Raw genomic sequence first — 72,089 nt, forward strand, 5'->3', positions numbered from 1 at the left:
ACCAAATTTCCCTAAAAAATTAGACACCTGAATAAAAAAAGAAGTATTTGAAGGCTTTGGAGAGATATATGAAAATAGGACTGGTGAAAATTCTGGATACAAGGGAAATCACTGAGGCAAGCCTGCTATTCTAAACTGATTTTACCTTCAAGGCATTTCTTGTTGATTCTCAAGCAGCCAGGACACAGAGCTTGAGAAACCAAGCATCAAGTGACTTGTAAGAGGCAGAGAATTTGAGCAGAGCTTTCCTTAGTTTCTCATGGTGGTGGTGGGGTGGACATAGGAATTTAGAGCTACAGAGACTGCAATAACTCAAGAGGCCAAAATTCTGCAGAGAAGTGAGGCCATCTGAACAACTTCTCCCCTTTGAGGCATTCATTGATTAGAAAGTGGTAGAGTTGCTCAATAGAGGTTTCTCATAGCACTGGGGAGCTACAATCAGATTTCAGGGTCTTACAAGGAGAAGAGACCCTGATAGATAGTCCAAGATGCTAGCTGGGATCTTCAAGTATTATATCCATGGAGTAAGAAAAAAAAAAACAGAAATAGATCAGGCCTTGCAAAACTGCAATGCAGACCTAAGTTAAAGTGACCTCTTCCCCTAGTCTGCTAGAAGTTTAAAGCCTATCTGGAGGCTCTACAGTTTTTTTTACAGACAATATTTGGAATTAAATTTAAAAGTATGAGACATACCCAGGACTAACTGAGGGGCTTGCTGCTTAGTCACTTTATGCTCAGAACTGTGAACCAAGAGGCTGAGAGTTCCTAACCTGCTTCCTGCTGATACCCTGGTTACCTCTTGGGTCCCTAACAAGCTTGCCTCTAGAGTGACTGGCCTTGTCACCAAAGGATAATGTAACAAATTCCATAATTCTGGACTGTTTGAAATTTAATTCCACCAAAATAGCATCACAAAACTGGGGCATTATGAAGGATTCCTGACAAAAGAAAAATAGTTTTGATGGAAGCCTCCCTGGTCTTCAACTCAAGCTTGAATCACATTCAAGCTTACATCCTCTCACTGCAGCATTATTTATGGATTTCAGAACTTTGGGGAAGTGCCAAAAAAATGTGGACATCGTGGTCCTAAGCTCCTTTCCCTAAACTCTGGGGCCACAGCATCCTCTACTTCTTGCTCTTTCTTTGCCTTCTATCTTGTCAAATGCACAAGTTACGTTAGGATGACGTGGGTAGGGACAAAGATATTATTAAACATGCCAATTCTTCTGTGAGAAAGCCAAGTAGGTGGCTTAAATCAATCTGTATAGCATCTTCTTCACAAAGATTTTATTTCTACTAGGATGTTTGAGGAATACAGAAACCTTTCTTTTGCTGACTTGCAAATAGCATACTCCCTGGCAAAACAGACTGTACACAGGTCCTTGACAAGGAGCCTTCATAGCCAGGAGGTTTGAACTATTCCACTGCAGTTGGCAGGGGGCCCAGATGATGAAATCTCTAACTAAATGCCAAGACTTTCACACTCTAGGAAGCTTCAGGGAAAATGTATATAAAATAGTATTTCTTTTGCAGCCCCTAAAGGGAGAAGGAAAACCACTAATATTAATGGGCTTGGGTAAATTCCTGGCACTAGGAGGACTTAGCCCATCATTTGACATCACAGACTTTTCTATACACAGGACATCACTCCAATAATCCAGGTAGACCACTCTGCCTGAACTTTGTATGCCTCATCTAATGGAAAGACAGTATTTTATGGGTATGTGTGTGGGTATTTAAAAGACGAATTGTAGCATTTGAAGAACCTGAATGAAACACAGATCCTCATCCTCCACACACACACAAGCACACACAAAACTCTGGGAGTTTTGTTTCTCTGTTCTTTAGAAGAATAACTAGCTGTGTATGAATCTGTAGCCAGACAAACCAGTACTGTGACTCAGTTACTCCTTGAACTTGGCAAGTGACTTAACATCTCCAAGCCTCCATTTCCTCATTGGTAAAATGGGGATAATTAGACCTACCTCACAGGATTGTTCCAAAGTTAAGTGTACAAAAGTAGATGGAACAGCTCCTGGTATACAGTGGGAGTTGAGTCAATGTAGCTGTTATGACTGTTTTTAGGGGGACTGGCATACTCTTTGTTTCCTCACACTTTTGCTGACAAAAATCCTGGAGAGGAGGCCCCAGCCTGTCTCTTCCCCCTCACTTTCCTCTTCTGGCAAGAATGACTTACCTGATTGAGGTGACTCACTCAGGAGAAGTTTCGGCTGATCTTGACCCCATCTCTGAGGCCTGCCTCAGAATGTGCACTCAAAACTGTGCACATTCTCTTTTTCTGCTTCAATTTTCCTTTTTGTAAACACACCTGGGTTAAGGCCTAGCCCCAGGGCAGTTTCTCAGCCCTACCTGCACATTGGAATTACCTGGGAGCTTTCAAGTACATACTAGTACCTGGTTCAACCTCAAGATTCTGAGATGACCGATGTTGCTTGGGCATCAGGGGTTTTAAGACTTCTTAGTAATTTTAACCTGCAACCTGGTTGGATATCACTGTTTTAGAGGCAGCCTAGAGCCTTTTTTTCTCTTGATTCTTTCCTGCAATCAATGGGTATTGGATGCTCTGTGACACACCACACTATAGATTGGGGACCCAGTCTATTGGTCTCTTCTGCAGACCCAGCTGTCTTGCATCAGACCCCCACAATAAGACCTGGAGGTATGTAGTAGGGTGCCTTCTTAGACCAGAAAGGTCAGCTTCAGTCTTAAATCCAGCTTGGCAAGTATTAAAGCTGACACTATTCTTGCCTTGCCTCCAATCTGAATACCAGCCTGAAGGAGGGTATGATAAAATCAGTCCCCCCATTTTTCACACCATTTAAAATAGTGGTGATACTAACCTATACCCCTGGCACATGAATGTCTGCTTCAGTCCATGGATTTGCTTTCTGCTACATACTCTCAACAGTTTCTACTGTAGCTTCTAGCATCCTCAGCTGGTTCTTCACAATTCAAGATATCACTTGAAGGAAGGATTCCTTGGCTTATGGATAGACTGGTAATGGATACCCAGATAACAGAATTTTACTCACCTTTGTCTGCAAGCCACTTGCCAGCAGTGCAAACTCAGAATTTCTGATGATATGATGAAAATACCTTTGACAAAACAAGCAGTTTATGATATGTCATTGTGCATGTAGATTCGATGTCCAAGTGAAATAAAAGCCTGGGACTTTTATCCAGTCCAGGAAACTTTAATCCCTGATTGGTCAGGAATCCCCTTAGTTGTTTCTATTTATCAGGGAGAGTGATAGCAGAGGAAGAGGACTAGTCCTAGGATTTCCAAAGGATTCAACACTTGGGCATTTAAATGCCATTATGTTAATACCAACCTTGACTCTTGAGTCTGACCCATATATTGATACTTGGTTGGCTGGTCTCTCTGAATGATTTTCTTTCCAGCAAGGGTTACTGGCCCTTTGCCTACAGACTATCCTCAGTAGTCATAACTTTGCCACTTGATCCACATCTCCCTTTATGGGCTGCTGGGTATTCACATCATCATCAGTGAGCTAGAACAGCGCCCTGCTCCTAAGGAGAAGGTTGTTTAGGGGAAGATGTTCTGGGGAAGAGTGCTGGCAGAGAGTTGGGGGGTGGGCAATCATGATGGATGGGTCTAAAAGTGGGAAATGCTGTGACATGGCTGGACAAGAATGTCTTCATTTTTCTGGATCCCCAAAGGAAAGAATAACCCCACTCTAAGGAGGAGGCCATTCCTGCAGAATGGATCCCATGCCCTATGTTCTCCTCATCCTGTTCTGTTGAATTCCTAAGTTCTGTCAGGCTATGGAGATGTAACTTGGACTCATAAAGTAACTTTGTCTGGTTATGAGCCTGAGCATGGAGAAAGGGCAGAGAAACTTTGCTTTAAGTAGCATGAAGTCGTCTTCCCTATCCATAAGTTAATAAGGTAATTATAAAATTATGGTCCTTGGATCAGCATCATCAGCATCACCTAGGAACTTGTTAGAAATGCAAATTATCAGGCCCTACCCCAGAGCTACCAAATCAGAAATTATGGGGGCGGGGCTCAGTAATTTGTGTTTTAAAAAGCCCTCCAGGTGATTCTGATGTATTTTATAATGTGAGAGCCATTGGTCTAATAAAAAAAAGGGGGTAGAATATGACTTACCTGTTAGGTGATTCACTGTCCAGGTGAATGATGATAGATTAATAAAATTGAGAAACTCATATCCTTTAGGACCCAGAAAAGGAAGCCGGAGAACAGGAGGTTCTTGCATCTTCCCTTAAGAATGTTACTGCCTAGATACCTGGGTGGTGCAGTAGGTTAAGCGGCCGACTTTTGGTTTCGGTTCAGGTTGTGATCTCAGGGTTGTGAGACTGAGCCCCAAGTCAGGCTCCACACTCAGCAGAGAGTTGGCCTAAGATTCTCTTTCCCTTCCCCTCTACACTTCCAGCTTGTGTACCCTTCTCTCTCTCTTTCTCTCTAAAAAAGAGAGAATGTTATTGCCAGTCCTGTTGCCCCAGATCCCTCAAAATCAATTCTAAGAAGACTCTTCTGATCCCCTTTCCCAAATGGAGATATTAGGTGATATTAGGACCCTACTGAGGCTTATGCAACTCGGAGATGTGTGATTTTTCAGATCCTGGGTTGCCTAGGGGAACGGGCTCTCTGATGCTTGGAGGAATCATGTATCAGGGTAAGTCTCAACTCTGACTATCATGATATCATGATCCCAGGAAGAGGACATTCATCCATTTTTTTTTTCCTGGCAGTTTCATGTCATAGAAAAAGCATGAGATTTGGAATTAAGACCTCTGAATTCAAACCTAGGCTGCTACTCACTAGCTGTGGGAACTTGTATTTAATCTCTGAGTCTCAGTTTTCTTATCTGTGAAATGAGGATAATTACAATCTTTCTTAAGGTTTTTATGAAAATTAAATAAGATAATGGAGGCACCTAGCTGGCTCAAGCAGTAGAGCACACGACTCGATCTTGGGATTGTAAATTTGAGCCCCACGTTGGGTGTAGAGATTACTTAAAAATAAAATCTTTTTAAAAATGATGAAAGCAAAATGCCTATATATAATATGTCTGCCTGTGGGGTACCCAGTAAGTGCTGGGTCATTTTGTTGGTAACTATCCCTCCAAACTTCTAGGACTTTACTATGGAGTAAACCTGGGCAGCCCTGTGATAAGGAACCGACCACCAGCAAGACCCCACAACCCCTCCATGTCTCCATACTCTTTCTTGTGTCATTCTTGACATGTGGTTTCTCAACAAAGTAGAGTCTAAAGATAGGAAGGCTTCACAAATTTTCCTGTCTTGTTCCTAGAGTCCAGTCTACTTTGTCCAAGACTATGATTGCAGACATAATTGACAGCAAATTAACTCCTTGCATAGGAATTTATCTCCCAATAAACTTTTTAGAATTAGAGTTGATAGGGACACCTGGGTGGCTCAGTGGTTGAGTGTCTGCCTTCGGCTCAGGGCATGATCCTGGGGTCTTGGGGTCGAGTCCCGCTTTGGGCTCCCTGCGAAGAGCCTGCTTCTTCCTCTGGCTGTGTCTTTGCCTCGCTTTTTTGTGTTCTCATGGATAAATAAATAAAATATGTAAAAAAAAATAATTAGAGTTGGTGACCATGTGAAGATACCTTCATTCAGTGTTAACTCTTTTTATCTGTTTCAGATGGTTCCTAAGTTTTGATGGTTCAGATAGCTCAACTCGGTCATTATACAAAGCAGTGGTTCTCAACTGGGGAGAGGGAGGGCAATGCCTAGAGACATTTCATGTTGTCACAACTGAGTAGGCTGCCTCTACTAATATCAGATGAGTTGAGGCCAGAGATGCTGCTCCAACAGTGCACAGGTACATACCTGTCTAAATGCCTGGGTACACTATCTCCCCAATGGGATGGGAATGGAATCCCTAAGGATATAATACTTTGACCTAAGGAATAATCCACAGACTTCCAAAAATGACCCTACTGCTGCATCTAAGTCTATTTTATTGTTATGGGTTGAATTGTGTCCCTCAAAAAGGTATGTTAAGTCCTAACCCCCAGTACCTCAGAATATGACCTTATTTGCAAGTAAGATCTTTATATAGATGTAATCAAGTTAAAATAAGGTCATTAGGGTGGACCTTAACCCAATATGACTGATGTCTTTATAAAAAGGGGAAATTTGGACACAGAAATAGATACACACACAGGGGGAATGCCATGTGATGATGAAGGCAGAGATCATGCTAATGCAAGTACATTACCAAGAAACACCAAAGAAACACCAAAGACTGACAGCAAACCACCAGAAGCTAGGAGAGGAGTGTGAAGAGATTTTCCCTTCTGGTTCTCAAAAGGAAAAACCATGCTGATACCTTAATCTTAGACTTTTAGTTTATAGAGCCGTGAGAAAATAGATTTTTGTTGTTTAAGCCACCCTGTTTGTGGTACTTTGTTACAGCAGCCCTAAAAAATGAATACACTCATGAAACAAACTATGAGGCTGCTGACCATCACCACAACACCCGTGTCCCAAGCTGTCCTCCCTGTGGTCTACACAGACAGAACTCATATCGGTGGTACCCACCAGAGTTCCTGAAGTAGTTCAGGATCTCACCACTATAGCTGTTGCCATCTGCAAAAGGGTCCAGGCCAAGGCCATACTGAGCTGCTCCAGAAGCACAGCCTTAGTTGTCAAATAGGCCATTCCACAACTGCTTCAGAAATTGCTACTGGTGCCTTAGCAATGGCCAACCTACCCTCCCACACTTCATAGCAGCCAGTGCCACCCCCCAGCTGTTATTCTTCCTTGACACTGTTGCCAAAGGCTCAGCAACCCATCCTCACTGTGCCAGGCTCTCTCAGGAACTTCACTACCAACCAAAGACCTACATATCCAAAGCTTATGTGCCCTATTCTCCCACACTCTGCTGCCACCAGGAACCCCCTTCTTTATGGGGATGCTTAGCAAGCAGAGGCTGACCCTTCCAGGGTTGCAGCTCTGTATGTGAGATTACATATCACTAGTGGAGTTAGTACAGCTGAGTAGATGCAAGGAGAACCCCTTGTGTAACCAGTTACAGCTACACAGAAATATTAATAGGCTCAATTTTGGGGGCACTGGCTATGTGCTAAGCACTTAATGTATATGGTTTAATTTAATTTATATGCTATGATAATGTATATGCTTTCATTTAATTTAATTCACAAAAATCCCACAGGAAAATAATTATTATTCCTACTTGTTGTTGAGAAAACGGGATCAGAGAACTTAAGTAACTCATCCAGAGTTACAGAATGAATAGGTAAAAGAATTAAAATTGAAGCAGAAGTCTGGCTGACTCTAATGCCTACCTTCTTCCCAGTTTAGGTCATTGATACACAGGCCTCCTGCTGGAAGCACTAAGCTATGATACAATACCATAATTTTTCTCTTTCCAATGACTCTGGGGCAGTTAATGTACCTATATACCCTTGCTAGGTGGACAGGTGAACACCATGATCCATATAAGGCAGAGGGATCACACGACTGCTCGAACCCTATGGTGAGTGTTGAAAATTTTCAGAAGCCTGACCTCTTTTCCATTTTGCATTCTAACAATTCTAGAAATAAATGCTAAAAGACAAATAAGATTCAAAGTATAATATTAGATGTATTGTCCAAGATAAAGGACTTCTAATCTATCACACTGGAGAACACAGCTTGGACTTGGGGCAGGGTGAGATTTCCTACTACTTCCCTTCCACCTCAGCCTAGACCTGGGGACTCATTTGAAGGAAAGGATGAGTCTACGCAATGAACCCCAGGCCCCTCATGTGCCCTGCCAGCTGCCAAAGGGAGCCTACTTCATATCTTGTCAAATGCAAGAGAAAGAGAGAGCACCCCCGAAAAAGAAAAGAGCAGAGTGAGAAAGGCAAGCTGGAAAGCTGGGGCCAGAGAACAGAGACACACTTTGTTACTTCCTGAATGCAGATCAGAAGCACAGGTACCCACTATGTATGGGTGCAGAGCAAGTCTGAATCAGAGAATATAAGAATATAAAGGCCAGAACTGTTCTAACTCAGGACCCCACTCTCTGGGGAATGTGAACCAGTGGAAGTCAGAATCTCCCCATCTCATTAATCAGATAAGTGACTCTCCCATACGGAGGAACTAGACTAAGGTAGGAGAGAACTGGCAGTATTTGCTCCAAAATGGCTTCCTTTGGAGAAGATCCTTTACCTGAGAACAAGAAAACAAGAGAGTAGGATTCTCATCAGTACTAACAGTGGTTCATTGTTTTGAGAATATTTCAAATACTTGAGGGGAGACTCAACAGGGGAGTAGTGGTGAGAGTAGGGGATCTGAAGTCAACAACTATCTAGAATCCTCAGCAGGTTGTATTCTTCCATTCTGTGGGCTTGGAGCTCTCTGAAGTCCCACATGACCCGCCCTGTGGGTGGGGCCATCCTGTCATCTTCCTTCCTGTTATAGTGCTTGGACTCCAAACTAGTTTTATTTGCATTCTTTTCTCAGACAATTGTGATATACAAATGAGGTGTGAACATTGGATAAAAGAAGAAATTCCATAGTTGATATGGGCTCATTTGATATGTTTTAAAATGTCAGGAAAGTCTGGATCCATCTGAGGACACTTCCAATGTCAAAGGCAGGTATTGAATAGCACGGGATGTGAGATACCCATAAGAAGAATGATTGGATGTGTTTCCTTCACATTGGGAGCAAAGCTGGTGCTTGCAGCTTTAATTCTCCTTTCCATCTTGGTTCCTTGCTGCTTAAAAGATTGGGATTATTTATGATTATGCAAGGGGGTTGGACTGGGAGGTGAGAATGGTCGTTAAAGAATGTGTTTTGCTTTTTAAAATGGGAGGTTGAACTACAACATGATTGCATAATGTGGGGAGGCGTAATCTATATAAATCTTTGTAACTTTTGTTTATTTGAACCAAGTTTGAATTGCTTGCTCCCATGATGCTGGTAGGCTTTCATTTTATTACCTAAACCAGTTTGGTCTCTGCTATTCTGAGTCTCCCCTTAGTTCTCCTTATCGCCCTCCCAGGCAAGCTTAATATATGTTAATAGAAGCTATCATGACCCCACATGTCTTTTCAGAGTCTGAAATGAACTATTGTATTGAATCCTATGAGAAATGGGAAATGGGTTCAAATACAGAAGGAGAGAAGTCTCCTGATATTCCCTTGATACCTAGCAAGTAGATTATTTATGCCAAACAACACCATTAAAATATGTTTCTGGTTTCTTGTAGCTCTAACATCCTACAACTCTTCAGCAACTGCTGTGAGGAAAATAATCAGATTTTATCAGGTAAAAGTTAAGAGATAAAAAGCAAAACATGTATATCTATGCATTTGAGTTGAGATGAATATCACTTATGTTGTAAAATCTAATCAGAATAATAATGTAAGAATAAAATTTACAGTTCTGAAATTTAATATGTGCCATCTAGAAAATCAGTCCCTTTCCATATTTTCATACTTCCATCCCTTTACCACCTTTTATTCTAGGAATCCAACTGCTCTATTTAGACTAAAATGCTCAAATATTCTGCTAAGTGAAGCCACAGCTGCTCTGTCAGAAACATCACATTGAAATGTGTTCTGAAATCATGTGGCAATGTTATGAGGACAACTTTCATTTCATGAGCTGTGAAACCAGCCCTGGGTGTCATGAAGACTTTGAGCAGCTCTTGCAGTTCTTAAAGGACCCTTGGAAACAAGAGGAGGGCAGTGGCAAAGTCTAGCCATAGCTGAGCCAACTGGCATAGTAGAAAGGGAATAAAAGTAGATTTTCTTAGATCTATTTCTTTATTTTTCCATATGTTTCAAAGTCATTAATGATTCAAAATTCTAAAGCCACAAAAGAAAAGACAGTGAGGTCTCCCTTCTCTCTTGTGTCTCAACTACCAAGTTTCCCTACAAGCAAGAGTGTTAAGATTTTCTCAGACAAATCTGCAGATGTATTTCATGTATATAACAGAACTTAGCATATTACCCCCTCTAGCATTTTTCTCTACACAGAGTTTACTATACATACTATGAAAAATGATAGCTCATTATAGTTTATATTGAATCTCTCTTATTATGAATGAAGTTGATTGTATTTTCTGATGTTTTAAGAGATGTGTATTTCCTTCCCTATGGAGTGATCATATCCTTGTTTACTTTTTCTATGGCAGTTTTAGTCAGTCTTTTTTCTTATTGATCCTAGGAGCTTGTCTCTAATAGGGAATTGACCCTTCCTCTGTGACGTGAGTTGCAAACTTTTTTTCAAAGTTTGTTGGCTTTGTTGATGTTGGGTTTGGCCATGTAGAACCTTTGACTTTTTTTTTTTTTGTAGTCAAATTTTTCATTTATTTCTTTTATGGCTTTTGTGTTTTTATTACGGTTTGATCTTTCCCACTTTAAGATCATAAAAACAATTCCTCTATAATTTTTTCAGTACTTTGTGATTTCATTTATTACACTTAAATCTTTTGTTTATTAAGAACATTTGGAACTTATTCTGGCATAAGATGTTAAATATAGATCTGATTTTATTTTTGTCTTAATGGCTAGTCAGCATTCCAATTCTAAAAATTGCAGTGCTCACTTTTTTCCCACTGACTTCAGGTGCCTGTACATATTTGGGGCATTTCTGGGCTTTCTATTCTTTCACTGTTGTCTGTCGATGTAGTTATGTGCCAGTATTAACACAGTTTTAATTATTATATCTTTATAATATGTTTTGACATCTGATGGTGATAACCCCTATTCCTTCTTTATCTCACTGTTCTTGTTTGTTCTTTCATCTGGACATTAGAATCATCTTTACTAATTAAAAAACTTGGTATTTTTATTCATATTTCATTAAATAATTTAGGGAGAACCAAGATACTTTAATATGGTCTTAGAACTACATTATTAGGAAGGAAAGAGCTTGAAAAAGAAGGGGATGAGAATGATTTTTTCCTTGTGCTGAATATATCCATAGGAAAAATAAAAAGAAATTCAATTGGAACTTGAAACTTTGTTCTAGGGCAGCCTTTCCAAAAGCATGTATCAAAGACCCTTGTAAGGGGGATCCCTGGGTGGCTCAGCGGTTTAGCGCCTGCCTTTGGCCCAGGGCGTGATCCTGGAGTCCCGGGATCTAGTCCCATGTTGGGCCCCTGGCATAGAGCCTGCTTCTCCTTCTTCCAGTGTCTCTGCCTCTCTCTCTCTCTCTCTCTCTCTCTCTCTCTGTCTATCATGAATAAATAAATAAATAAATCTTAAAAAAAGAATGAAACAACAACAACAACAACAACAACAACAAAAAACAAAAACAAAGACCCTTGTAATAGTAATAGGAAAAACTAAAAAAAAAGGGGGGGGATTCGGTGTTTAAAAGTTTGATAAACATTGTCCGCTATATTGCCTCTTAAAGATTTATGATAAACAATAGCCAATAAAGACTATGAGAGAGACAAGATGTGCTGGAGGGGAGGGAAGATGCAGACTTCTACTGTATTAATGATAAACAAATACTGTTTATCACCTGTCCTCCCCAAAATGACTATGAAAACCCAGCAGTAAAGATGCCTATTTACTTCTGTTTACCATGTTGCTTCAAAACTTGTATTTCTTTCTCCAAATAACACCTCTTAATATTCCAAAATATGTTCAGAAAAACTCAGTTTGGAGAACCTCAGGGCCAATTGTAGATATATTTTTTAAAGATTTTATTTACTTATTCATGAGAGACACAGAGAGAGAGAGAGAAAGAGAGAGAGAGAGAGAGAAAGAGAGGCAGAGACACAGGCAGAGGGAGAAGCAGGCTCCATGCAGGGAGCCTGGCGTGGGACTCCATCCCGGGTCTCCAGGATCACACCCCAGGCTGAAGGTGGCACTAAACCATGGGGCCCCTTGGGCTGCCCCAATTGTAGATATTTAAAAGAGAATTTTTGCATATAAGGTCCTTTCCGATTTTTGATGTTCCTTGATGCTAAGCATCAGTAAGCTAAGAATCTAGGAAAATAATCTTTAGGAAATTATTTTTGTATCAAGTTTATTCCCACAGGGATGATAGGTGATCAGATATCGTTTCTACCTCTTCCACGATTGGACTCCTATGTGAATTCACTGAAATGGGTGAAATTGCATGTTCTATGCCACCCTTCTAGTCACTGATTCATTCATTCACTTGGCACTTATTAAGTACCTAGTTTGTGCTGGGCCCTGCCTAGTCCCTTTTCATGAGCCTCAAGAGGGGCCTCAATAGCAGGCCCCTGAGGCTGAGCCTCCAGACCCCTCTCTTGCCTCATCACTACCTCCTCATGTTCACTTTGAGGTATATATTTCTAAGGGCAATTGTTCTAAAAACGATATTGTTCTATATGGGAAAGTTATAATCCTGAGCCTCTGGCAGCACTGTTTGCCTTCCTGAAAACAACTATGACATAACTGAATCTCACTCCAGGCAGGATGAGACACCAGAGAAAAAGGAGAGAGGAATTTCTGCAAGTGATAGGGACTCAGCTTAAAACACAGATGTTTCCGCAATACCATTTGCAAATAGAAAAGGTACAAAGGTGACTTAAGAAAAGCACAGAAAGAGTAGGGTTTCCTATTTAAAAACCATTTAGAAATCTTCGATGTGGTAATCCTCCTGTGTTATGAAATATCTTTGAAATAAGTACCAGAAAATGAATAGAGACAGTATCGTGCAGAGGCAAAGTATCCAACTTGACTCAACACCAAGACTCTTTTGAGTCCTGAGATAGGCTGGAATAACATCCTTTGCCAAAAGACGTCAGATCCTGCAGTGGTCAATACTGATTAAATTGTGAGATTCATCTGTGGTTTTGATGTGGTTCCATGTTCTTGATGTAGACCTATAAATGGCCCCCTATAAAGTGCAAAAAATTCAGAGATATTCCCGGAGTCTTAATAGAAGATCTAAAAAGCACCAGGTTTTGCAACAAATTACTAGTCTCTTAGTTCATCTTCCCTCTGTTTTAGAGCTTCATTGTCAGTCAGATTCTCTCCCTTAAAGCAGCAAAGATGGCCAACAGCAGTATTAGGCTTTTATTCTACTGGTTGAGCAGCCCCAGAACAAAGAACATCTTCCTTCCTGATATTTTCAGTAACAAATCTTAGAATTCATCTCAGTGACCCTGAATGGGTCATGTGCTCATTTTCAAACCAATCTTGGTGACTCTGCTTGGCAGGTCTGGGTCACATTCCCATCTTTAGAGCTGGGGACTAGATTCAGTTCTGTGTGAACCAAGTGGACTGGGAGAGTGATGGTGGAGAGGAAGTTGAGGTTCTTCAGAAAAGAAGTAGATTCTGTTATCAGAAGAGATTCTAGAAGATTAAGAATAGAAGATGACCACTAGCCCTGTGGTACCATCTCAGGGTTAGCCATGGCAGCCAGGGGGAGGGGAGAGAAGTGGGCAGTTCTCCAGTCCTCTTACACGTGCTTTAAAAAGAGCATTTCTGGTCCTCCCTCAACCAGCTTTATTGAAATATAATTGGCATATAACATTGTGTAAATCAAAGGTGTACCATGTGTTGATTTCCTTACATGTTGCAAATGATTACCACCATAGTTTTAACCAAGACCTCCATCATATCACATCATTACCATTTTTTTATGGTGGTGAAAACATTTAAGATCTATTATCTTAGCAATTTCCAAGTATATAATATAGTATTATTAACTATAATCACCATGTTGTGTATTAGATCCATAGAATTTATCTTATAACTGGAAGTTTGTGCTCTTTGACCAATATCTACCCAGTTCCCCCACTATCCTTTCCCTCTTCCTTAGCCCCTGGTAACCACTGCTGCAGTCTCAGTTTCTATTAGGTAGGCTTTTATAGATTCCATATATAAATGATGCCATACAGTATTTATTTTTCTCTGACTTACTTTATGAGCATGATGCTTTTAAGTGTCATCCATATTGTCACAAAAGGCAGAATTTCCTTCTTTCTCTTGGTTCAATAATAATTCACTGCATACACATACAACATCTTCTTTATCCACTCGTCTGTTAACATGCCCTTAGGTTATTTCCATATCTTGGGTATTTTGATCAGAGCTACAGTGGACATGGGAATGCAGGTATCTCTTCAAGATCTTGCCATCACTTCCATTGGATATATATACCCAAAGTGGGATTGCTGGATCATATGGTAGTTCTACTTTTAATTTTTTGAAGAATCTACATATTGTTTCTTTTAGTGGTTGTATTGATTTGTATTACCACCCATAGGGCACCAGGTTGAAGAAAATGACTAGTAATTTGTTGCTAAACTAGAATTTTAGAAGCCACAACTTTAGTTAAGCTTTCTCAGTTTGTAAACCAAGTCTTAGAGATGCAGCATAAATTTCTCACAGTCACACAGTTGGTAGAAAAATGATGATTCCATTAGATTAGAGATATTTAGCCAATCAACATATTTTGAAGACCTAGTGTGTATAAGGTCTTGTTCAAGGCACTGGATAGAAATGCAAAGATGAATATCTCACAGAGCTCACAATAATTTAGCAAAGGTATGACAAGTATAAAGAGAATTCACAGGGAAAAATGTGTGACAATCTGTATTTTCCAAAAATGTCTACAGCAATATTTCTGATCCCGCAATCTTTTCCAGAATTTTGCTATTCTTTATCAGGGATGGACCTCTATCTCACTCCCTTGAATATGGGCAAGCTTGTGAGGCTCCAACAAATTCAATGCGGCAGGTTGAAGCTAAGTTAGAAAAGGCAGTATAGTTCCCACCTGGCTTTCTGTCACAGGATGTTCAACTTTAGAACTCAGCCACCTTGCTGTGAGAAAACCCAAACCATCTCACACAGAGGGACCACATGGAGAGGCCATGTGGAAAGGAACTGAGTCCCAAGCTGAATGCCAACTTCAACTGCCACTCATGTGAATGAGTATATGAACCTTTAGATGAATACAACCTCTGGCTTCAAGTCTTTCAACGCCTGAGACATGGTGGAATGGACAAGCCATCCGTGCTGTGTCTTATCCAAATTCCTGGCCCATAGAGTCTGTGAGCATGATAAAATGGTTGTTTTATGCCAGAGAAAGTGGAACAGAGTAATTCTGTCTAGATCTTCATAGATGGTATAATGAATTGTATGAGCAATTGCTATGAACTGGCCAGAGTGGTTTTTTCCCACCCCCTTCCTCATGTAACAGTCTGATTGGTGTCCATGGCCTCACTAATCACAATAATCCATTCCCTTGGACTCTGAGATTTCAAGGAGATTGCTCTAGGAACCAGGGCTTAATAGGAACTTAATGCAGCTAGAGTCTTCTTTCTACCTCTATTGTTCACTTATACCCCCCCACTCCCAGCCCAGTAACTTCAGCAATATGAGATACTTCTTTCTCTCTCATTATCCATTTATCAACCCAGGAGGGCCCTGGTTCCTATGGCAATCTCTTTGAACATGTAGACCACACCAGTATTTTTCCCAAATTCTCAAGCCAGTAATTTTTCTTTCTTATATATTGGATTTCTATCCCTTCCCTCCAAGAATTCTGCCTAACTTAAAAGGTTTTGTGAAGGATATAGCCTTGGAATTGGCACTTGGAAGATGGTAGGACATCAAAATCCTGAAGTCGGGAAAGGGCTTTATTATTATTTTTTTAATACTTTTTTATTGGAGTTCGATTTGCCAACATATAGTATAACACCCAGTGCTCATCCTGTCAAGTGCCCCCCTCAGTGCCTGTCACCCAGTTACCCCATCCCCCCCCACCAAGGGGAGACAATGTCCATGGAGAACGGAGCATGGCAGCTAAAAGCATTGGCTTTTCAGTTGCCAGGTCCTAAATCCAAATGCAGCCCCATCCCTTACCCATTTAGAGAACTTGGACTTTACCTCATCAAGCTGCCATTGTCTCACTTGTGAAATAAATTAACACTAAGGCGTGGAGTTATTGTTATGATGAAGTGACACCCATAACCCCTCTTGGCTCAGTGTCTGGTGCATGTGAAGGTTTAGTTGTGGCTACTGTGCAAGGACAGTGTTGAGTATGGATGAGGAGCAGCTCATGGCAGGAGTTTGGCTGAGATAAAACTGGAGCCTGAGGCTGGAGTTGGACTGTGTTAGGTGGGCAAACAGAAGCCATGGACATTTTACTAGCAGAAATGATTAGAGATGTGAATACACATACTTCCCATATATAGATCGCATTTTGATAATAGGAATTCCATCTCAATCTAGCATCAGCAGCATAGCTTCATGAGGATACATAATATATTTGGATGCAACTATGAGGCTGCTTCCAAAAGCCTACGGACCTAGATGTCAGATGTTCCTCATTCTCTGCACCTACAAGGAGAGTCTCTGCTTTTACTCCTTAAAGATTTTTTGACCTGAATGTGTTGTTGTTTTTTTTAATTATTGTGAAGAACAGACTCATACACAATCAGTGGTGAGCAAATGTAGACTTTACTATAGATTTATGTAGTGGACATTCTCAGTGCTCTATCAGATCTCATATCCCCTTTTACTATTTTGTGCTCTGCCTTCCCTACTCCTCTGCCTTCTTGCATGCAACACCTTGTACAACCCTTCCTCAGTGAACACTGTCCTCCATAACAGAGCCAGAAGTGTTTGCGAATTGATCCTCTTCCTCCACCTGGCCCTTGACCAAGACTGACAGGTGCAGTAATGTAAGAGCCCAGCTCCCTTACCACCAGTGGGGACAACGCTGAGCTTTACTTATACTTCAGAGTTCCCCTGTGGGATCAGGCTGACGAGTTTTGCCTGGATTGTATTTTAGCTTGGCTTTTCCCTCTTCTCTATCTTGTTTTTCCTGCTTCCTTCTTGGTCTCCATTAGGAGCACCTCCTTAATAAGCCCCTTGCACAGAAATCCTAGCCTGAGGGTCTGCTTCTGGGAAACTGTTTTCTAGGGCAAATGGAGGGAGGAGTTTATCATGTATATGCCACAGCAAATAACTTCAAAATCTCTTTGAGACGTTTACCTCTCCTGCTCTGCTAAGAGGTACATTTTTCCTTTTCTCCTTTCTTGTTTACAAAGACTGGCTTTCTTGGTTTTCTCCCTGAACCCTCCACCCCCAGTTTCAAATTCTCACCTCTTTATTTTACAGAACAGTTCTACCCCAGCAATCACCCAGACTTCTTTACCAAGCCACCTGAGATCAGCAAGACCCTCTCTCCTTAGAAAGCAATTTAGGGAACATCCTTTATTATAAGAACATGCTTCTTGGGGTCTCAATCTTTCCTCCAAGTGACTTACTAACATATCTAATCTTATGCTGCCCTTGAAAGGAACTGTTCTTACCAGCTGGGCTAATAACATTTTGCCTACTGATGTTATCTATCTGTGTGATTGTGTATTGGTAAGTATGAATGTATCTCAACTGAACAGTATATGCATTGCCTTACTAGCCTGGGATGAGTAATTTCTAAGCATTTGATTTCTATACACACACACACACACACACACACACACACGCACACACACACACAAATATTGGGAAGATCTGAAAAGCAAGCAAGCCTTTTTGCAGGGGTGGAAGAAGAAGGAAAGTGTGGATTGGGCAGAAGGGGCTGGAATGCAATTTCTAGAAATTCTTTTGTCCCCAGACACCAAACCTCAGATCCGCATGGCTTCCCTCACCAAGCAGGCCTGTTTGTTTTCACTGCCCCAGAAGTTCTGCTCAAGCAACTTGCTCTACACCTATTGCAATGTGTTTCTCAGACCTTTCACAGGAAGCTGCTGGCTGCTGGTGCAAACTAATGAGTATTTTTCAACACAAAGCCTCTGGTTGAGATTATGAAGTAATTTATTAGGCTCCTACTGCAGTGAGCACACACAGTTCCTGCTCAGAACAGACTAATTAAAAACTTCCCTACCATGTACGATTTCAATTGTGTTGGGGAAAAAAATGAACAATTCCTCTGGTAATTTTTCGTGGGTAGGAAATGATAACATTTCTTTAAAAGACTGTGGAAGCCTAGCATTGCTTAAGTCGACAAAATCAGCATCTGTAGGTTTTTTGGTGTGTTACTCAAAACATGATTGTCTTTGTACAGAACAGATCCAGTTTCCCACCTTTAACTCTGATGTGGGAGAGTTAACTGATACAAAGGTAAGAGCCAATATTGCTAACTGTTGAGAGGGACTGAATTTAAAGGTGATTTTATTTTGGGAGTGATAGAAACCCTGGTAGCCCTAGTTGCTCCAAGTTCAGAAGTTTTTCTCCTTTAATAGCCAAATATCCATCATCTGAGCCCCTCATGTCCTACCTAGTAAGCCTCTCCAGGGTGCCTTAGGAATTTCTCAGGAACACCAAAACATTTCAAAATTCACCCTGGTTGTTGCTTGTTACCTTGGACAGACATCTGACCTTGAACTATGGCCACTTTCTGTGTGAAAACAAGACTCTTATAAACTATCTATGTACTGTTTTACTCCAACAAAAACATTGAATAAAGGTTTTACCAAGTCTCAAGCACACCTATTCAAACTTGCCTACTAAGTGATGCTGAGACCCCTAAGAGCCTAATTGCAGCCCATTATTTTTTTTTAAGATTTTATTTATTTATTTATTCATAGAGACCCAGACAGAGAGAGAGAGAGAGAGAGAGAGAGAGGCAGAGACACAGGCAGAGGGAGAAGCAGGCACCATACAGAGAGCCTGACGTGGGTCTTGATCCGGGGTCTCCAGGATAACGCCCTGGGCTGCAGGCGGCGCTAAACCCCTGCACAACCAGGGCTTGCAGCCCATTCTCAACCTGTTTTTAGAACCATACCTGTGCCTCAATAACTAAACCAGAACAGTAACTAATCTCAAGAGAGACTTTCCAACCCACTTCTGAAATAATCAGAAATTTGAAAAACAAGAACAAAAAAACTTCCCTTTCTCAGTATTATGTCTGTCCCTTTCACTTTTAGCTTGCAGGAGACTCCCTGACTTTTCTTAAGGAATATGATTCTTAAAAAAAAAAAAAAAAAAAAGGAATATGATTCTTCTTTGCCGGATGGGTAATATACTCTGCCTCCATTTTAGATTATTTTGGGGGTCTTTGTGTTTATTCTGTGACAGTGGACATCGGCTGCTGTATTCCCCAGAGTTCAGCTAAGATGGGGCGGTGATATTTTATAAAACTTTACTGGAGAATAGGGTGATGGAGGGAATGATGGAGGGAGTTAGGGATGCCTTAAAACTGCACACCACAGTTGTCTTTCTCAAATCCTTTGGCCATGCTTTCCCACAGAGACCCCTTCTTGGTTATCCTTCCTCTTACCACCAGCCTGTGACCTTACTAAACCAGTTTGCATCCCCACAGAATGAGTGTTCTTGCCAAGTTCCTGCCTATCTGATTCAGATCCCTACTCCACTGACGCTCAGGGAAACACCTCATTTCATTCTCACTCTCAGTCCATTATCAGTATCTTAGCATGGTAATCTTAGGGATGCCTCTCTATCATCACTAAAGACTACTACTTACAGTTTCATGTGGAGCAATTTAGATTCTCACTATCTCCAGAAGCTCTTCATTGCAGTTGAGGATATAGCTTTACTTTTTCATAAAGGATCATTAAAGTTTTCCAGAAATGAAGGAATAGTGTGCCCTGGGGGGTGAATCTAAACATCCATCTTTAAAGGACAAGAAACATTGTTGATGGTTAAAAAAAAAAAAAATCTCTCCTCTTATCTCCCCTTTAGAGTCTAATGAGGACACCTCCTTTACATTCACAAAGAGTCATTTGCTTCTAGTGTTTGCCAGGCTCGGTACCCAGAACCAAACAGGCAGGGAAAGCTAAAGCACAATCCATGCTCTCAAGAAGGTCATGGCTTACTAGGGGATTTCAAGTGACAATAGAGGGATCAGAATAGAGATTGCAGGTGTAAGATGAAGAAACAGAAAGGAAAAGGAGAGTCAGGAAAGACTTCCAGGAAGAGGTGGCACACCAGTGGGTTTTAAAGCACAAACAAGAATTTACCAGATGGATGAAGTAGGAAAAGAATCAGGCAGAGGAAATAAAAGCAAAGATACAGTGGCAAGAACTAGTATGCAATATGGAGATGATTATAGATGGGTAAATCTAAAACATGGATTAAATGCAGAGGTAATGGGAGAAAATACAAGGGTTAGATCCCTCCTGGATATTTCTCCAGAGGGGATGAGGAAAGCTGGAAGCATTTTGTGGGGATGGGGGTGAGGGTGGGGGGGGATGGAGGGAGGTGAAGGTGGGGATGGGTGGAGGCTGACATGATCAGATTAGTGTTTTAGAAAGATCACACAGAGGTTTTTTAACTAGAGGCCAAGATTCCAATCAGAGAAATACTGTGGGTGAGGGTTGCTGAGACCTCAGTGATGAAGAAAAAGAAGTCCAGTGGGACGATGTTTCTGACAGGCCAATGGTGATACCACCAGCTAAGACTAGAAGTACATGGAGGAAAACTGGTGTGTTGGTAAGGGAAGTGGGGGTTAGGGGAAGCAAGAAGGAGGGGGGGGTCAGGAGATGTCAAATGACGAATTCTGGCTTGAGAACATCCAGACTTCTGAAGATGACTGGTTAGTAGTTGGATATACAGATCTGAAATTCAGCACCAAAATGTGGATTGATGGTGTAGATTTTAGTGATAATTATCATCATGAATGGACATCTGATACTCCAAGGAGAAGTGTAGAAAGAGAAAAGAAGGGAGAAAGGGTTGACTGTAGAATCCTGAGGTGTGGGGCAGTGGTGGCAGTAAGGTATTCATTTGTTTCTTTTTTAAAAAATTTTATTTATTCATGAGAGACACAGAGAGAGGCAGAGACACAGGCAGAGGGAGAAGCAGGCTCCATGCAGGGAGCCCGATGTGAGACTTGATCCTGGGCCCCCAGGATTACACCTGGGCTGAAGGCAGGTGCTAAACCACTGAGCCAACCAGGCTGCCCTATTCATTTGTTTGTTAATGAGAACCAGAAACAATAAGGTACAGCCTCTTGATAAAAAAAATAAGTCCCACTTTTCCACATTTCTGTATTGATTCCAATAATCTCTAAAGCTCCTGATATCCCCCAGAAACATCAATTTTTGTAATTTCACTAAAGCGGTGACCTAGAATTATGCCAAGTCCTATTGTACAAAATCGAATAGTGTTTTCATTCATAAGGACTTGATGTCATGAAAATATATAATGGCCAGCTAACTCGGCTCCAGTAGCTTCAAAGATCAAAGATTGGGAAAGGTTCTTACAATGGCATTTTCAGGTGAGATGGGAGTTTTCCAGCCTCTGCAATATCTGATCTGGCATCCCACAATCTCATAACATTTCTGATTTAAAATGGCTTCATTGCTAGAGGCTGGTAATGCCAAATGTCTTTTATATCTCAGAGCTCAGCTAATGCACAGAGATGACCCTTTACAAAGAAAGCTGTCTCAACTGGTACTTCTTAAGACAAAGGAGTGACATAGAGAGGTCACAATTGCTTTCTAAAACTTGCCACCACTTCTCTAGGCAGTTCTAGGGTGATGTGTAAAGTCACTTTAACCTTTGTAGTTTATGGGCCTTTTCTTGCCCATGAGATAGTCAGAAGCATGGTAGTACATGCCATACCTGCCAGAAGTCCTGTGAGTAAATTACTGAACACCCTGTAGGCACTCTAACCCTAAGTTTAGACTCAACTTTTGTTGGACAAACCTTAGAGATCATCTGGTGCAACCCCTGAGGCCCATAGTTACCAAGTGATTACTTGTTTGGATAAAAGTATTGTGTTATCAATAAAGTATGAAAGTTTGTTAAAGATGTCCTTTTTTCTTTTGTGAATTAGAACAGATTAAAATTTATCCTACAATGTTTCTCACACTCATGTTCTGATAGGATTTTTGGATAGGGGAGAAGGGGGATTACCCTACAGTTATTCTAGGAGAAACTGAGCATACGTTAAAACCGACATGCTCTAATGTAGTCTCTTAGCAGTGTGTGAGGCACTAAAACTTCATCTATTTTGTGTTGTTTGAGAACATTTAAAAGGCTAGGCTTCAAATCCACTTCACCATCTCTGGATGCTGGATACTCCAGCAGTGGGGAACTTACTACCTAACCAGATGACTCACTCTGCTCAAGTGTTTTCTGTTTCTCGATCACACCTGGTTCTGCCTATTTGGACTATATAGAGTAATCCCAGTCTATGGGATTACTGGATGATAAGACAATCCTGGATGATTGTCTTCAGTATCTCAGAAGGCCAATTTTCTTGCCAGATTTTGAGTGTTTTCCCAGGTGTAATTTTACCTGTTCCTTGAGGTGTTCTTCATGTCAAGAGCTGGTTTCAAATTCCCACCTATTCTATTTGCTCTATCGGACTGCACACCAATTTGGCAGTATCTTTCATAGTGAGTAATGTCCAGAATTGAACACTCTGCCTCTCATACTTTCTTATCTTACTCAAGTAAGGGAGGATAATACCATCTTCCCTAAGAAACAGCTTGAATCCTGACCATAAAATGTGTTGATTCTGTGGTTTTAGTATCTGAAGCAGATGAGCAATAATCAGAAACTGAGACCTACCACCTCCAATCCTTCCTTTATACTCACCTTCCAGGAGTACATTCTGTGCTCATCTTCTTCTCTGCCATGCTCACTCATACCTTCTCCTCTACACTAGAACTGACAGCCTGCAGTGTTGGATAGAGGGTCTTTAAGGGATATCCAATCAAAAGTTCAATCTATCTCTGAAACCCAATGTTAAAGCTCACATTTAGGAACTTTGAGAAGGATGAAACTCCTGATAATAAGGTTCAGTTGGGTAGCATTCAGTTTTTCTCAAGTGAGGCAAGTGCTGCCCCTCAAGGGGATCTTTGAAAATGTGTGTGAGCAATTTTAGTTGTCACAATCATGGGAAGCAGGTGTCACTGGTATTAGAGCCATGGATGTGAAATGTTTTGCAATGCTTGTGAATGTTTTATAATGTCTCAACCAAAGAAATACTGTCACATCCCAAATTGCAACAAACACAAATGGAGGCAGCACAGAACTAAGTCAAAAGACCAGATCCTACTCTTATTCTTGTTCTTACTAGCCTCATTTTTTCTTGTTTGTAAAATGGGAGAAAACACAAATCTGTTGTGAGAATTAAGCCTCAAGCATTTAATCAGACTGTGGTTAATGACTCTTGGCTACTCAAGACTCATTCTCCTTTCAGCCCATGTGGTTTGAGTGGGTGTGGCTCCACACCTGCTTGGAAGAGCAGCATATTGCCTTGGGTTATCAGTCAGCTAATTCCAATCCATGGCTCAGTGATTGGCTCATGAGAGAGTGTATGATCATTACTCAGGCCCAGGATAATCAGCTCCCCAATTTTCATTAAAACCTGTGGGAGAAGAGAAGCTCTACTATCAAGTCAAATTGGACCTTTAAAGATTTGAACCAGAAACTGTGAATGGCTACCGTGATGGAGCATGAGAGTGATGCTAGCCTAGCATAAGGCAAAGACAAGAGATTGAGAGAGGGGCCTGGTATATATTATTCAATCCCGTGGATAAAGCTTAACCTGGAGAAATACATCCCTGGGAATTTTCGTTATGTAAGACATATGTTTCCTTTGTTAGCTAAATCAGATTAAGTCACTTACAACAGAAATAATCCTGGCTTGCCCAGCTCTTGTCTCTATCTGCCTTGAATTACAGTTATCAGTTACCTCCTCTGTGTGAATCCAAGCTCCTTAGAGGGAGTTATCTTTGAACCTTCCCAACTAGCCCAATAATAGATGTTAGTGCATCATGCACCAAAATATTTGATGCATGAGTAAAATGAAATAAAATGATATATATGAAAGAGTTTTATTGACTCTCAATTATTTTACAGATGAACAGCATATTATAGTATCAAAGTTCTCATGAATATTTCCTTCTAAAATTTTTCTCTAGTGAGACACTCTAGGGAAGTAAGATTAGTATGTAAGCAAAGGCATTGCTCACTTAATTTGGTTTTCACATTTGTCTTCATTTCAGCTTTGTACCAAAGCAATCTGTCCTCCTTATTGTGTCCCTAATAGTTTCCCCCATCAGATTGTCTCCAGTGCAAAGACCTTTTCTGTTTCAGATGTCCTCAGTGCACATGTGAGGTTGGGCTCCTCTCCTTTTTCAGTCCTTTCCAAAGCAGCCTCTTACTGCTGTGGGCTCTCAAAGTGGCTGGTTGCCAGAAAAGTGTATTCCTGTGGCCCAGTGGGCATCCTTGGGGACTTGTAATGTATCTTTAACATTCATTCATTCATTTATTCATTCATTCATTGAGAAGGCATTCATAGAGTACTTAATGATGCGTTGGGCATTGTCTTTGAGCATTCATACTCTTGTGCCATTCACAGACAAGTACATAGACAATTACAATGTAGTCTGATAAGCACTAGGGTGGGGGAAATATGGGGTTTTATGGGAGTAAACAAGAAACTGCTAGGCTGAAGTGAATCATGGAAATCTTCCTGGAAGAAGTGGCATTGAAGCTGAGGCCTAATGAGTAAGTAGGAATTAGGCAATGAGTGGAGAGGAGAGCCTCCCAGTCAAAGGGAATTGCAAAGACCAGCGGGTCAGTGGGGTGGAGGAGCATATGTGTTTGGGGAGCTGAGCATGGCACAGACTGACTGCAGTGTGTCTGGAGATGCGATGCCAATACTCTTTCCTTTGAGTCAGCTCTCCTTTTCAATCCAACCAGGCGATGCTCTTTTTTGCCTTATTCAGTGATTTTTCTTGGTTAAGCCTATTAACTTCAACTAAATCAGGATGCCAGGCAGTTGTGCCCAGCTCTACTGGGTCAATGGTCTGGCTGAAGCCCTTCCTTTCATTCTTTTTAGAATCCATTGATAAACTTCTCTAGGGGAATTCAATCCTCAACAGAGTATAGCCTGGCCTACCCTTAAAATCAGGCCCTTAATGATTGCAGCCACTTCAAATATGATTCTGTGTGTTTCTTTGAAAAAGATACCTGGGACTTAGGTTCATTAAGATCTGGAGGTGGGAGGGATAAAGACAAGAAGTGATGTGTGTATGTGTGTGTGCATTGGGGAGTTTGGGGAAGGTAGGGCTTGCCACTGCTTATTCATTCTGTGTAGATTCTTATCTGTACACTGGGTAGCTTTGGAAACCTCCTGAGAGCATCTCAGGTGAATAGGGTCTTGGGAACTCATGGCCTTATAGGATTTATATTCCTTTAGTGGTGGACATTGAAATTGAGCCTCCTCACAAAATGGAGTCACTACTCTTTGCTCTTTAATGACAAGCCATCCCCCCATCTTCCACTTGAGGGAGCCATTCCTAAATTCTGTTTGGGTTTATGGCTCTGCTTTAAAATCTTTGGGTATCTTCCTCCTGGCTGGGAAATTCTCACACCAGTGAGAATGGGGAAAATTAACAAGGCAGGAAACCACGAATATTGGAGAGGATATGGAAAAAGGGGAACCCTCTTGCACTGTTGGTGGGAATGTGAACTGGTGCAGCCACTCTGGAAAACTGTGTGGAGGTTCCTCAAAGAGTTAAAAATAGATCTGTCCTATGACCCAGAAATTGCACTGCTGGGGACTTACCCCAAAGATACAGATGCAATGAAACGCTGGGACACCTGCACCCCGATGTTTATAGCAGCAATGTCCACAATAGCTAAACTGTGGAAGGAGCCTCAGTGTCCATCGAAAGATGAATGGATAAAGAAGATGTGGTTTATGTATACAATGGAATATTACTCAGCAATTAGAAACGACAAATACCCACCATTTGCTTCGATGTGGATGGAACTGGAGGGTATTATGCTGAGTGAAATAAGTCAATTGGAAAAGGACAAACATTATATGGTCTCATTCATTTGGGGAATATAAAAAATAGTGAAAGGGACTAAAGGGGAAAGGAGAAAAAATGATTGGGAAATATCAGAAAGGGAGACAGAACATGAGAGACTCCTAACTCTGGGAAATGAACTAGGGGTGGTGGAAGGGGAGGTGGGCGGGGGGTGGGGGTGAGTGGGTGATGGGCACCGAGGGGGGCACTTGATGGGATGAGCACTGGGTGTTATTCTACATGTTGGCAAATTGAACACCAATTAAAAATAAATTTATTAAAAAAAAAAGAAATGGGGGCTTTTAGGTTACATGGATCTGAGTCATGAGATATGTAACCTTGCACAGATCACTTCACCTTCCCAAGCCGTGTTTTCATCTAAAATATGAGAACAATGAAACTTACATGTCAGGATTCACGTCAGGATTAAATGAAATAAAATATGTGAAGTGGCTGGCCCATGTAGATACCCAAGAAATATTGACAGTTCCCCTGTTATTGGGATGATCTCTATCAGGTTTCCATTTCCAGAATTCTGTGATTCTGACTCAGCTGACTGAAGGTGACCCTGTGGGACATTTGCTACTAGAGGGGTTTTGAGGAGAAATAGTATATGTCACTGCTGGGTGACACAGCTGATGACATTGCCAATTGAAAATAAACTATATAGAAAGAGCAGATGTGATGTGGTTTGAGGGCTTATCATAGTCTGTTTTCCTATTTCTAGGTCTTTCTGAAATGTGAAAATTGGTAATTGGGTGACACTCACAGTGTCCCATCTACTCTCTGGGTCCCCTTGTCATGTAGCAGCTGCAAATGAGTCACTGGCCAAGAGAGAAAGTCAGAGCCTGACAGCTCTCCCCTTCCCCGGGCTCACCTCTCAGTCCTGCTGCTGAAAAAGATTTAGGCCATGGTCACTGCTTAGACTAAAGACTCTGTCTCAGAGTATATAACAACAGTCTTAAGGAAATTTCCTTCTAAATTCTGGAGTGATAAATGAGATGCCTAGATCCCAATTAAAAAGGAAATATCACATTTGATTTCAATCATTAATGTAAAGACTCAATTATTAACTTTAATTTTGAATATCAAACCATTTTCTAGGGGGTGGGAAGCCTTCTAACCATGATAGGCATTTCTGTGACTTACCAGGCTCAGAGTCCAGTGGGACCTGGAATGCTAGTGAACGAATGGGTAAGGAGGGGTGTGATAAAAACCTACCAGGGGGGACGCCTGGGTTGCTCAGTGGTTGAGCACCTGCCCCTGGCTCAGGGCGTGATCTACAGTCTCAGGATTGAGTCCCACATCGGGCTCCCTGCCTGAAGCCTGCTTCTCCCTCTGCCTATGTCTCTGCCTTTCTCTCTGTGTCTTTCATGAATAAATAAATAAAATCTTAAAAAAAAAAACTACCAGGGAAGTATGTACAGGTACACAGGCAAGGGAGTTATGTTATATGGAGGGCTTTCAGCAAGTCCTAGCAGTAGAGGTGGTAACCAAGCTTAAGATTTAGATTCAGAAGACTGAGTGCCTCTCAGGCATGACTGGTTTTTTTCACAGGGTCTCCAGCAATTCTGATGCACAGACAGGGTCAAGTGTCCTGGCAGACATCCATACTTCTGTTTTGAGCATTTGCCTTTCCAGGGCCCCTTGGTGGTAGGGTCTTGCTCTCTTTTTGCTCAGTATCATTATTGCAGTCAGCTAGAGCCTAATCCCAAGCCCAGATCTGTGTCTCTCCCCAAAGAAATGCTATAATGAGGAAACCAAAGCTCCGAGATTTGGAAGAACTCTATGTCATGTGTTCTAAAAGTTAGAAACTCAATGATTCCAAGTATCTGTAGTATTTTATGTAGTATTTTAACTGCCTTAGTGCCATATCCCTATCCTTCTTCTGAAGGAATGCAATGACTCCTATTCTTTCCAAATGTGTATCTGAATTTCTTCAGATGTGTATTATATCTATGTTTGCTGTCATTTCCTTGGCTTTAAATATATACCCTTGAGTCACTTTTCAAGCACAACCTGTAAGTTTATTTACTTATGAACACAAGGGCCTCTCTCCCTTGTGAATCCCAATATAATTCCTGGAAAGTAGAAAAGGGGTAGATTTTGGCTAAGGCTCAATATAAAAAGAGGGCCCAGGAAACACTGGTGTGTGCAGAACTGAGCTGAAGGGAGAGAGGCACCCAGCTTTAGGCTGATACATGGTGCTCTCATTTCTTCCGGCACCTAATTTAAGTGCAAAAGCCAAGTTCCAAAAATTTCTGAATCTGTAGTCTTACCACCCCTGTTCTGCTTCTAAGTAGGAATCCTCCAACATTTAATGAATGAATTAATGCAGAAACAAATGAAGTGTAATATAACTCTGATTGACTACATTCAGACTCCTTTTGTCTGTGCCAGGAAAAGTGTTAAACCCACCTTGGAATGGAAGAACCTGGTGTACGAAGCTGCTGTCAACATCAGATAGCAGCAGAGGAGGTTTTTCCTAGGCCTCCAGAGGAAAGGAACTGTGGGTGGAAAAAAAAGACACTGTGCATTCTGGGTGGGTACACTCGGCAGGTTTCCCTCCTCTGAGATAAAGGTATGCTCTGTGACAGGTAACCTCAGGGAAACAAGCAAACGATGCTCCCAAAGGTAGAGGGGGCAAGCATTGTTCTTGACAAGGTGATACACTGGAGCAGTTTGCAGAGTTCCTGGCAAGCTGGAGAGCTGGCTGCCTGAGTTCTTCCTTGCTGGTGAAGCTCAGAATGGTGCTCTCCCTCTTTGGGGGACATGAGTGTAGCTGAAATAGCCTAGCAGGCCCTTGATTTCTGTATGCTATCTGCAGCATGTGCATGTCCACCTGTGCTGTGTAGTCTAAACCTCTTTTTTTTGGTTGTTGTTTTTAAGCCTGTGCTGTGATTTGGGGCAAAGAGAAAAACAGAGGAGTTGGGCTTCACTCCAAAAGCCTGGCTGTAGGCACATGCTTACCTAGGAGCATCCACACCAGTCCAGGAGCTAATCTTCAGCCAAGGGTGGATGCCTCTTCAGGGAGAGACTCGCTATCTCAGCTCACAGAGGCTATAAACAAGCCCTGAATCCTCATTGATTAACCACAATAAAAACTATAATTGAGCAAGTTGCTCCTGCAGAGACTAAAGTTGCAAGTCACCATGCCTTGCCCAGAATTGTGAGATAGTCACTCTGGAATCACAGCATCACTGGATGAATGCCTTTACTCCTGAGACTTACAAAGTACTGGCTAGAACTCATGGTGCCTGCTCTGTGGAGGCAGAGATGGTCTGGTGCTATCATGAGAGGAAATGGCCACATGGTGCCATATGATCCTTGCTGGGCATTGAAGTTCCAGAGAGATGAGGGGCTGCTACACAGCTTCTCTGCATACAGGACTGAGTTACTCCTAGCACTAAGTGTTTTCCATCAGAGGAAATGTGAGTAGCAACTGAATGAATTTCATCTATGAAAGTGAATTCATGTTTACATAAGGGCTGCCATGATAGTGTACTTCCCCACCACCATAACTGAGAGTAATTCCTTATTTCCAAAGCAAAGAGTGGATGCCTATTAGTGTCTTTACCTAAGTTTTCATGACAATCTCTTTTTCATTTCCAAGAAGACCCCAAAGCCATTGTCAAGGATGAAACTGTGACACAGTGTCCCCTGGATGGAAGCAAGAGTCCCAGATGGTGGCTCAGGTCCCCCCGATAGAATCTTCTGATTCCTTGGAGCTGTTTCTTCTAGCAGAAGGCCTCAGGCAGCCAAGGTTGAAGCAGCCGGCCCTGCCCTGACTGGAGCTTGGGTTAAGGTGGTAGGGACTGGGGGAAGAAGAGGACCAGGTATTTCCAGAAGCCTCTTGCGAAGTGTGCAGAAAAAGACCAGACTCCCCACTGTGTCTCTCCTGTTCCAGTGACTGAAGGGTCTCATTAGTCTGCACACTAATGGCTTTCTTTAGGGACAATGAGGTCCTTGGGGATATGGAGGCTGGAGAGTAACTGGAAAAGCTGATGAAGTTTTCCAGGTCTCATGGAGTGCAGCTCGAATTTCGCCTTCCCTCCCGTTGCAATTCCAGCTGCCCTCACTGCTTCTTCGTAGTCATTTGATTGTTTGTTTCCTTTTTTTCTTCCCTGAAAGCCCTGACAACAGGACATTTTGAATTCATTGTTAAGAATGTAGACCCAGACATAAGTGTATTAGAGGGAATAAAGTGAATACAGATGGGGAGCTAGGAAAGAATAACTCAACGCCTACAGGAAGCCAACAAAATGTGCTAACTTAAACAGAAAGGGTATGGTCAGCAATTCTGGCACTGAAATACATCAAGCTGTCAGGGAAGCACTGAGGCTTCCCACTGGTAAACCCTCTAGGGCCCCTCTCAATCTCTGGTTCTTTCCCTGTGCATCCCCTTTTTCCCTTCTACCAGCCTCAGGGTCTTTTTGCAAAGAGCCTCCGTTTTAAAGGCACTACTTCCTTTCCAAGGTTCTTCTGTTATGGTGAGTGGAGTTCATTGTCTCTGCTTCTTCCACAGAGTCCCCTTCAAGCACCAGGTCCTAGAACAACACTTAAATTAGGCAATGGGATGTTGCTGTGCAATTTTGCTCTGGCTTAAGTATAAAGCTGAACCTGTCTGTTCATCTTAGGTAGTCTCTCCCCTTTTGGTTATAAGATGTCTCTGGGGTGAGACATCTGCAGTGGCTGCAGCCACATAGGATGAATTTCACCTCTGGCAACCTGGTACCTCACTGGCATGGTTGGTGAGGAAGGTGTGAAGAATGAGTGTGTGTGGTGTAGGGGGCGGTTGGCAGTGTTGGGGGCTCAGGGTTAAGGAGCAGGGCTACTAGAATCTAAAGAGCAAATAAAAATCAAGTTCATGTGAAGCAGCATCATGGTTCTTGGGTCATCTATCTATTCAGGGCAAGACCCCAGCCAGAGATGGAAGCACATGTGGTAAACAGGTATAAACCTGGAGGAAGAATCCACAAAGGTTTAGAAATAAAGGAGTTGGAGGAAGGGCTTTTTTTCTTTAGCAGATACTCAGTGAGCACCTACATGAGTCTGGCTATATGAAAGTACTTTTTTTAAAAAAAGATTTATTATATTATTTATTCATGAGAGACATAGGCAGAGAGAGAAGCAGGGTCCCTGCAGATAGCCCGATGTGGAACTTGATCCTGGAACTCCAGGATCATACCCTGAGTGGAAGGCAGACACTCAATGCTGAGCCACCCAGGTGTCCCTAAAAGTACTTTCCATATCTGCTTCTATTTCATGGTGATCTGGAGAGAAACTTTTAGATGAGGAGCCTGAGGTTCTGAGGGGCTAAACTGCTTGCCCAGAATTACACAGCTAAGTAAAAGGGGAAGTTTGGGATTTGAAGTTAGGACCTCTGACCCAAATTCAGGGCTCTAGCTACCAGGCTGTCTGCCTTTTTCCTTAGTTGCAGCGTATCCAATATAGCCTCTCCTTAATTTCATATAAATAGCATACACTTACTTCCTCTGTTACTATGATGTCTCACTTTGTTATTTTTCTGCCATTTCTGGCAGCCCATCAACACCGGGGGCTTCTTTCAGAAAGAAAGTGGCAAAACCCAAGACTGCCTAAGCAGAATTTCCAGTGTCATCTTGGAATCTGGGGCATTGGTTACTCAATTTACGGAGTATCTAGAACATGAGTCCTAGCCATTTCCATTCTCTGATAAGTTAGCAAGTATCAATTTTCAGTCCTTATGCTTTTTGTTTTTCTGCAACACAAATTATCCTTCTACTTCAAGCCCCATTTTACTATCTGGCAGGCAATTTGATTACTTTCAGGTAAAACTGTTCATTTCAGGTTTTTACTTGAGTTAACCCAGGATTTTGTCCTCCCTGATTCCACCCTTAAGCCCAGAATTGGCATCTAAGGTACAGGGACCTTATGTAGCATCACAGCATCGTTGAGAAGAGAATCAAACACTTGATTATTGGCACCTTTCCACACTGTTGGTACAAAGCTTCCCTTTATGCTCAGGCACCGCTATCCTGCCACACAGGCACCTCCTGGAACACTAAGTTCCTAACTGACCTCTAGCCATTAAATTGTCTCCACTTCCACTGTGGTGTCCATGCGTCAGGACTGTAATATCCCCTTAATTTGACTTTCTCGTTTTCCCAGTGAAATTTCTCCACACTTCTCTGGGACCCAGGGGAGGTTTATTACTCCTATACCTTTCTTATCAGTGACAAACCCACTGGGGATATTTTAGGTCTTCCTTGTTTCAACACCATCTGCAACCACCTCTGCTGAACTACTGCCACACTGTGGTAGAATGTTTTGTGAAGCTGGCACTTCTCAGTCCAGTTGGGATGCAGGGCAGAGATCTGTTCTCTAAGATCCTCATTCTTGTTTGGGGGTTCTACTGTTTCTTCATTTATAGCAAGTCTTAGGGGAATGGAGCATGTCAGAGCCCAAGGACCCTCCTCAGATACCATCACCAGACTCTTCTCTTTTGTTTCCCTTCTAACTCTTTCCTCTAACATCAGAACAGAGAAGCTTTTTATTCCTTTCTCAGGCATTAGGGGGAGAAAGCTGGCAGATCATCCCTACTGTATTTTCCCCTCGACAGTGGTGGTCCATTGAGCGAAAGGGGAAGGAGCCACAGAATAGAATGAAGTATAGTTGTAAAAGACAGTGATTATAATTCAAAACCTTATCCTATCCCAGTAAAATAGTTTAAACATATGAGACAAGAATAGTAAGTAATTGTATAGTGCATACTGTGTGCTAGACACAAGGTGCCACCCATTTAACTCATTTATTTCTTATACATATTATTTATTCCTCAGATATCATTATTAGTAGTAGTATTCTCCCTTTTAACAGTGGGGAAACTGAGGCAAAAAGAAATGAAATGATTTATCTGACATCTGTGAGATAGTAATAGGTAGTAACTGTTGGATTAAGGAGTCAAATCCAGGCATTCTGTGTTCTTAACCCTTATATGGCTTCACTGCTTACATACAAAAATAATTGTTTAGTCTTCAGTGCTGTGGGGATTAGAGCAGGAAGAGAAAGGTATAGTTTTTGTTGAAAACTTATGCTTGCTAATTTCTCACTGTTCCTCCTCTTTTCAAAACAGGTTGGCACCACATCCTCAGTTGTGGAGTCTCTTCTCCACCCACATTGGGTTTATAATCACTTATCCAATCTGGTGAAACATAAAGAATGCCCTGAAATGAACCAGTGGAAGAGAATGTGTGCGTGTGCTTGTGTGTGTGTGTGGTAGGGAGCTCCAAGCTGATAGGTCCTACTCTTGAGATCCACAAGAAGTGTCTAATTCATGGGTATTGTATTCTACATAATATACCAAACACATGTGGTAGCTCAATGATATAAACTAAAGTTAGCAGTTTTTGTTCTTTTTAAAAAATAAGCATTATGAACAGAAACACTTTGTCAAGGTCTTCTCTGTACCTATCAGAATTTGTAGGAGGCAAGTGTACACATGATCGTATGTGACACTTCTCTTGTACAAGTTCCTCTTCTGCTTTCTCTCTAGGCACCCAACAAAATTCTCTTCTTCATAATATATGAAATAGTGAAATTGCTGGTGACATTTTGCAATATGGTCTGACAACTGGTGAATTTGGGAAATGATGTAATGGAATTAGGATGGAATTAGGTGAAACTGCTGAAATTCTTATTTTTCCTCATGGAACTTTGCCAACATTTTGTTTTCTATAATTCTGCAGAAATAACATGAAACAAAATTGGACTTTCTCATCAGTTGGAGAAATTGCAACTTGTGTTTATCTAGCTGTTATGACATGCAAAATATTTTCTCATGGCTTGGAATTAAAAGGGAGTCAGCTGAAATTGTGAGTATTTGTTGAAATCCTTGAAAAAGCTTTTGAATGGTAGGGAAATGCAAGTGGTAAATAAACAGCCATTAGGAAATCATGCAGAGAGAAATTCCCAGAAACTGAAGGATGTGGGGAAACCAGAGTGGGAATTAGTAACAGAAAGATTAGAGTGCACATAGCAATGGTGATAATAAAGCAGTGAGAATAATGCTTCCTCAGATACCAAATACTCTCCCCCATTTTCAGAGATGTGCAGTGATCTGAGTACTGAGAACATATAAGTGTGAGACATGTTTAACCCCAGTGTTCACCTCCTGATACAAGCTCCAGTTCTATGGTCTTACTCACACAGTCCAACTGCCAGCACCTCCAAAACTCTTAAAAGCTTCATTTTAATGGCACCAATTCTCCCTTTATCCAGGCACCTATCTCTTACTCAAACCCGTGGTATACAAAATCAATTTTTTCTTGTCTCTCTAGGAAAAGAGCAGCTCAAACCCCTTTAACCTCCAACATCTCACTTCTGATCTAGTTTCTAAATCTGATCATAGCCTTAGGGTCTAACTGGAAAGGAAAGCCAATCAGTGCCATGAGGTAGCCAGACTTATGGGGATGGGCATGAAGATAGGAGAAGGATCAAATCCCTCAAAGGTTCTTGTCTAAGACACACTGCCTTAAGAACAGTATTCTCTGCTGAGCTGAGAGTTGGGTACCCCAGGGAAATCCATTGCAAGAGTCCTCAAGAAATAGAAGAAGAGGGGGATCCCTGGGTGTCTTAGTGGTTTAGTGCCTACCTTCAGCCCAGGGCGTAATCCTGGAGTCCCAGGATCAAATCCCATGTCAGGCTCCCTACTTGGAGCCTGCTTTTCCCTCTGCCTGTGTCTCTGCCTCTCTCTCTCTCTCTCTCTCTCTCTCTCTCTCTCTGTGTCTCTCATGAATAAATAAATAAAATATTAAAAAAATAAATAGAAGAAGACCGGGACACCTGGGTGGCTCAGTGGTTGAGTGTCTGCCTTTGGCTCAGGGTGTGATTCTGGTCTGGAGATCAAGTCCTGCCCGCATCGGGCTCCCTGTGAGGAGCCTGCTTCTCTTTCTATGTCTCTGCCCCTTTCTCTCTGTGTCTCTTATGGCTAAATAAATAAAACCTTTAAAAAAAAAAAGAAATGGAAGAAGACCAGTTTTGAGAGGCTGGGTACTTTGAGGTAGAAATCTTAAATTTGTCTGATTACAAAAGAAAATCTTTCAATCATATTCAAATTCATGCTTAATCAGTGGCCAGAGATAGAAAGGAGGTCTTAAACTGGAATGGTATGAAACTTCTGAAATCATACATAAAGCAGTGTGTGTGTGTGTGTGAGAGAGAGAGACAGAGAGAGACAGAGACAGAGACAGAGAATATCTTCCAGAAAAGAGAATCCATTTTTTTCCCACTGTTCATAATATTTTCAAATTCTCAAAGGAATTTGCAGCATCTACCCCACCTCCACTGTCACCAAAGTTAAAAACCAGTGACTTCAGGAGATTACAGAATTTTGAGCTGAAATGAATCTTGGATGGTATTTAGTTCATTTCTGCTCCTCTTTTAATTTTTCTGATATAACAATTTGAGTCTGATTAATTTGAAATATTTCATAAACATTGAAGTTCTCTATAGATCTTTCTCTTCCAAAACACCTTCCAGATGGTTCTGGAAAATGCATCATGAAGACCCAGAGTAGGGCTCTGAGTGGTAGGGTGACTATCTACCCATGTGTGTCAGAATGACTGCTGAGGGGGTGGAAGGCACATTGTTGTCCTCTAGTTTATCTTCATGTCTTACTTAGAGCACAAAGACGGAACTCTGTAGTTTAGGATCTCAAGTCCCTCCATTTCAGAGAGAACGGATGAGATTTATTCTTATTATAAGAACCTGGCATAGTCCCACCAAATGATTTCACTGTGATTATTTTCATGGCCCAATCTTCTCCTGAACATTTACACATTTATTTCTTTTACTTTTCTGCTTAAAGCAGCTTGAAGATACATAATTCAAGATGATTATACTTTGAAAAAAGTCTCATCTGTTCAACACAAATATTGAAAAAAGAAATCAGCCTGACACTTGGCACTCCTCACTGCAGCTGGGTTCACTCTTCCCAAGTCCAATGTTTTCATTCAGTGAATAGAAGTTATAGATGAAGAGCAGATTGAGAACCACATAATTCTAATATCCACATAAGATTTATCTAGGATGAGATCAGAAGTAGGAGAACAGTCGGTTTATTCTTTTAATAGGTAGGTCATAAATGAGGCCTTCTCTTTAAGAAGTAGAGAAGAAAGAATTTGGTAACCATTGGCTATAAGGATGGCGGTTGAGGGTAGGGGGAGTTAAGAATGACTCCCAGGCTTCTGACTCGGCAATTGGGGCACACAGAAGGAAGAACTTTTGGGAGAAATAAATGAGACCCATTTTGGATATGTTACATCTGGATCCAGGCGAGGAATTTGGCATGCAGTTCAATATGAGGGTCTGAACTTCCAAGCAGAGGGTTGGGCTGAAGATATGATTTATTTGAGAGTCATCAGAATACCTACAGCTTACATACCTACAGGGAATTAGAGAAGAGAATTTCAAAAGGAAAGCAGATAGTGATGCCAAATATCTCAGAGAAGTCAAGTATGAAATAACCAGCTACTCACTGGCTTTAACAATAAGGAAGTTATTGATGACTTTAGGATAAGCAGTTTCTGTAGATTTGTGGGGCAGAGCAAAGAAGTGACAAAGCTGAATGGAGATGACTCCAGAGACCTGGATATAAGAGAAAAATGTATCCAGTGATAGCCAGGGAAGGCATGTAGGATGGTGGGAGTTTTATTTGTTATTTTTTAGAAGAGACTTGAACATGATTAAGTTTAGATGAGATGAAACCAGAAGGAAGGAGAAGTTGAAGAAACAGAACAAATGAATCATTTGATAGAACAACTTCCTGAATGGAAATGGGGGAGAATAAATTCAAGAGCGCTGATACTGGCCTTGAGGCATACATCCTCTTAAGTCACTGGGTATAGATAAATTCATGAGAGGGAATAGAGAACTGAGGAACCTCATCCTCGTCATCTTAATTCATAAGGTAAAGAAAATGGGAATACTTGAGGTAGGCTACAGAGCATTAGAAAAGTGGCACAAGCTTGGGCCTACCATGGAGAAGAAGATTAAAAGAACAGTGACTGGGGAAACAGATAGGGTTGGCTAGCAGCACTGGTGACCCAGATGAGACTGGAAATCCCAACACTATGGTAGCATCAATCCACCGAGCTGTGTGTATTTCTTTAATGCTTGGCTACTAGTGTGCAGAGCTGGAGAAGATAGATATGTTTGGGTTATTCAGAACTGGGGATTATAAAACAGAAGTAATATCAGGGCAAAGGGATGAAGGAGTTGGGTTATCTAGGTAGAGAGTAGAACTGATGGGCTATAGGATTTGGGCAGGAGAGGGAAGGGTGATGCAGGAAGGGACTGATGCAAAGTGAAAGGCTGAGATAAATGAACTACTCATGTTGCTGAAGATCTTATAAAGATCAGAGACCAAGTAGGGTCAGAGGCTAGAAAGTTCTAAAAAGATAGGATAGTGTGGTCAGAGAATGCCTACACTAAAATATGTTTTTCAGAACACTTTACTTCTATTTCCACATTGTACTGTAGAATTTAAAAGTGCATCATGAATGAAAATACAAATGTCTGGTAAATTATTTATTTTGTATTATCTATGCCTTAGGCTTTCTTCTATGTGATAATCCCATTCTCTTCATTGAAATAGGAAAATGTGGACCAGGGCTAAGAGTATTATTTCTCCAAAGCTTTGACCATTTTATATATACAATGCTATTATATTTTTACTTTAAATATAAGATCTTGGGAAAGAAGCCAGTGTTTTCTATTTCAGCAGTCCCAGCAGCTGTTACAAGCATAAGCAAGCCTTCAATACATGTGCTTTCTTTGGCTTTGTGTTTTCCCCTAAATTTAAGTTGATTATAGGAAAAATTTAACCTATAAACCTCAAGATGACATATCACATCAGTAGACCTGACATGACATTAACTAATGGTAACAAGGTGGACCCATGAAACATCAGGGAGTCTGTGCACACCATTGTGACCTAGACTGGAAGCTGAGTCTGAAACTCAGATATGTATAGGTTAGAAGTGCACTGCCTGTGCAGGTTGCCTCCATTCCATCTAAGGCTGCTTCGGCTATAAATTAGAAGAGATGTTAAGAATCAAACATGCCCATAATTTGAACATAGTTCAGTAAGAACACAAATATTTCCTTTGTTATGCCTCATTTTGCTATAATATGTATTTAGTAATTTGCAGATTAGGTTGAAAATGCAAACAAAATTATGGGTAATGAGCTAGAACCCTATTTGCAGCAGAAATTGCCCTAAGACATTTTATTAGTCAGTAGGACTAACGTGCATCTCAGAATCCTGTTCAGTTGTCTTATAATGAAACAGAATAAAGACCGAGTTGATACATGTGATGGCCACCAGGATCTAGGGAAAAAATAGCATCCCCCACCCAAGACAGCAAGGATTTATCATTGGGTCTTCACACACAGGGTGCTCAGACCAGCTAGCAAAGAGATTCTTGTTCCTTTGCCAAGTATATTCCTTACAAGATTAAAAATAGGGACAGTGTCTATCCATAGCAGGTGCTTAGTTAAATGGCAGGCAGGTCTGTTCTTATCTCCCTTCCTTTGACGAAGATTGTGTCTCTGGTTACCACATTTCATGATCTTAACATCATCTAACTTCCATACGCCTCAAACCGCTTGCTAAGGGTAATTTGTCTTCCTATGTAGATTTTTCTAAAAAAGGACAACTCCCTGGCATGCTGATATGAATATTCCAGTTTGCTTAACAGTTCTGTCTTTCCTTATAATTAATGAAATAACATTCTGGTTTATTTACCAATCTCTTGTGAGATGGCTAATTAGGATGAGTTGCTGTCCTTGGTTCTGATGAATTTGGGAAAGAAAATGTAAATTTTTCCACCTTTAAAGAAAATGAGGGCAGCCCAGGTGGCTCAGTGGTTTAGCACCGCCTTCAGCCCAGGGCGTGATCCTGGAGACCCAGGATCGAGTCCCATATCAGATACCCTGCATGGAGTCTGCTTCTCCCTCTGCCTTTGTCTCTACCTTTCTCTCTCTCTGTGTCTCTCGTGAATAAATAAATAAAATATTAAAAAAAGAAAAGAAAAGAAAATGAGCAGGCCTGGATTCTACAGAAGCAGTGCCACTCAGAGAAGTCCCACCTGAGCTACCTCTCTCAGATATTTTTTTTCTGTGTCAACAAATACCACATATGTCTTCTCAAATCATGCACCATTAGCCCTTATTCCAGTTTCAGTGCCTAGAATTCTACAAAATGGCCTGTAACTCAAGTAACCTTGACCTTGATGAGGGGCTTTGTTATCAAGTAATGGAGCTCAAACTTTAGTATCTTCTGGGTGCTTGTGAAAATCACATTCCAGGCTTCCCTATAGTGATCCTGTTTCAGCAGATCCAGGTGGGATTTGAATGTGCATTTTTTAAAAAGATTTTATTTTTAAGTAATCTCTACACCCAATGTGGGGCTCAAACTCAATCCCAAGATCAAGAGTCACACGCTCCAACAACTGAGCTAGCCAGGTGCCCCTAGAATGTACATTTTTAGCACATTTAGTAACTAATTCTAATACACATAGTCAATAGACTACACTTTAAGAAATGGCTTTAGATTGGTGTGCTAACTCATTTGTGTCTATAGCACTAGCAAGGGATATTTTCTGTTCTTGAGAGCCATGAGTACCTCCCTGTCCCCACCAGAGTGAAATTAGACACATCCAGAGGAAGGAAAGTGGGAGGAAATGAAGCCAGGTGAAGTAACAAAGAACAGAAAGAAATGGTAGTGGCCTGGAAAAGGAGCCCCAGAGCTTTCCTGTGGATCTTCCATTGGAAGCTGTTTGCCTGCTCGTGGATGAGACAGTTTGTCTGCCAGACAAGTTGGGTCTACTGCACACTCCCTTGGGCAGAAGCAAATTTCAGGTTTAAAGGATGTTTACCTTAATTTAGCAATGACTGCTTTGGCCAGGGGCAGATACTTCTCAAGCTGCCTCAAATGGTGGTAGCAGCATGTTGTGTTGAAAATGTGTATGTGGCAATAAGGCTTCTTTCTCTTGTCCTAGAGGTCAACAATATTGGAATTTCTCATTTGTATTTAGTGCTGGAAATCTTTATTAAGTGGCATTTGGCAATCTTATCTAGATACTCATATAATGCTAGAGCTAGGGGCTAATTTACAGAGTATGGTTGAGCTCCTTCTCCTTTTAAAGATGCAGAGACCAAGACAGAGGGAGGATGGGTGAATCACCAAAGTCCAACAGCCTCATAGAGGAACAGCTGGGACTGGAAGTAGGTCTCTTGAAATCAGTGCAGAGCACTCTGCTGCCTGCTCCCAAACCACAGCCACGAGACAAGTGCCTGCTGAATCAGCACAGATGAGTTAGATATATTGGTTTGATAACTGTTTAAGCCTATTTTATTATATGGATAGCAGACACTATTAGCTGCTTTGCATTTCAATGTCATCTGTTTAATTCTACACAATTCCTCCCTTCCTTAAGCATCTTTCTGTCTTTCTTTTTTCTTTCTTTCTTTCTTTCTTTCTTTCTTTCTTTCTTTCTTTCTTTCTTTCTTCTTTCTTTTCTTTCTTCTTTTTCTTTCTCCTCAACAGTGATTCTTCCAAGTCAGCATTCCTCCTTAACTAAGTACAATTGCCATCTAGTGGCTCAAAGATAGCAATAAAATTTCCTGCAAAAGCTTTGTATGTAGGCCAAAGGAATCAGAGAATTTTTACAGCCTGGAAGAGAACCTTCAGGATCGTCATGTCCAACATCTTCATGTTTCAAATAAGGAAAATGAGGCTCTTGAGGAGAAAGCAACTTTCTGGAGGCCTCACAGTAGGTCAGTGGAGCCAGGGGTAACCTTGACCACATTGAGGACATGATGTGAGTATTGCCTGGCCCCAACCTCTTGCATGGTGGATGTGCTCCTGGAGGGCAGGAAGGTGGGTGCACCTGGGATTCCAGAGTACCTGGCCCAGGGCCCAATGTACAGTAGTGCCCAGTGTATGTGTGATGGGTGAGTCAGTCCTCCATGACCAGACTCATGTTACTAGCTTCTATTTTTTTTTCCATGGTGCCATCAAGTCAAACCAGTTGTTCCCACAAAGGAGGCTCCAGCAATGTGGTGTGGTGTCTGGATGGAGGTTTGCATTAGCTGAGTCAACTGAACAGTGTGCTACGCCTTCCAGTTGGCACAGTGTGCTTTCTGCCTCACCTTCAGCCACATACTTCTGCACTCTTTCTGACTGACCGTCTCTTGTCCAGGATTCTTTTGTGTTCAGAGTGAATTTCCTGACAGGCGGCAAATCTAAGCATCTCCTGCCAGAAGTGAGGTGAGCACTCAGGGCCTCATCCCCTTCTATTTATAATGTGCATTGATGTCAGGCAGCCCCAAAGAAGGTACTCAGGGCAGAGTTCAGAACACACCTGACCTCCATGCAGGATGGCTCCATGGGGGTTGGGAATGGGCAAGCACTTTAAATGGCTGCAGATGGTGAGGGTGACAGGGTGACAGACTGTGGGAGGCAGTTTTCTTTGTGTTCCAAATAGGCTGAGGATTTTCTTTTATTCACTGAAAGTCTCTGGAAGAAAATGGGGACAGGGAGAGTGTCAGGCATAGGCAGCCCCTGTGGGGAAGGTTTTCTTGAGATCCACAGATGGGCTTCTGAAGGGGAATAATTCCAGGGAAGCCCCTGGAATTATACACAAAATTTAGTGTCAATGTATCACTTTTGGGACAAAAGTTCTCTATCTTTTATAAGCTACTCAAAGGAGTCCATGATCCAATTATGTCAAGAACCACATGTCCAGATCAAGCCCATCTCCAAACTCTTCAAAATGAACCAGTTCTTTGTCTCAGGAAGAGAAGATTCAGCCATAGTTGTATGTTCTTACCACTGTTCTCATCTATACCTGATGTCCTTTTATTTTTATTTGTTATTTTTTTTAATTTTTAAAAAAAGATTGTATTTATTTATTCATGAGAGTCATACAGAGAGAGAGAGAGAGAGGCAGAGTCACAGGCAGAGGAAGAAGCAGGCTCCATGCAGGGAGCCCGATGTGGGACTCGATTCTGGGTCTCCAAGATCAGGCCCTGGGCCAAAGGCAGCACTAAACTGCTGAGCCACAGGGCTGCCCTCCTGATGTCTTTTTAAAAGGGTGTGTTCACATAAAAAACAAGTAGATAAGCACAATTTTACTGTGTTGACTGCCTTTTATAATGAGTACATATCTAGGTCCCAAACTGAGGCATGCAGAAAAGATACATTTCTTTCTTTTTTTTTTTTTTTTTAAGATTTTATTTCTGTATTCATGAGAGACACACAGAGAGAGATTGAGAGAGAGAGAGAGAGAGAGAGAGAGAGGCAGAGACACAGGCCGAGGGAGAAGCAGGCTCCATGCAGGGAGCCTGACGTGGGACTCAATTCTGGGTCTCCAGGACCACACCCTGGGCTGAAGGCGGCACTAAACGCTGAGCCACCTGGGCTGCCCTTCTTTTACCTTTCTAAAATTCAAATTAATTTCTATTTTGAGTCTCCATTCCTTTCATGTGACAGAGACTTAATCCCTCTGTTTGGGATTTTCTATTTCTCTCTCTGCCCCAAAGGATTGTGTGACAAATCTGGGGGCACTTACCTAGAACTGAAGTGCCTACCTAGGACTGAGATGGGTATAATTGGAAGTATCTGTCTTTTTTGTCATTTGTATACAAAATCATGTGCTGAGATCCATCCTTGATCCACTGAGTCCCTGGCTGTGGGACCACACGTGTTACCACTGAGTTTTCTATCTTCTGTCCTGGTCCTGGCAGACCAGGACACTATCTTCATGATGAATCCCTGGGGCTGCATGTGGCTCTTAGCCCGAGCTAAGGCTCTGTGGTCTTGCTTCTTTCCAGGACACTTTGATCTAGGAAAAAAGATGCTTTGGATCTCTCTTTGAAGTCCAAAGTTACCAAATCTTCCCATTTGTTTTTCAAGAAGAAGCTGGAAATTTTCACATTATGCAAACTTTCCTGATTTTAAATGTTGGAAATTAATTCATTTTGGAAAAATAGTCACTGTGAGTAAAAACAAAACAAAACAAAACAAAACACACTTTCCATGGCCCAATTTTGCCCCTAAGGCCACCATTTTACAGCCTCTGCCCTAAAGGCTTAGACTTATGGAAACTAAAGCAGGGAAGACACCCATTTTTCTACTTTCAAATGTGTCACTCTCCCTGAGGCAGAAAGCACAGAATCATCTACTGGACTAGGAGAGAAGGGCAGGGGGGAGAAATCTGGGGGCAAAACATTAGTTAATATTTCATAAGTCTTATCTTTCTACACCGTGATACTGAGCTTATAAAGATAGATTCTGTATTTAAAAAAAAATAAAACTTATTCTATATCCAGGGAAAAAAGGCTTGAGATTACACAATATATTTTCAATAACATAATCATGTTAAGCAAATGCTTTCAATGTAATTATAGAATTTTATATTGGGTTTCCTTAATGATTGTTTAATCCAACTCTTGAGGCTAGATTAACAAAATGAGACAACTGAAGCCTACAGAAGTGAGTTAGTTTTGGTCACCCAGCCAGTCACTGCCAGCCAGATATAGAGTCTCTGACTTTCAGCTCTTTCTGTCCAGTACTGGATAAACCAAGGACCAGGGTACTGCACCCTGCTTGAGTTGGGAGTAGGGGATGGCATGGGAATGGAGGTGGTGCTAGAATGCAGTGCTTAAAGTGAAGGAGGGAAGATCCAAGGGGACATGACCCCAGGAGAAGTCTGATAACTCAGGACTGATAACCTCTTAGAATTTTCATTAAAATTTGAGAAATGCTATTCTAGCCTAATAGTTCTCTACCTTGGCTATAGTTTAGAGTTGTTTAGAACCTGAAGAGCTTTAAAATTTAAATTAAAAAATTTTTAGAGTACAGGGAGGCCTGTACTCTACCCCTAAAGATTCTGACTTTATCAATCTGGTGGTAGGGTCAAGGTATCTGTAGTTGGAAAGGCTCTCCTGGTGATCTTCCTGTGCAGTGAGGTGTAGAATGACTGCTCCAGGAGAATGACTGCTCCAGCCACACAGAACCACCACCATTTTCCAAATGGAATGCACCTGCCCTCCCTGTGCACTTGCTTTCCTCTCAGCCATTGGGGATCCCTGGGTGGCTCAGCGGTTTAGTGCCTGCCTTTGGCCCAGGGTGTGATCCTGGGGTCCAGGGATTGAGTCCCGCATCGGGCTCCCTGCATGGAGCCTGCTTCTCCCTCTGCCTGCATGGAGCCTGCCTCTCTCTCTCTCTCTCTCTCTCTCTCTGTCTCTCATTAACAAATAAATAAAATCTTTTTAAAAAAAAGAAGGAATAATTGGAAACAGATTGTATGGTCCATAAGGGCAGGGATTGTTCATTGGTTTTGTTCCTTGCTATACTCCGATGCCTACAACAGTGCCTCCAATCTAGAAAGGGTTGGAGTGAATGGATGGATATTGAATAAGTGGTGATTCTGAGAAGGCTTTCTCTTCTTCTCCTTTCCCATTTATCATTCATTTCAGTGACAGTGGGCTTTGTTTTGAGTGCTGTAACAGATGCTGTTTTGAATTGCCAGACGAGATCACCAGGAGCTCCCTTTAAGGATATCTGGCTTTGGAAATTTGCTAACCCTGACGACAGTATTTGCAGGCAAAGTGTGACTCAATCTCTTAAGTACTTCTTAGAAACATAATAATCTTTCAGACTGACTAAATATAATATAGTCATAAGACCCTAACTTTATCATTATTCACCCTCGTTTCAACACACACACACACACACACACACACACACACACACACACACACACGAAAGATCCTGAGTAACACTGAGCTGTTACACATGGAGCGGCACTCAGGGCTTGGTAAACCAGGACCACATCATTTCTGCCCTTAAGAACTCAGAAGCCCAGTGGGCTGAATCAGCACTGAATTTGACCATCTCTTGATGACTGCTTGTCTGACTAAACCTCTGACAGAGAATGACAGAATTTTAGAGCTGGAAGGGATCTTTGAGATCATCTGGTTTAACCCTATGCATTTGATGAATAAGGAGGCTGAGATCCAGAGACATGTCATTGCTCAAAGTAACACAGCTCATTAACTGCTGAACAAGCATCAGCTGGTGTCACTCGCATTTTCTGTTTACTTTGTTACCAGCTCTAGAACTGCCTCATACTGCGTCCAAATCATTTAATGTAGGAATGGCAAGTCATTCTCTGTTCCTTATCATGAAAAAGGACTTTAAAGGAGAGTTGTGATCCTAAAAATCAACTTCTTTAGGTTAAAAGTGAGGTTAGAATGTGTTGAAATACATTGGTCTCAGTTTGAAAGAACAGATGGTGATTTTTTTTTTAGCTTTTCAACTGAAAACATTAATTTCCTTTAAAGTTTTTCTCAAAACCAAATTCTTTTTCCAGATTTAGAACTTCACAAAACAATGTCTTAACCATGCTGAATTATTCACTGTCCCACAAATGTACTGTATATTTGTAGAGTATCCTTTTCCTCCCTAATCCAGTTTTTTGTCCTGGCTGATCTCTATGCAGTCACATCCTACATGTTCTTCCAAATCTACTTAAATTTCCTCTCCTCTCTAAGTGTCCTCTTGACCATCTGCCTTGCCTGGAATAGTATCTTCTTTTTCCCAATTTCTTTAATGTTTGTGAGAGAATTTAATAGCAACCTATTCATTTTATTGTATATTAGAAAAATATATTAGCACATCAGACCCATGATTTCAAGTATTTTTTAAAAATATCACACTGAGGGATCCCTGGGTGGCGCAGCGGTTCGGCGCCTGCCTTTGGCCCAGGGCGCAATCCTGGAGACCCGGGATCGAATCCCACATCGGGCTCCCGGTGCATGGAGCCTGCTTCTCCCTCTGCCTGTGTCTCTGTCTCTCTCTCTCTCTCTGTGACTATCATAAATAAATAATAATAATAAAATTTTTAAAAAAATCACACTGATAATTTTTATATCATTAATGGAAGGATGTCTTTGTTATTGCTATCATTTATTATTTCTGCAAAACAAACTTCTCCAAAACGTAATGACTTAAAAAAGAATGACTCTTGAGCTCATAATTTTATGGTTCAGCAATTTAGTCTGAATTCATTTAGGCAAATCTTTTGGTTTCAAATGGGCTCCATGTGTCTGTGGTCAGCTGCAGCTTTGCTAAGGCTAAGCCTATGGGGATTGGCTAGTTGTCTGTTGGAGCCCCGTCTTTCTTCTTCACATGGTCCACCATCCCCTATTAGGTTTGCCAGGCTTTTTCTATGGTAGAGCCAGGGGTCCAAAGAGATATAGCGGAAGTGTGCACAGCCTTTTGAGGCCATGTGAAACTAGTACACCATCACTTTTGCTGTATTATAGTGGTTCAAGCAAGTTGCAAGTCTAGTTCCTCTCTCTCTAAGTATGAGGAGCTGCAAAGTCATATTGCAGGGGATATTGATGGGAAGAAGAGCTAGGGAAACATTGCAATCAATTTATACCAAAGTTGATTTACATAAATTGGACGCAGTAGGAGACTATGGAAAAGACTGAACTGGTTACCCAAGTGGCTGAGTGCAGATGGATACAATCCATCTGATGATCAATCATTTATTGCCTTGTAACAATTCTGGTATGACCATCAGTAGCACCAGCCTGAAATGCAGCTAGAATGTGGCATCTCCTATATCTTAATCTCTATGATCTGGGTTATTCTAGCCTCACCTAAGGCCTCCCTTCAGATATCAGGATTGGAGTGTGTTTGAGCAGTTAGAGAGGGAGGGTGTTAGGGCAGAGAAAGATTCCCTAAGGACATCTTTCCTATGTTGTCTTTTTCCACAGTCTTCAGGCAGTGGATATCATTGAGGTGGAACCTGGATCAATCTCAGTGTATCTGGATACTAGTGTTGCTGACTTGCTCCTGGATTGCTAGTTTGGGGCAGGTATTAACTATTCTGACTTAGCCATTATGATACAGCCATGTTAAAGCCAAGAACATTTTGCTGGAGCACAAAGCACAATTAAAATTTCAGTGTAAGAAGAAACTAGTAATGTGAGAAGGGACATTTTGATTATATTGCTGAGCTCTGCCCCAGGATTGAGACAGATGAGATGGGGGTTAACCAAGTCATATTAAGTGGTTGACAATGAGCCAGGAGACTCACCTGGGCATCAGGCTGAAATGCTGAAATTAAATTAGAATACATTGAGGATATGGTTCTAATTAACTCAGGTTTCCATGAACAATTCCTTAAATACTTAAAAAATGCAAATTGACCCAATCTTGTGAAGGGAGACAACATAATCAAGGTGAACTTTGTTGTATTTGTTGGCTGGGGTGCCATGACACAATACTACAAACTCGGTGGTTTAGAACAACAAATATGTATTGTCTCACTATTCTGGAGGCTACAAGCATCTGAAATTAAGGTTTTGGTAGGGCCATGCTCTCTCTAAAACCTATAGTGTAAGGATTCTCTTTTGCCTTTTCCAGCTTCTGGTAGTCTCATTACAGGAGTTTTGTTCCCTTAGTGCCTGGGTTCTTGGTTGAGCTGCTTCGAAAAATGAAGAGGTAGACCAAAGAGTAGTGGGCAGCAAAGCAAAGTTTATTGAGCAAGAGTATGAAGCTCCTGGAGAGGGAGAGGGGCCTGAGTGAGTTGCCCTAGGAGTTTCTAAGTTTAGGGGGTTTTATGAGCTCTTTTGCGGAACTTTCTTAAGCAATCAGGGTGTGCTGAGTCCTGCCAATCAGGGCTTTGGTCACGTGTCTGTCTACTTATTAGGTTAATGTCCATGTGCTGATGGTCCTTTTTTTTGGCTGACATCCGAAGGCTTAAGTCTTAACTGCCCCTTGCCCATGATATTGACAATGCTTTTATGGTTAATTGTCTTATTCTAGGACATTTTCCAGAAGTCATTTGTGCAAAGGCTTAAAAGCAGAATGTCAGTGCAGTCCTGTCTAAGCTGGAAAACAGAATGTCAGTGCTGTTTTATTTGAGCTGTTCTGACAGCATATTTTCTTGTTGGGGACCCTGGCTCTGACTGACTAACTGTTCAAATAACTCCTAACAGTCCCAGATGTCCCTTGGTTTACCTGTGGAACTCCAGTCCACCACCCCCACATGACATTCTCCCTATATCTCTTCATCTTGTCCTCCCTAGTGCAAGTCTATCTCTATGTCCAAATTTCCATTTTTTATAAGGACACCAGTCATATTGGATTGGGGTTCATTCTAATGATCTATTTTAACTTTATCACTTCTTAAAAGACTCTATTTCCAGATAAAGTCACATTCTGAGGTATTGGAGGTTAGAGCTTCAACATATCTTTTTTTGTGGGGGACACAACCCATGACACATGACATGGTGCTATTTATCTGGAATGGATAACTTATTTTATTTCTAACCTGTCAACTGCCATGTAAATATGTAAAATTTAAATATGCCTTGCAAGAAGTTGTCTGGTTCAAAAAAATCACAAAGGAAATCTATGGAGAAAACAAGAATTGCCAAAAAATTAGCAAATGTTTTACTATCAGAAAATCTGCTAAAACACGTTTTTAAAGATAGCTGAACTACATCTATATCTGCATGTTACCATTTATTGCTGTTACTGGTGAAGATCAAGAGGCAAATGGCTGTCTAATCATAAAAGATGGAAAAACAGTGAAATGGAGGCAATTTCAAGACACTAAATTGTTTTTTTATGGTCAGCCTATCTAATAAATGGCTTATCTTTGTAACCCACATATATCTGGAGCTCCACTTGGACCTATCACCCTGTGGTGTTACATGAATGAAAAAATACATCCCATGATTAGGACAGGAAAATATAATTGGAAGCATTTCATATCTTCTCAGTATCTTTTGACAAAATGCCAAAATGGCAGAATATGATTAATAAATAGTAAATGTTCTGGAAGAGAATGTTCTTCAATTCCATCCCCTTCTCACGCAGACCCAGGCGTACACACAGCACTCACGCGCACATGTCTGGCAGTGGTTTTTGAAGTGAATGATCCCTCTCTCTTTTCTCCTGCAAACTCTTCTATTACTCAGCCCTGTGTTGGTCTTCTCTGTTCTCCTTCCCTTTCTACTTAGCCCTTTATGATGGAGAATAACCAAGTTTCTCTGGTTTCTTTAGGTTTGTTTTTTTCCTCCAAATGTGCTTATTTCTCAGGTTTAGCAGAGCAAAGGAAGGTCTGGGTGCCTGTCCTGCAGCCAAAATCCACTCTTGTTAAGAGGAAATGGGAGAGGCAGTGAATACTCAGACAATATTTTGTCAGCTGCTTGCACTTCAATATTTTTTGATGGTGCACATTTTTGATATAAAGCAAGCAGTATTCTCTCTTATTAATAGAAGCCAATTTCTTCCTGACAGCCATTAAATAGACATTGAACAAATATTTTTTTACTTATTTATTTGCATCAATGATGACTTATTCTTTATTTTTAATTTTTAAAATTCAAGTATAATTAAGATACATAAGATATATATTAGTTTCAGATGTGGAACATAATGCTTCAACAATTCTATATAATTCTCAGTGCTCATCTCTTTTTAAAGATTTTATATATTTATTTATTTATTTATTTATGAGAGAGAGAGAGAGAGAGAGAGAGAGAGAAAGAGAGAGTGCAAGCAAAGGAGGAGGAACAGAGGGGGAGGAAATGGGAGGGGGAAAGAATCTCAAGCAAACTCTGTGCCAAGTGCTGAGCCCAACATGGGGCTCAATCGTAAAAACCCTGAGATCATGAGCTGAAATCAGGAGTCAGATGCTTAACCAACTGAGCCACTCAGGTACCCCAAGTTAATGTACTCTTGATTCCCTTTATCTATTTCACCCATCCCTCTACCCACCTCCCCTCTGGCAATTACCAGTTTGTTCTCTATATTTGAGAATCTGGGGTTTTTTGTTTTGTTTGTTTTGGTTTGTCTCTTTGTTTGCTCATTTACTTTGTTTCTTAAATTCCATGTGAGTAAAATCATAAGGCATTTGTTTTTTTCTAGCTGACTTATTTCACTTTGTGTTGTATCCTCTTAGTCCATCCATGTTATTGTGTGTGTGGTTTTTTTTTAAGATCTTATTTATTCATGAGAGACACAGAGAGAAAGGCAGAGGAAGGAGATGCAGGCTCCCTGTGAGGAGCCCTTGTGGGATTCGATCCCAGGACTCCAGGATCACACCCTGATCTGATGGCAGACATTCAACCATTGAGCCACCCAGGTTGTGCAAATGGCATGATTTCATTCTTTGTTGCAAACGGCATGATTTCATTCTTTTTTATGGCTGGGTAATATTCCATTGTATATGTATAAACCACATCTTCTTTATTCACCTGTGGATGGACTCTTGGGTTGCTTCCATATCTTGGCTATTGTGAACAATGCTTCGGTAGACTTAGGGGTGTATATAGCTTTTCGAGTTACTGTTACTGTTTTCTTTGGGTAAAAAGCCAGTAATGGAATTATTGAATCATATGGTAATTCTATTTTTAATTTTTAAAGGAACTTCTATACTGTTTTCTTTTTTTAAGATTTTTTTATTTATGATAGAGAGAGAAAAGCAGAGAGACAGGAGGAGGGAGAAGCAGGCTCCATGCCGGGAGCCCCACGCGGGACTCGATCCCAGGACTCCAGGATCGCGCCCTGGGCCAAAGGCAGGCGCCAAACCGCTGAGCCACCCAGAGATCCCCTCTATACTGTTTTCTACAGTGGAAGCATCAGTTTGTATTCCCACCAACAGTGTAGGAGGGTTCCCCCCCCTTTCTTTTACATCCTTGCCAAAACCTATTATTTCTTGTGTTTTTGATTTTAGCTGTTCTGACAGGTGTGAAGTGATAGCTCATTATTGTTTTGATTTGCATTTCCTTGATGATTCGTGGTGTTGAGCATCTTTTCGTGTATTTGTTGGCCATCTGTATGTCTTCTTTGGAAAAATGTCTATTGGGTTCCTGTGCGCATTTTAATCAGATCATTTGTTTTTTGAGTGTTGAGTTGTAAAAGTTCTTTGTATATTTTGGATATTAACGCCTTACAGGATATATCATTTGCAAATATCTTCTCTCATTCAGTAAGTTGTCTTTTTGTTTTATTGATGGTTTTCTTCACTGGGTGAACTAAAATTTTAGAATATTTCTTTGAGCACCAAATTATTAGTGCCCTGAGTACTTCCACATATGAAGGTCTTAGGAAAATGTGCTTTTGTGATCAAAGGCAATAGAGTGTTGGTGAAGAGAGAATAAGGTTGAAAAGCATGGATTCAATGTGAAAAGGTGATGACTGAGAGGACATGTAAAAAAAAATCAATAAAATCATTAAAACATGGGGAGTACGTGGATGCTAGTATAGTTTCCTAATTCTAGGATATTAGAACTCGGTTGAAGAGTTGTGCTAAGGACCACAAGGAAGGTATAATTCCAAATAACAATTTTAAAGTTCAGTTTGTGTCATGTAAAGTTTTAGCCTGATGAAAAAGTGGTTTAAGATGAAGTGATGAGTTTCCATGATTCCATGTCAGGAGTACTTGATACGCTCTCCCAAAGTTCCCCAATAAAATGCCTAAGAAAGAGTATTTAAAAAGCAACACCAGAAAACAAAGAGAAGCCTATATGCTGTCATCTAGTGTGAATTTCTACTAAAGAGAATTTCTACAAAAACACTGATGAATATGCCCCTAGTGATGAAGTTAGAAAAAGGTTTTGATCGCTCCTTTTTTCTGTCCTCTTAAATGTGAGGTAACTTTAATTAGAAAAACAGGTGCTTGCCTGTCTTTGCAAGGGGATTGTTTTCTGTGGTAGGCAGTGTTGTATAACTTGTCCCACATCTGTCTCATCATTTCTCCTTTTATATCCTTTGAAAACTAAATCTCTGAGTATGTAACACAGCCAGGAATCAAAAGATCTGATTGGGTTCACATTGCAAGTATTCATTGTTTCAATCTAAGGATTTTCTCCTGGGTAGGTGGGAGTGTAGGTGTACATACATTTGTGCTCAGATTTTCTGAACATTCCTCTACTTTATTTCTATGGACCTAACCTGAAAAAGAAAGGTGTGGAAAATACATTAATATCTACTCTCATGATTATTATTGATTCTCCAAGCATTTATAATTACCTGGGCTGCATTCTTCAGACCCTCTTTGAGGTAATGTTGATGTATAGGACATAGCAAATTTTCTGTACTCTAACGTAATGCCAAGTGTTACAATTGCTAATGCATATTTTATAATTCTAGAAGTTTATGAGATCACATTTGGTGCCTACAATCCCTGGGGTGCAATTTAAAGAAGAAAAAATGGAATCTAACCAAGGGCAATGTAGAAGTTTTGGAGAAATAAATAGAGGATGTGCAATTATAATGGTCAAGGATCTTAAAACTCAAACTCAGATTTTATGCCACTCTATTATATATATAATGTATATATGTATAATATATATAATAATCATTTTTAAAGTTGATTGTTTTGTATAGTAGAAGGGAAGATAGAAAAATTTGTCCTAAAACTGTTGTCTAATTTTTAAAAAGTAACATTTATTTTTCTTTTTGATTTAAAAAGTAATGCCTGCTTACTGTAAGGACTTTAAAAAGTAACATTGTATTACTATAGAAAAAATTAAAATATAGTAGAATACTATAATACAGCTAATATTATATAGTACTTATGATGTGCTAGACATCATTCTAAACACTTGATGTATAGTAACCATTTTCATTTTCACAATATCTTCTCGGGTAGATATTATTAGTCCTACTCATAGATAAGAAACTAAGTCATAGATAATTTAATTAATATGTATATACTTGGTCTTATATCTTTTATAATTTTATTATTCTCATATATAAAAATAATATGTTCTTATATGTTATGTGATTTTATTTTCTTTTATTATCTTCTGTTTTTGAAGATCACTAGTAGTTCTCTTTCAACTTTTTCAAAAATATTACTAACCTATATTTTTTCTAATTACCAAAATAAGAAACGAAATGATATCTTTGGATTTTCTTCTATATATGAATGATGAAGCAACACTTCCCTTTCTCATCTCCATTTCTAGTCTTTGTTAATGTAATCTGGAGTTTACTTTAAATTTTTTATGTTTTTTAAATTGTCTTTATATTATATAATCTTTCTATCAGGATTGCAATTTGACAACTATATTCCATTTTGTAACCAAGTTTATAATTCTTTAGACTTATTTCAAAGGTTTTCAATGCTTGTTGCCAATTCTTTTACATCTTCCTATTTTTCCCTTTAATTTCGATTTGTCTCTTAATCTTAAAGGTTATTGTTTTCTTGCTTTCTTGCTTTTTCATAGGATAGGTGAATAGAGACTTTTAGTCTGTTACACACAGAAGATTGTCTTTTGATTGCCTTCACATCTATTTGAGTGAATTTGGAGCATTTCTCTTCCAAAAACTCTGAAAATCTTACTCCATTGTATTCTGGCACTAGCATTGCAAATAAAAGCCTGAGGCCAGCCTGGTTCCTTTATGCACAACATGTTTGTACATATCCCTGTAAGGTTTTTCCTTTATCCATATAATTCTAAACTTTTTTCAGAATATGTCTATGCATTTATCTTTTTGTCAAGGGGAGTCAAGAAGCTCAATAGTTAAGGACTCAAGCTTGGCAATCCAATAACATAGACTGAATGTCAACTCTGCTACTTGAGTTGAGACTTTTAAATGTCCTCTAATGACCCTCTCCAAGAATCAGTTTCCTCAACATAAAGTAGAATAATGACTTTACTGCTTACGTTTGTTGTTAAGGTTCAATGAAAGCATGGATAGAAAATGTATAGCACAGTACCTGGCTCATAGTAAGTGACAATTATTACTGTCATTAGTCTTACCTGGAACATGATTCATTATTTCAATCTTTGTTCTAATGCAAAAGTCAAAGCAGACTCAAGAGCCATAGATTTCACTCCTCATCAAAGTTTTTGAATAATTCAAAGAATAGAGGCAAACACACCAGGTAGAAAAAGCATTATTTTCCTGGAGAAGCCTGAAATCATCAAAAGGTTGCAAAAGTTTGCAAAATATCTTTTTTGTTTTTTAACATATTGGGGCTTGGGCTTTGGTTTTGGATTAACCAACGCATTTTGAACAATGTGCATGGAACCAATTAATTTTGAACAAATGTGCATGGAAATCTTATTCACAAAGGGAGCTATTTTGGTTTTGAAGGACCATTTCATTTATATTCCATCAACTACACATGGATAGGAAAATGCTTACATGACTACCCCTTATTCTCCAGCTATGTTCCTTAAATCCAGACATTCCTGCTGTATTCAAAATAAGCAACCTAGACAGACCAGGCATATCCTGATGATAATGTTCTACAGCTAGAGATTACTTGGAAAAAATATGGTTGACATGTTTACAACGAGATCTGAATGAGGTCATTTATACCCTTGTGTAGAGAAGGAGTCAACCCTTTCCTTCCTAACTTTCATACTCCAGTGTTTTTCAACTCAGAAAAATGTTCCTAAAATAGATCTTTGATTACTGTTTCTGTCTCAAGTTTTCTTCTTAGGAAGGAACATCAATAATTCTTCTGTCCAGCTCTCTTTCTTTGTTGTCCATAACTATTATTTTTAAAAATCCCATTTTCTCCATTCCTTTCCCCTCATCTTTTTTCATACTGTAAATGTTGCCTCCAAATGTAGATTTAAATATTATTATATATTTGGGTTCATATCTTTTCTTTCCTCACTCATCTCCATGTTCATTTCATCCTGTTCTCTTACATCTTGGACTGTTCTCCTTATATTTTTTCTATAAGAGTTTTTCTAGGATTAATTTTTTATGATAAGAGTCTTATTTTTTTATACACTGCTAAACCAGCAAACAGATTTCTATAATTTTCTTTTTCTGGATCTTAAATTAGATTGTATTCAGAGGTTTCTTCTCACACTGAGTATGCAATTCCTTTTTCTTTGTTCTACAACATTTAAAAAATCAGCTTGATGCTTTTTTTCCCACTGACTTATACTTGAATAAGAGATATTTCTATGGTAAGTAGATGGTCTTTGATTTCATTCTTTGCCTTCTTGAATTTGGTTGTATTCTGTTTTCAGGTAGCAGAATCTAATACTCTTTCATTTTGTGTGGCTTGGCTGGACTGAGATGCTATAACCTTCTAACTGTCAAGCTCTCTAGTAACTAAACAGATGATATTGTGAAAATCTATCATTTACTGTATACATTTTCCCCAGAGTTTATCTTTCTCCAGCTCCATCTACTACTGTTCTTTACCCAATGTTATTACCTGATTTTGCTGCCCTACACCCCTCCCTCCATTCCCCACTTCATGCTGACATAGTTAATGGGAGTTATAGTTGCTGATAATGTAGAAAAAGTAGCATAAATTGGAGATAGAGAACAACATTCCAATATCTATCTATCTATCTATCTATCTATCTATCTATCTATCATCTATCTATCATTCCTATAATAGGAGGTTGTGTTCTCAGTGTTCTAGTTGGTAAAGACCCTGACTTTCTTAATAAGGAAAGAAAAGTGATTCGAAGATAAACAAAATCTCTTACTTTCTGTGAAAGTACTTTCATGGGTTCTGAAGTTAGGAAATAAAAGATATGGCATCTCCCACCTTGCTATATTTTTGATCATTTGTTTTTGGGAAAGCCAGCTGCTCTGTTATAAATATACTCATTCGGCCCTGTGAGGAAACCGACATTGAGAGGAACCAAGGCCTCCCACCAACAACTAGCATCAATATGATAGCCATGTGAATGAACTACTTTTGAAACAATTTTTCCAGCTCTAGTCCAGTTTAGTCTGGACTTCTTAAGATGACTGTAGCTTCATCTGACATCTTGACTGCTTATGAGAGACCTCAGGTCAGAATCTCCCAGACAATTCACTCCCAAATTCTTGACCCACAGAAACTGCTGTGAGACAATAACCAAACTGTGGAAGGAGCCTCGGTGTCCATCGAAAGATGAATGGATGAAGAAGATGTGGTTTATGTATACAATGGAATATTACTCAGCCATTAGAAATGACAAATACCATTTGCTTCGACATGGATGGAAGTGGAGGGTATTATGCTGAGTGAAATAAGTCAATCAGAGAAGGACAAACATTATATGGTCTCATTCATTTGGGGAATATAAAAAATAGTGAAAGGGAATAAAGGGGAAAGGAAAAAAAATGAGTGGGAAATATCAGGGAGGGAGACAGAACATGAGAGACTCCTGACTCTGGGAAACGAACTAGGGGTGGTGGAAGGGGAGGTAGGCGGGGGGTGGGGATGACTGGGTGATGGGCACTGAGGGGGGCACTTGATGGGATGAGCACTGGGTGTTATTCTATATGTTGGCAAATTGAACACCAATAAAAAATAAATATATAAATTTAAAAAAAGAAACTGCTGTGAGAAACAATATACGCTTATTTCATTTATTTTTATTTAAATTTTTAAATTGAGATAAAATTTGTATTCCATATAATTTACTACTTTCAAAATTACAATTCAATGGTTTTTAGTATATTCATACTATTGCACAACCATCACCACTACCTAATTCCAGACAACTTCCTCACCCTGAAAATAAATCCTGTATCTCCTAATTCTTCTCTCCTCCCATCCCCTGACAACCAGTAATTTATTTTCTATCTTCTGGATTTGCCTTTTTTGGAAATTTCATATAAAATGGAATCACACAACATGGGACTGTGTCTGTTTATTTAGCATAATATTTTCAAGCTTTGTGATATTGTAGCATGTATCAGCACTTCTTTCCTTTTTATGGCTGAATAATATTCTATTGTATGGACATACCTTATTTTGTTTATATCCATTCATCTTCAGATAATCCATGCAATCACTTGAGTTGTTTCCATCTTTTAGCTACTATGAATAATGCTGCTACGGACATTTGTGTATAAGTTTTTGCGTGAACACATATTTTCAATTCTCTCAGGTATATACCTAAGAGTAGAATTGCTGGGTCATATGGTAATTCTACCTTTAACTTTTTGAGAATAAATATTAATAGATGTTTTAAACTGCTAAAGCTTTGGGGCAGTTTATTATGCAGGAATTGATAACAATTGTCCTTCTTTTAGTGCATAGAATAATTGGTATGTCATGGGTTCTTTTCATGGCATAGTCCCTTTGAGATTCTAAGAATAGATTGACTATTGGTCAAGTATTCAGTGTCGTTATGGGGTTTGGGTTGTTGTTGTTGTTTTTTTTTTTTTACAGTTTTTATATGTGATGTCATAAGAGTTTTTGTTGAAATTTGGGAGAGGCCATGAATGAGGCTATTAGTATCTATTATTACATATCAAATTACCACAAATTTAACAGCTTAAAAATTCTACACACTTGTTATCTCACAGCTTCTGTGAATCAGACCTTGACTTGGCTAGTTCCTCTGCTCAGGGTCTAACCAGGCTGCAATTAAGGTGTCATTTGGGATACTTCTCATCTGGAGGCTTATTTAGGAAAGAATCTGCTTCCAAGCTCATTTAGACTTTTGGAAGAATTCATTTCTTGTGATTGTAGGACTCAGGGCTCTATCTTCTTGTTGGCTATTGCCTGGAAGGTGCCCATGGTTCTTCGTGGCTACTTTCACATGGACTTCCCAACATGGCCACTTTTTTCACTGAGGCAGCAGGCAGAGTCTTTAGGATGAGGGTGCTAGCAACATGGTCTTAAAAAATTGTAACCTAGTCACCAAAGTGGCATTGAATCCCTTTGTTATATTCTATCACTTAGAAGCCGGCCACAGGTCCTGCTCACACTTAATGGGAGAGGATTATCCCAGGGTATGAACATTAAGATGTAGGGATCATGGGGGCCTTCCAGAGTCTGTCTGCCATAGGCTGCAAACCAAATACCATTCTAAACAAGATGTGGAGAAAAATCTTGGAGAGAAATGCTTTTCTATTTTACTTTAAAGTATTTCTAAAAGGTTGAAATTTGTTAGGTGGTACTTTTATGATGTATTTTCACTCTTACCTCTTAAAATTTTTTTCTTTTCTCACTTTGCTCTCTAGCTCAAATTTGGAAAAATGAATTGCAATCTAGATCTAGCTATAATGGTTCTATGGTCTTCATATAGTCACTGTGTTGAAAACTTTAGGAGTCAGTATAGGATAAGGCTTATAAACATGGGCTCTGGAGTTAGGGAAAGCCTGGGTTCAAAGTTTGGCTCTGCTGCTTACTAGCTGTGTCACTTTGGGCAAATTGATTAACCTATTATGTTTCAATTTCTTTATCTGTAACATAGGCGTAATAGTAATATTTACCCTAAGGGGTCATGCATATTCGAGGACAGAACTCCTATAAAGTGTTTAACATATCACTTTATATATTGTAAGCACTCTATTAATGCAAATCTATAATAATAATGACAACAACAATTATTATTATTATTATTAAACTAAAGAGGAGAGTTTTGAGGATGAGGGAACAGGAACCAGTATGGTACAAAGGACAAGTATGATAAAGACTCAACAAATTTAGCGATTGGAAGGTTATTGCTGGTCATGATAAGAGCTGTGCCATTGGATGGGGGTTAGGCTGTAACTGTACTGCTGTGCTGGTATGCAGGGAATGGGAAGTTAGGAAGAGAAAGCAAAAGGAAAGGGCATTGACTCTGGTGGGAGAAACTCTGAAGGAGCGTCAGTTGAGCAATATGTACTCTGTGCCCTTTGTCTATACAAGTAATAGTTAACAAGGTGTCACCTTACAAAGACAGTATGTATATCCAGCAACTTCTCAAACCTCTGCTGGAGATTCAGTCTTTTCCCTTTTTGGGTTAGTGCATTTCAAACCTTTTTGTATAGGAAAATTTTAAAAATCCAAACTTCTATTACTGACTTCTTTATAATTTGCTAAATTACAACTTTAAGTATTTAAAGGTTTCTAGCATACATAGCAAGCTGATGCAATAAACGAAAGAAGAAGAAAGAAGAAGAAGAAGAAGAAGAAGAAGAAGAAGAAGAAGAAGAAGAAGAAGAAGCTGATCTGTAAGAGGTAGGGGAGATTAGTAAAGAGTTACATATACCCAGCTGGCATGGAAATGAATGGTGGAGCCTTTGAGTGTGAGGAGGGAGATGGATCAAATATAAGCCAAATATGGTGGAATTAGAGGTTTTAATGTTGCATACTAAATTACAAACCCATTTGGCATGTGACCAGCTATCAATATGGGCAAAATGCAGAAGCTGATGTTTATGTTTTCCCTGAGCTAGTTGGAGGATTTATCTGTGCAGTAATAAGCTGTCCAAGCTGGAACAGTAGGGAAGATGCTTGAGTTTGTAATTTATTATTATTCCATTTACCATTGTCCTTCGTGCCAGCAGTCACACTTCACCCAAGATCTTTCTAAATAATTTCAGTTCATCAGCCAGAAAGAAGAATAATTCCTCAAGGTAAGGGCCATAAGCCCAATGCTGTGCCTTTACCTTAAATGGGCACTGGAAATAGCATATGATGCAGTGTCTGGTCATTTATAGAGCCAACAAGAGCCTTAGTTCCTCCTTTGGGGGGTGCTAGCGGAAACTTCAATAAAGTGTTGCCACGAGGAAGTAAAAAGGTCCTGAACTGGAATCACAAAGTCCAATAATAAATCCTCATTCCATTACTTACTATGTGAACTTGGGGAATTCATGCCTCTAAACCCCATTTTATTAGCTGTAAAATGGGGCAATTATGTCACTCCCATGGATTGTTGTACAAACGTGATGAGATGCTGGGTGTCTGCATGTTGAAGGTTCAATAAATTTTTCCTGGATTTGGATTCCTAGCACATCTCTACTTTCTATTAGATGTATATTTTGAATTCTTCCTGTGAATATGACTTGTGTAATAACCTCTAATTTCCATCCCCAAAATGGGGAGTAGTGAGTTACCTGCTCACAGTAACTGCCATAGCTGTACGGTAGACAGTGAATGAGTAAGTGTGGTGAACTGAGGTGACTTCATTGTCATGGACGTCCAGACCCTTAGCTGTGTCTCAAACCCACTGAGTGACCTTGAAAATGATCTAGAGTCTTTGAGTCTGCTTCCTGATTTGTAAATTATGCTCCTGGGGCAGGTGATGGTGTAGAATAAAACATCTAAGTTTTTTTCTTTCTTGAATATTCCTGATCTAGATCATAAAGTTCTTTCCATACTGGGCTATTGAGTCATACTTTTATTCATGGTAATTCATTAAGAAGCATTATCATCCATCATTATTATTATTACCAGGAACTCTAAATGATTCCCATGGAAGAATTTAGCAGATAATTAAATCATTTGCAATAAATAAGTTTGCTAACTAAAATGTGGTGCAGATCTATGAAGAAGAAGAGAATTTGTTTTATTATAATTAAAATTTATTAAAAGAAAGTCATTATTATTCAGTTCCTGAGTTGTGTATGCATGAATATTTGTTGATTTAACAAATAAATAGGTTCTTTCACTATATACAAGCAACTATGCAATAAGGTCAAATGTGAGCATGAACTATTTGGACATTAGAGGAAACGTGGAAGGGGCTCTGTTCAGATCACTTACCATTCTGTGATGTTATTCGGTACTGCTGTCCTAAAATATTACTTTGCCTGCAAGGATCCTGCAGGCTAATTTCAGCAGCTGGGAACCTTCCCAGGTCGTCATTGGTTTTAAGGTATGCTGCCGCAGGCGGTCACCAGCAAGCATCTGTCTCCAAATCTAGGGGGAGCTGACAGTGGCATGACCCGAGCCCCAGAAGAAAGTTTAATGGAAACTGGTAAGTCATAGTTCCAGATTCCAATATTTTTGTCAGAATAAATGTGGGTCTTATTGAAAAGTCATATATACACAGAAGAGTTACCTTAACCACACAGGGGATCAATGCTGATCTCATTCAGAACCAATTATTGACAGATTAGCAGACACATTACATGTAAGGGATCCCTATGCTCAGAGCATCTGCCCTATCAAGCAGTCTTCCTCTATGACCATTTACTTCATGGGCTTTGAGTCAGTCAGACCCAGATTCAATTCCTACTGCTGCGCATTAGCTCTGTGACTTTGGGCAGATTTTATTTTCCATAAAATGAAGATAAAAACAGTTTTTACTTCACTTATGGTGAATGTATGAATTAAATGAGATAAGGCATATTGTATGCTTTTAAAAGTGCTTTTCATGTTGTAAGCCCTGAAATATTATACCTATTTATTATTATATTGTTATTGTTAATAAAAATTGAGGCTCAGAGAATATTGCTCTGGGTCAGTCAGCTGACAATTGGCAGCACAGGGGTGAGCACCCAGGTCTGTCTGCCTAAGCTTATAACCACACTGCTGCAAAAGAGAAATGAGTAGGATTACTCTAAAAGCATCAACAGCAAAGATAGAACTTGCTGCTGACTGATGCTGTGTGGACAGCCGATTCTGGCAGGATCATGTCACTCCATGACAGAAAGAAGTGGGAGTCAGTCAAAGGTACAACAGTCGTTACATCTTTCTTCCCACAGGCTACGGAAAGACCTAAGGCTGGACCTCCAGGGCACTCCTAGAACCAGGCAAACCTAAGCTGACCTACTTGTGAACTGGGGTTAAAACTTAACAAAATGAATACTAAGCAGTGCAACATGTATAATTTCTTTTGTATAACTTCTCTTTTATGTTCCTTTATGCTGCTGTCGTACCCCGTGTCCATATGGTGTACTCTGGGATGCAGTCTCCTTCCAAATCCCAAATTGGGAGTGGAATACAAATATCTCTGGTTTTCCTTTTCCTACACTTTCTAGAGTTTTCTTTTGCATAGCCTTTAAGGCACCACCCAAAGTTGTGAAGGGGAAGCCAGGGCCCGAGCACCTGACTTCTTGCTACTCTTTTCTTCTTTTCGTAAAATACTTTTTTATTTTCTACTCCTGTCTTACATGAACTTTTCTTGGGTCACCTCTGAGTCCACTCTGCCCATGGCTTAGAGGAAAAGTATATCTTTTCAGGCATGTAAGCATTGCTTCTTAGATGTAAAAAAGGATATTTTAGAATTTATAAAAATGTTTTCTCTCTCTGAAATGTCTTGTTTTCAAGTCTTTCTTTCTATGGATTTTTTAAAAGACATTTCAAGATATACCACAAAGCTGTAGTCATCAAAACAGTATGATGCTGGCACAAAAATAGACATGAATAAATGGAACAGAATAGAGAGCCCAGAAATAAACCCACGCTTATGTGGTCAATTAATCTATGACAAAAGAGGCAAGAATATACAATGGGAAAAAGACAGTCTCTTCAATAAATGGTGCTGGGAAATTGGACAGCTACATGCAAAAGAATGAGACTGGATGATCTTCTTATACCATATGCAAAAACCTCTCAAAATGTATCAAAGACCTAAATATGAGACCTGACACCATAAAACTCCTTGAAGAAAACATAGGTAATAATTTCTTCTACATTAAGCCGCAGCAACATTTTCTAGATATGTCTTCTCAGGCAAAGGAAACAAAAGCAAAATTAACTATTGGGACTACACCAAATACAAAGCTTTTGCACAGTGAAGGAAGACATCAGCAAAACAAAAAGGCAACCTACTGAATGGGAGAAGATATTTGCAAATGATATAACCTGTAAAGGGTTAATATCTAAAATACATAAAGAACTTCTCAAACTCAACACCAAACACTCTAATTAAAAAATGGACAGATGACACAAATAGAAATTTTTCCAAATGAGATATACAGATGACCAACAATCACATGAAAATATGTTCTACACCACTAATCATCAGAGAAATGCAAATTGAAACCACAGTGAGATATCACCTCACACCTGTCAGAATGACTAAAACAAAAACACAAGAAATAACAAGTGTTGGCAAGGATATGGAGAAAAAGGAACACTTCTATAGTGTTGGTGGGAATGGAGAAGTGTCCATTCACAGATGAATTGATAAAGAAGATATGGTATTTATATACCATGGAATATTATTCAGCCATAAAAAGAAAGAAATCTTGCCATTTGCAACAAAATGACGGACCTAGGGGATAAGTGAAATAAGTCAATCAGAAAGACAAATACCATGTGATTTCACTCATATGTGGAATTGAAGAATTGAATACACTTATCTTGATGAGCAAGGAGACATGTATGGGATGTTTGAATCATTACATTGTATATCTGAAACAAATATAACACTTTATGTTAATTATACTTCAATAAGAAATAAATTAAAATGTTATTTTATACAACTTTTTCTGGGGATCCCTGGGTGGTGCAGCGGTTTAGCGCCTGCCTTTGGCCCAGGGCGCGATCCTGGAGACCCGGGATCGAATCCCACATCGGGCTCCCGGTGCATGGAGCCTGCTTCTCCCTCTGCCTGTGTCTCTGCCTCTCTCTCTCTCTCTGTGTGACTATCATGAATAAATAAAAATAAAAAAAATAAAAACCTTTTTCTGATTTTTTTTTTATTTTTTATTTTTTTCCTTTTTTTCCTTTTTCTGATTTTAAAGAAAAATGACGTTTGAGTTGGTGCTAACCTCTTCCTTCCCTAGGACAGCATGATTCTTGGCTTATCTTTAAGACAGTTGGGATGTATGGGAAAGAAATAACTCCTAGATTAATAAAGAATTAGGAAATAATGGAAAATATTTTAAAAATATTTTCTCTATGATACTGGTGAAGATCCATAGTTAGTTATGTCATTAGGATAGATATTTGCTCTTTGAGGGACAATTGCATCATGCCTTCTGTTCAGGGATGCTTTATCCCAACCATGTCTGCATTTTGTATTCGTTATCTATTGTTGTGTAACAAATTACCACAAAATTTTAAGAGATTAAAACAAGCAAGCATTTATTATTTCACAATTTCTATGAGTCAGGAATTTGGGAGCAGCTTAGCTGGTGCATTAACCCAAAGTTTTTCATAAAGTTGCAGTCAAGCTGTTAGCTGGGGCTGCAGTCATCTCAAAACTTGACTGGGGCTGAAAACCTGCTTCCAAATTCACTAACATGATTATTATCAGTCCTTAAAATATCTACTTTCAAGCTTATTCATGTGACCCTTTCCACCAGGCTGGTTACCTTACAACACGGCAAATGGTTCCTTCAGGGAGAGAGTGACCAAGATGGAAGCCACAGTCTTTTCAGAACCTTGTATCAGGATTAACATCCTACCACTTCTGCCAGAGTCTGTTAGAAGTAAGTCAATAAATTCAGTCCACACTCTAAGGAAAGAGATTATTACCCCAGGGTATGAATACCAGGTAGTGGGGATTATTGGGTATCATCCTAGAGACTGTCTGGCACAAACTTCTTCACCCTGCCAGAAATATCTCTTGGGTTATAGGTGAGAGGATAGAATTCTATGATTTCTCCCAGTTCTGTGGCATAAATGGTCATGACACTTAATGAAGTGTTTCACACATTGTGCCTTATTCTCAAATGAGTTTAGGCAAATCTGCCATGATACTGATGATCTCAGGTCTGCAGTGGTTTGCAGGACACTTCTTTCTAAGGCAGCTTCTTGTAATCATTTGCTCTCTGCTGTTGAGAGAGCATCTTAGGATACAATCATGGAATCTCAAATGAGTGGCTAATGGGATAAATGAGAAATATAGGGAGTTTTCCCTATTATGAGTCATCTTGCCATTTCAAGAGTTGTTGTAAACACAAAAGCATTTGAATTCATTGGATCACAGAATTAAGTGTTGAGAAATATGGATTTGAACTTGGGCCCTGTCTCTAACTAGCTCTACGCATGGGACAAGTTACTTTACCTCTTGGAAGTTTCATTTACTTAGAAAAGTTTGCACTGAATGGTCTCAAAGGGCCCTTCTAGCTCTAACAGGCTGTGCTTTAATCACAAGTATCTCTCTTCTTCAAGAGCTTTGTGTGGAGCCAGGCTGCAATCCTACTCTGTTATATAAAATTGTTGGGATTACATCGATTGCTATCATTTGGCAATTTTCTAGTTTCAGTTTTTGGAAACTGCTAAGACACATTCCCACCAATCTTATATAGGAAAACAGCCAATATTTATTGAAATATTACCATGTGCCAGGCACTATGCTAAGCATTTTATAGGCTTTCTAATTCGATCCTAAAAACAATCCTAGAAGTAGATATCTTTTTATCCGTAGTTAAAGAAGAAGAAATTGAAGCTTAGGGACTAACTTGTCAAGATCACAAACTACTAATGAGTAGGGCCAAAGTTCTAATGGTCAGTCTGTCTAGCTCAAAACTGGGCTCTCAACCTCTATGTTATCCATTTTATGCCCTGGTTCCTTGAGTGGGGCCTATCAGTCAAGTATCCAAGGCCATGAACAATGGAGCTTATCAAAGTACTCTGGTTAGTGTGAAATTTTAGAAATGCTAAGCAATCCTTGGGAATGAGCATTATTGTAACAGTAAAGCTGTTACTTAAAAGAAAGTGAACAAATGGCAAATGGTTCCTCCAGGGAGAGGTACCATTTTCTGAAAGACTTCTAAATGTGTGGTGTTAAAGAAAAGTGGCTAATAAATTTTGTGCCGCTTCCCATCCACACATCCTGCTGTGATTTTTTAATTCTTTATGAATACACATTTATTTGACAATCTCTCCTGTGTTTTTCGTTAGTAAGAGAACTACGAAATGGAAATGCTTCTTTTGACCCTTTGACCCTACTAGAGGGATAGCCATAAGTTTCTTGTTGCCAGAGGTCTTTCAAAGTGGAAGGATTTTGAGGCTGTTTGGAGGTTTTGGTTTTTTTTCTCCCTTAGGCTTTTAGCCACGCAACTAGAGCTTAGAATTGAATTTGAGCCACAGCTCACTATAGAATACTGTGTAAGAACTCCACTGGGAACCCCCTGGAAAAGGATATGTCTGGTCCGTGGTTCTTCTCAGTTCAGTCTGATGCTGCTACACAAACCAGTTCTTACCATGGGCTGATGAGAGGACATTAATCACTTTTCAGTGGCTTTTGTTCCTAAGTGCTGTTTTGGAGGGGAGCCCTTTGGAGTTGGAAGACATACTGTTTTATGTAGCCATTTATTTGGCTATTGCCGTAAGTGAAATTTCCACCAACACGAACAAGCCATTCCAAAGACTTTAGTAGATGGGAATGGCTGGACTTGAATAATCAAAACTGTAAAGGAACAAGGCATAATCACTACTATTTATGGAGAATTTTGTGGGTACTTTACATATTATCTAAGTAAATTCTTTCACCAAGCTTGGGTGATAGATATTATTATTTCCATGATATAGACAATATGTAGAGAGTTTAAGAGATTCATCCGAAGTCGCAATTCCTGTAACTAAGAGAGCTGAACTAGAACCTGGGTCTCTCAGATTCCAAAGTCAGTGTTTTAGGCAACTATGCAAAGTATCTACAAATAAGTTAGAACTATCTTTTATGTGAACTCCAGAAACTTGGAATCATGTTTCTCTGTTTAGAGTGGGATTGGCACTTAAAATTTTCATATCCTGAATTTGCAGCATAGACAACATTTTAAATTGAACAGTTAAATTATTTAAAAAGAATAAACATTTGTAAAACACTTCAAAAGCACTCATTTACAAAATTGATAGAAGATATGGAATCATAAAACCTCTAGTTAGAAAGGATCTCAAAAGTAATAGATCCTTCTCTCTCCTATCCTCACATCTCTCACCATTCTCACAGGCTCATTTAAATAGTCTTTTTCTTGGCAGAAAACACTTAGCTTATAAAGCTCTGTGCCTTTAAGATATTTCACAACTTGGACGTCTTCTTCTTCAGCTTCTACTTCCCTCAAAATTAGACCAAATGGTGTGTGTGAATTCTTATTGAGCCTCAACATATCCTCCTGGGGAGCAAAGTTTATTCAACAGCAAGAATACCTTAAATCCTTCTATGTTTGCTTTCCTCTGGAGAACTTGTACTACTTCCTTATTTGTTTATTCTTCCAACTTCTTTGACTGGAACTATACTGTCCAATGAGGTCACCATTAGCTGCATCAGGCTAATGAGCACTTGAAATGTGGCTAGTCAGAATTTAAAAATTTCAGGGGACCTGGGTGGTGCAGTCAGTTAAGCTTCCAACTCTTGGTTTTGGTTCAGGTCCTGATCTCAGAGTCTTTTTTTTTTTAATTTATTTATTCATGAGAGACACACACACACACAGAGAGAGGCAGAGACAGGCAGAGGGAGAAGCAGGCTCCATGCAGGGAGCCCAACATGGGACTCGATCCCGGGTCTCCAGGATCAGGCCCTGGGCTGAAGGCAGTGCTAAACCACTGAGCCACCCAGGGTGCCTTGATCTCAGAGTCTTGAGATCAAGCCCCGCATTGGGCTCCATGCTTGGTGCAGAGTCTGCTTGAGGTTCTCTCCTCCTCTCCCCTTGCCCCTCCTGCTTGTGCTTTCTTTCAAATAAATCTTACAAAAAAAAAAAATACTAGATTCTGAAGACTTGGTACCAAAAAAAAAAAAAAAAAAGGGAAAGAAAGAAAGAAATGATATATGTCACTAATAAATTTTTTGTATTGATTACATGTTAAAATAATATTTTAGATACATTAGGTTGAAATATAGTATTATTAATTTCACCAGTTTTAATTTTCTTAAAGATGGCTACTAGAAACTAAAATGACATGTCACTCACATTGTATTCCCATTGGACAGTGCTAGATAAGAGCATAGATTAAACAGTAAAGGAGGTATAAAGGTATAACTAGAGGTGTTTATTGGGTCCCCATCAACTTGAGAGGCCTTTCTTTAAAGAACATATATGGGAACACCTGGGTGGCTCAGTGGTTGAGCGTCTGCTTTTGGCTCAGGTCATGATCGAGTCCTGGGATCAAGTCCTGCATATGTCTCTGCCTCTCTCTGTGTGTCTCATGAATAAATAAATAAAATCTTTTTTAAACAAAAAAAGAACATTTATGAATCAATCTGAGTGTGCCAAGTATTGCCCACAGCTTACAGAAAAACAGTGTCTTTACTCAAGATTCATGACTTCTATATTGTATGGTAAATATGACAACATATCAGTATCCATAATTGTTTCAGCCAGTCACCTTTTCTAGTTCTTTGCTTGTATTCTATGAAGCAGTTAAATAGTTAGGAAAAGCTAGCAAGAATGAAGTGTGAGAAGGAAAAGGGCACAGTTCTGCAAAAGAATTAGGAGACAATTGTACTTTCCATCTAAAAGTGATGAAAAAGAAGGCACAAAGCCATTAACCCAGGGTGTGCTCTCTGGCAGGCCTTTGGCAAGCAGCATAACACCTACTTAAGTGGGTCACAGCCTGATTGTTAATTTCCATTCATGGGATTTGTTTCATTTTTCTGGTGTCTCAGTTAGCTCCAAGGTGATGCTTTAAATAGTTGTGAAGGCATCTGTAGAGGTAGTCAAAGTTTCCAAAGGAGGTATCATTACTTCCTTTGTCAGTATTTCTCCACTTTCTGATGAGTCTTCAGCAGAATCTGAGCTATTCTCCTGGAATCTAACCAGCAAGCTGTTATCAGAATTCTCCAGCCTCTCCTGGATACTATTGCCAACGAACTGGAAAGCACTGTGTAGGAGGAAATGCCAGCTTTGCTGAGTCAGGCAACTTTTCCAACTCAGAGTTGACTGGTAATTATCGTGACTGCGTTCCTAGGACCACAGGAGGTATAGTCAGTTGTGGTCCGGCTCCATCGGCTTCCCTCGGGAGGTGGAAGGACACTATCCAGGCTAGTGAAATGTGTCAAATACATGCAGAGAAGAGTCGGCAGATTCAAGCCAGCAGAGTTAGGCAATATGCAGGCATCAGGTGTGGTTACTCTCTTAATTCTGGGGTTCCTTTAGTTATGGGTAAGAGAGAGAATAAAAGTTGAGGGTTTGATGAAGCCTGTGCTACCCCCAAGCTCATGTTTTCAATTCATATCCAGTCTGGATGAGGGTGAGTCCTGTTGGAATAGTCCCCAAAGTGACTCTCCTTTGGAAGTTTAGTTGAAACAGGGCTTTGGAGTCAAATTAGACATGGGTGGTGATTCTACTAGTTAACAGCTGCATGATCTTGACTAAATCACTTCACCCCTCTGAGTTTCAATTTTCTTATCCATAAAATGTACATATACTATCTCCCTTTCCAGGGCTGTTGTCAGGCTTACTTAAGGTGTGTATATAAAAACACCTGGTAAGAATGCAATGAATTATCCTGACCTTTTCCCCTTTAGTGTTTTTTTATTGCTGAAGCCTTAATATAGATAGGTATTTCCTTTGTGAAATTTAATTCTAACCTTTGGCAATGATCATACCTACTTTAGCTGTTTTGTTTTGTTTAAAGCTACTTTATTCTGCAGATTGTCCAGTTCTAATGATGATGATAGTGATGACGATGGTGGTGGTGATCAATAATAATTTTTTATTCAGCACCTACTCAAGGGTTGGCCCTGAGTTAAGTGCTTTTCATATATTATGTTGTAAAATCATCATAATAATCCTGGGAGGCAGGTATTATCATCCCCATTTATAGATGAGGAATGAGGCTAAGAAAGATTAAGTGGCTAGATTCAAGGCTATGAAGCTAGGTAATAGAAGACATGGGATTTAAATCCAAGTGTGATGGTCTCCAATGTTATCATTCTTAAACATTGTTATATTATAACCATGCTTTTAGATCACCTTTTTTTCCTTCAAACCGAAAGATTTTCTGGGTCCATAAAAGGTATAAAAATGTGTTTTTAAAAAGAACCATTTCCAATTTTAAATATCTTAAGTAGTTTAAACATATCTAATATTTAATTGCAACAAAAACTTTAATTGAAAGACAATCAGAAATTTTTTTGATGACGAAATATTTAATTTCTTATTGTGTGAAAATTTCGAGAATAAATACATTCTGTGGGGGAAAGAAAATTATGTTTTTTTAAAAAGATTTTAATTATTTATTCATGAGAATACACAGAGAGGAGAGAGAGAGACAGGCAGAGACACAGGCAGAGGGAGAAGCAGGCTCCATGCAGGGAACCTGATGAGGGACTCGATCCCAGGTGTCTAGGATCACGCCCTGGGCTGAAGGCGGCGCTAAACCGCTGAGCCACCTGGGCTGCCCAAAAATTATGTTTAAACCAAAGTTTGAAAGAACTAATTATAGCAATATACAGAATTTAGAAATAATTGTAATACTCAGGGTTTTATTATTGTTTTATTATTCAAGAAAATGTTTGAGAAATTGTAGACATGAAAGCTTGTTTGTATTACTTTAAGATTCTAAATGTTACTTTTGTTTTTTATAAGAGCTCAAAAATTATGTAATACCCACCTGCTCCCATATGACAAAATATGAGAATATTATATAAATAAGAGAAATTTGAGAATATGAAAAAAATCCCGGAATTAGACTAGACAAAATTATTTCTGAGGGCAAAGAAATAATACTTCAGATAAATAAAGGGACAGACCCACTGAGCATTTTTCATGGCAGGGATTCCAGGATAGGCACTTTTATCTGTTGAGATGACATCAAGCAAGGCTGTTGTTTGCTGCTGCCCAGAGGGTCCTACCAGAATTATTTTTCTTGGGTTTTGCTCAAAAGAGCAAATGTCATTCTAATGCCAGTATTGTCAAATGCCATTTATTGTTTGGACTTACTTTTCTAAAATTTGCCCTTTCCTTCTTAAGTAAAGGTATGTCTTTCTAGGGTAGTAAAAGCCCTAATTTAAATAATGATGAGATTATTCAGAATAAGTAAAGCCTCTTTGAGCAATTGGTTTATCAATGTAATTCGCATTAACTGCCTCGAGGAAAATTAGTAATCTCATGTTGGTACAATAAGCATCATCTCCTGTGTTAAACTTGATAAGAGCATTTTTAAAGAAAAAGAAGACTTATTTTCCTCTTACCAATCTCATTTACTGAAATAGCCCCTGTCCAGGTCATTAATGAACATTAATGACCTGAACATTACTTAATCCATGGCTTTACTTGTACCTCTCAGAACTGTTCTTCCTTCTTGAAACCCTTCCTTCATTTGGGCTGAGACATCAGTTTCTTTTAGTTCTCCTTCTGTTCCACTGGCTGGTCAGGTCCTCTTTATCTACTGACTGCCAAGTGTTAAGACACTTCAGGGTTTAGCCTAAAACCTTTTTAATTCTTTATCTTTATTTAATCTGTAGGTAATGCCATCCCAGGTCTCTTAACTTTAAAAGTGTCTACACATCCACAATTCCCAAATTTACATTTCTAGCCCAGGCTTCTTTCCTAAATTACAAGCTCATGGACAACCATCTACTCAAACTTTCACTCAAATATCTAATAGGGATCTCAAACGTAACCTGTCCCAAGTCAAACCCCTGATTGTACGCCAACATCCTCAATTGCTCCACTGACAGACCTCTCCTGTATCTCACATCTCAGGAAGTGCTATCTCTGTCTATCTCTATCTCAGGAAGGTATATTCCTTTGCCCAGGAATATACCTTATTTCCTGTCTTCCTCTGTACTGCACATCTATTAGTAAATCCTGTTAGCTTTACCTGCAAAATACCATATTTTTAAAAATCTCAACACTTTTCACCATCTCCATTTCTATTTTCTTTGTCCAAGTTTTCATCATGCTTCACCCTCTTACCTGAAATAGTTCAATAACTTCCTAACGGGACCCTTTCTTCCTCCCTGCTTCCCCACCACAGTCCATTCTTAACATAGAGTCCAAAGGGATCTATTTAAATTGCAGATAAGATCAAGTCACCTCTGTTTCAAAACATTTAATAGCTCCTCATTCAGAGTAAAATCTGAAAACAGTATGATCTGCAAGGCCCTATCTGACCTTACCCTCACAGCTACCTCTCTGACTCTACATTTTTAATCTCTTGCCCCCTGCTTTCCTTGTACACTCTTTGTTCTAGCTATACCCACAATTTTCTAGAATAACTACCTCTCACTTTTTGGAGTTACTTGCCTAAATGTTATCATTTTGGAAAGATCTTTGACAACACTTTCAAACCTCATCCCTGGCATTCCTATATCCTTTATTCTTCCTTATTTTTCCTTGAAAGCACTTTGACCACCTGACATATATCTATTCACTTGCTTATTTGTTTATTTTTGGCCTCTCCCTTAGAATATTAGTTCATATTTCAGATTCAAGGACTGGCAGACTAGAGGATTCCAGCCATACCTCCCATTCAAGGCAATTGAAAAAGCTGAAACACACACACACATGTTTTTGCATGCATTGGAGACCTAATGAGATAGTTAAGAAATTAGAACAAGGAGATGTTTAGCGCTCAAGACGTGAACTGCAAGAGGATTTACTGATAATCAAAGGAAGCTGAAAGAGCTTCACTGAGATCTTGGGAAATAGTCCACAATATATCCTGGAAACCAAGGGTTAAAG

General features: G+C 39.9%; 1 long non-coding RNA gene across 1 annotated transcript; it reads left to right on the forward strand.

Annotated features, from left to right (window-relative positions):
- The first annotated feature begins 9,254 nt into the window (after nt 1–9,254).
- LOC121495908 lies at nt 9,255–55,743 on the forward strand. The gene is made up of 3 exons (XR_005989067.1): nt 9,255–9,315; nt 33,517–33,642; nt 55,697–55,743. It is a non-coding gene; the product is annotated as an uncharacterized LOC121495908 (long non-coding RNA).
- The last annotated feature ends 16,346 nt before the right edge of the window (nt 55,744–72,089 follow it).

This window comes from Vulpes lagopus, chromosome 7 (genome assembly GCF_018345385.1).
Source record: "Vulpes lagopus strain Blue_001 chromosome 7, ASM1834538v1, whole genome shotgun sequence".
NCBI classification, from domain to species: Eukaryota; Metazoa; Chordata; class Mammalia; order Carnivora; family Canidae; genus Vulpes; species Vulpes lagopus.